We start from the raw sequence: 72,089 nt of genomic DNA, 5'->3' as shown, positions 1-72,089 counted from the left end.
CATCCTGTCTATTGATCTTTCTCTTTCTCTGTCATTTTTTCTTTTTCTCACACACTGTCCTTGTTGTTTCATCATGGGTTGAAGGAAGCAGAGTAGAGATGATAACCCATCTGAGAACCACAATGGAAATAAGTCACAGACTTCTTTGCGTTTATCCTGTAGGATTCTTAATCAAGTGCATAATTCTGTAAATGTGGCTTGTTTTTAAAAGATCAAATAAACATACACAAAATGTAATGTCCAGTTCAATGACAATATAGTCAAAAACCTTAAGCATGTAGAAAACAGCCGAAAAAACCTGGGATTTTGTATTTTAATCATAAATATAGATTTGAGAGGAAGCAGCATGCTATACAGTGCATTCAGAAAGTATTCAGACCCCTTGGCTTTTTCCACATTTTGTTACGTTACAGGCTTATTCTAAAATTGATTACATCGATTTTTCCCTCATCAATCTACACACTTAATATCTAGTAATGATAAAGCAAAAACAGGTTTTTAGAAATGCTTGCAAATGTATTAAAAATAAAAAAAGGATTCAGACCCTTTTCTCAGTACTTTGTTGAAGCACCTTTGGCAGCGATTACAGCCTCGAGTCGTATTGGGTATAATGCTACAAGCTTGGCACATCTGTATTTTGGGAGTTTCTCCCATTCCTCTCTGCAGATCCTCTCAAGGTCTGTCAGGTTAAATGGGGAAAGTTGTTGCATAGCTATTTTCAGGTCTCTCCAGAGATGTTCGATTGGGTTCAAGTCTGGGCTCTGGCTGGGCCACTCAAGGACATTCAGAGACTTGTGCTTAGGGTCGTTGTCCTGTTGGAAGGTGAACCTTCGCCCCAGTCTGAGGTCCTGAGGATCTCTCTGTACTTTGCTTCGTTCATCTTTGCCTCAATCTTGACTAGTCTCCCAGTCCCTGCCGCTGAAAAACATCCTCACAGCATGATGCTGCCACCACCATGCTTCACCATAGGGATGGTGCCAGCTTTCCTCCAGACGTGATGTTTGGCATTCAGGCCGAAGAGTTCAATCTTGTTTCTCATGGTCTGAGAGTCTTTAGGTGCCTTTTGGCAAACTCCAAGCGGGCTGTCATGTCCCTTTTACTGAGGAGTGGCTTCCGTCTGGCCACTCTACCATAAAGTCCTGATTGGTGGAATGCTGCAGAGATGGTTGTTCTTCTGGAAGGTTCTCTCATCTCCACATAGGAACTCTAGAGCTCTGTTAGAGTGACTGCCGGGTTCTTGGTCACCTTCCTGACCAAGGCCCTTCTCCCCCGATTTCTCAGTTTGGCCGGGCGGACAGCTCTAGGAAGAGTCTTGGGGATTCTAAACTTCTTCCATTTAAGAATGAAGGAGGCCACTGTGTTATTGGGTATCTTCAATGCTGCAGACATTTTTTTTGTACCTTTCCCCAGATCTGTGCCTCGACACAATCCTGTTTCGGCACACTACTGACAATTCCTTTGACCTCATGGCTTGGTTTTTGCTGTGGGACATTATATAGACAGGTGTGTGCCTTTTCAAATCATGAACCATCAATTGAATTTACCACAGATGGACTCCAATCAAGTTGTAGAAACATCTCAAGGATGATCAAGGATGGAGATCTCGAGTGGCGCAGCGGTCTAAGGCACTGCATCTCAGTGCTAGAGGCATCACTACAGACCCTTGTTTGATTCCAGACTGTATCACAACCGGCTGTGATTGGGAGTCCCATAGGGCAGAGCACAATTGGCCCAGCGTCTTTAGGGTTTGGTTGGGGTAGGTAAGAATTTGTTCTAAAAAAAATATTTAAAAGAAATATATAAAAAAAATGGAAACGAGATGCACCTAAGCTCAATTTCGAGTCTCAAAGCAAAGGGTCTGAGTACTTACAGTATGTAAACAAGGTATTACTGTTTTTTATTGTTAATAAATTTGCAAACATTTCTAAAAATCTGTTTTTGCTTCGTCATTATGCGGTATTGTGTGTAGATTGCTGATATTTTTTAATATATTTTTTATACATTTTAGAATAAGGATGTAATGTAACAAAATGTGGAAAAAATAAAGAGGTCTGAATACTCTCCGAAAGCACTGTATTTGAATGAGTGTACATGGAATTTCCCTACATCCTTCATCCTAAAAAAGCAATGTTGTTGCCTGAGAACCTTTTTGACCAGTGCCATAGAAATAGTTTTTATGAATGTAGGCCTATAGTAGTTTACCTACTCAACTCCAAGATGAAAGAACTTTGAACATGAAGTACCACAGTCATCCCTCTGCCCTTGGTATGATATTGTGTGATTTTTGTCTCTGTGGTACACTCTGAAATGTGAACTCTGAGTTGACTGTTGATTTCCATCCACTCTATATTTTATAGATAGGCTACCTTATGTCTCTAATGTAGCGAGGTGTTTAATGTGCCGACAGGGTAAGTTATCATTTCAGATGAACTCGTGGTTGAGAGAATCAGGCTTGGCTAGAGCTGCTCTCAGGTGTTGGTAACCACAGCCTACAGAAAACCACAGGTCATGTTAGAAAGAAGAAAAAAACTGACAATCTGCTGGACGCTGAGCGGAAAAGGTCTAGTGTGGTGGCCATGGTAACAAGCAAGGCCTTTGTCAGAAACAAATAGCAGAGCTGACATCCCTCATCCACAATTAGCAGAAGAAGACACTGTCTGCTGAGATCTGGGTTCTTGATCTGTCAGATAACACTGTATGGTGATAAATAAATGTCTATGATGAATGTCAATGTTTGTTCCGTTGACCCATCACAGTAGTGTATGAGGTGTATAGTGTGTTGAGGCTCCTCCTCATGTTGATAGGCTAGGTCATTTCCTGAGCTGGTGTGAGTCTAACCACTAAAAGTCAGAAGTAAAACCCCTCACTGACTTCTCTGGTATTGGCCTGACCTACCATTCAGGGAAGTGAAGTTCTGTTTGTATTTATAAGAAATGGGTTTAGACACACGCCTGCCTCACTGGCCCCCAGAAATGGCAAACTATACCAGCATTGTAATACTGTATTGTAATGTATATTGGTATACATTACAATACAGTAACAGTAGCTGCTACTAATTGAACACTGTGTAGCCTCAACATGGTCAAAACTATATTGTGGATATCATGACTGGTCAGTCCTTGCATCCATAGCAATGTCTATGAATTTGAGAATGGTTACATTCCTCCAGCCACATCCTTCAGCTTTTTCCTGAAACAGGGGCAGGGAGAACACTTTGTTATTGTTTTAACTGCTGATTGTTGCTTTAAGTATGAATCTAAATTAATAGAAGTATTTCAGGAGGGTGAAAAAGTTATTCTGGGGGAGAAAGGTTTTTAACATTTGAGCCAATGACTATGGCTTGTCTTCTCAAAACGACATGCATGTTATCAATTTGTGTGAGCTGACGTGTGTAGAGTTCAACACTCATGTGGACATGACATCACAGGGGCAGAAACAGAAACCCACTCACTGGCTTCCTTGTCAGTCTGCTCCCCCTTCGCTCTCTCACACACAGGCACACAGTTACAGGACACACAGAACACTGTCTTGTGCACTCCTACGGTTTACATAGTACCTTGTCTGTTTCGCTAGCTCTACCACAGAGTCATTGGGGACAGATTACCTTGGACAAAGCACCAGGGACCCAGAGCCTTAGACCTCTCCTTTCCTCTAGTCTCCTTAGTAGGACCAGGCTGAAAATGGGCAAGGCACTCTGTATCATGGTTCCCGTGAAAGGAATGTTTGGTAAGTGGCTCTACATGTGGTCATATTATCAAGAAATTATCTGTCGATAAGTAACTGCATGCTAAGGTTACGGTTAGGGTTAGAATAAGGGTTTGGCTAAGGGTTAGGGTAAGGGGTACGTTTAAGGATAGGATAAGGCTTAAGGTTAATAAATAGTTAGTTGACATGTGTCACGTCCTGACCCTTGTAAGAGGTCATTTGCCATAGTAGTGGTCAGGGCGTGACAGGTGGTTGTGTTGGGTGGTTTTGGGTTTTCTGTTATATGTGGGTTTTTTCTAGTATTCTATTTCTATGTTTTGTTTTCCATGTTTTGGCCAGGTATGGTTTCCAATCAGAGGCAGGTGTCTTTCGTTGTCTCTGATTGGAAGCCATACTGAGGCAGCCTGTTTTCCTTTGGGGTTTGTGGGTAGTTGTTTTCCGTTTTGTATGCGTACCTGACGGAACTGTTGGCTGTCGTTTTGTTATTTTGTTGAAGTGTTTTCATGAATAAAAGAAATATGAGCACTTTACACGCACAACTTAGGGTTGTGCCAGCCCTAAGTGCCAGACCTCCAAGGCCCAGTGTACCCTGTGCCTGCTCCGCGCCCTCTCCCTCCAGTGCGCCACCACAGCCCAGTACGTCCTGTGCCTGCTCCGCGCACTCTTCCTCCAGTATGCCTCCATAGCCCAGTACGGCCGGTGCCTGCTTTGAGCACGCGGTCCTCAGTGCGTCTCCCCAGTCTGGTGAGACCGGTTCCAGGTGGTTGTGTTGGGTGGTTTTGGGTTTTCTGTTATATGTGGGGTTTTTCTAGTATTCTATTTCTATGTTTTATTTTTCATGTTTTGGCCGGGTATGGTTTCAAATCAGAGGCAGATGTCTTTCATTGTCTCTGATTGGAAGCCATACTGAGGCAGCCTGTTTTTCTTTGGGGTTTGTGGGTAGTTGTTTTCTGTTTTCTATACGTACCTGACGGAACTGTTGGCTGTCGTTTTGTTATTTTGTTGAAGTGTTATCATGAATAAAAGAAATATGAGCACTTTACACGCTGCGCCTTGGTCCCCTTTCAACGACCCCTGTGACAACATGTTACTGATCAAGTGTTACCCTTGACCGTTATGTTTTCAAGTAACTGAGTTGACCTGTTTTTAAATTGGAATCATACTGATAATAGAGTTTCTCTACACAACATAATATGCATCATAGGAATAACAGGACTGTGGTTGGGAAGTCAGAGGCTTTAAAGAGGCATCCCTAGTTGTAAATGATGTGGTTAAGTGTATGGATAAAAGTCAACATTGTGCTGTCCTCTTCATTGACCTGTCAAAGGCTTTCGATATTGTTGATCACTCACTGTTAATTCAGAGGAATTCCTCAATTGGCCTAGACCAGGCTGCATGTAACTGGTTTAAAAATTACTTGACAGACAGAACTCAATGCATATCTACTGATGGTGTTAAATCAGGTTTCCTGGATATTATGAAAGGGGTCCCGCAGGGGTATATTCTGTGTCCTGTACTTTTTACCATTTACATTAACAATATCTGCTTGTCTGTAAAAAATTGTAACCTGATCTTGTATGCCGATGATACTGTTGTGTATGCTATTGCCCCCATGGTTGACCAGGCTCTATCTGAACTGCAGTCTGCCTTCATTATATAACAGAACAACTTTATTGACCTGAAATTAGTACTGAATCCAGGTAAAACTAAGAATATGTTGTTCTCTAGAGTGCATGAAAGTAAGTCTGATGATTTAAGCATAATGTACTTTGGATGGTTTCCATATTGATCGTGTCTGTGCTTACAAATATCTGGACATCTGATAGATGAAAAGCTAACTTTTATAAAGCATATTAATGAGTTATACTGAACAAAAATCTAAAAGCAACATGCAACAATTTCAACAACTTTGCTGAGTTAGTTCATATAAGGAAATCAGTCAAATGAAATAAATTCATTAGGCTCTAATATATGGATTTCAAATGCCTGGGCAGGGATTCAGCCATGGGTGGGCCTGGAAGGGCATAAGCCCACCCACTTGTGAGCCAGCTCCATCCACTAGGGAGCCAGGCCCAGCCAATCAGAATTCGTTTTTCCCCACAAAAGGGCTTTATTACAGACCAAAATACTCCTCAGTTTCATCAGCTGTCCGGGTGTCTGGTCTCAGACGATCCCGTTGGTGAAGAAGCCAAATGTGGAGGTCCTGGGCTGGTGTGGTTACACGTGGTCTTCGGTTGTGAGGCCGGTTGGACATACATCCAAATTCTATGAAATGACGTTGGAGGCAGCTTATGGTAGAGAAATTAACATACAATTATCTGGCAACAGCTCTGGTGGACATTCCTGCAGTCAGCATGCCAATTGCACGCTCCCTCAAAACTTGAGGCATCTTTGACAAAACCGCACACTTTAGAGTGGCCTTTTATTATCCCCAGCACAAGGTGCACCTGTGTAATGATCATGTTGTTAATCAGCTTCTTGATATGCCACACCTGTCAGGTGGATCGATTATCTTGGCTCGGAGAAATGCTCACTCACAGGGATGTAAACACATTTGTGCACCAAATTTGAGAAAAATAAGCTTTTCTGTGCATATGGAACATTTCTGGGACCTTCTATTTCAGCTCATGAAACATGGGACCAACACTTTACATGTTGCGTAAACATTTTTGTTCAGTATAGTTAAGAAGCTGAGGATAGAAATAGGCTTCTTCTATAGAAATAGGTCCTGCCTCTCGCTAAATAGTAGAAAGCAGATTATTCAGTCAACGTTGCTATCGGTCCTAGACTACGGTGACTACACGAACGCAGCTACCACTTCGCTAACGCCATTGGATGCAGTTTGTCATAATGTACTGCGCTTTATTACTGGTGACAATTTTATTATAAATCACGGCATTCTCTACTGAAAAGTTGGTTGGCCCTCTTTGATGTCACGTAGGTTGAAACATTGCTATGGTTTCATTTATATAGCCCTTTGACAAAAAGTCCCACTGTAACAAACTTAATTACTCAGCTTTAGACATAGAAGTTACCACAACCGGTCTCAAGGATGGCTAACTCTGGAAATTCCTTTGGTCTGTACTGAGTTAGGTAAATCAGCGTTTAGTTTTATTTGTGGAACAATCTTCAAAATGTTCTTAAATGTGATGTTTTGGTGACACTTGGGCAATTCAGAAAGCCGATTGAGGACCTTATTACTGATTGTGTTTGTTTTTTGTAACTGCTTGTGTTTATATTTTGATGTGTGTGTTTTGGCTCATCTTTAAAAGATAACTTTGGTTTCAGTACGACTCTGATAAAATAAAGGTTAATTAAGTAAATAAGTCAGCAGTAAATATTTTCTAAAGGACACATACAGTAGGAGCACTTTTCTAAAGGACATGTGTCTAGTGTTAGAATTCGTTTTACTTAACAAATTAAAATGATAGTTGAAATAAAGTCTCTGTGTTGACTTTTTGAAGTGTTTGTTTGTGCGAGTTGGTGTGTGTAAGCTGGGGGTGAATTTACAAGAAATGTACCCAAAAAGAAGAAGTGTCCTTATTACAGAGTTTTCACCTGCATTGGAGTCATTCAAGAGATAATATCCAGTACATGTTCTGTTATCTGCTTTAGTACGTGAATTACCAAAATCCACGTTCTGACTATGGTCAGTAAGCAAAATGCTCTCTCTCTCCAGACTGTGGCCAGTGCTATCAGATAGATATGGGGACATTGGTGGGCATCATCGCCTGTGACATCATCCTGACCCTCCTCATCGCTCTCGCAGTGTTCTGTTTTGCTTCATTGCGGAAGAAGAGGAGTCAACAGGAATCCAGACTGGAGGGTGAGGGGTGTGTGTGTGTGTGTGACTCTGTGTGTGTGACTCTGTGTGTGTGACTGTGTTTGTGTGTGTGCTTGCATGCATCCTCCACTCATCCCTAACCCCTCCTGTTTGCCATCTCTCCTCAGGTAAAGGGAAAACACTCACAGCATCAAAAAGGAAGACAGTAGAAATCATAGAGTCTCCCTACCAGGTACAGAGGCACTAACCATTGTAGAGCACAGTCCTCAAAGCATACAGAATATACATTCATATGGAGTTACTGTTCATGTCTGGTGTGAAACACTTATGATTCCTTCCCTGTTGAATTGTTTTATTTTTGCCTGTCCTGTTGTAGGAGCTGCATGGAATTCAGTCAGACGTGTACAGTGATCTCCAACAGTTTCGGAAATGAGACTACTTTTTTGAACGGACTGCATGTATCTTGCTGCCTGGTGCTTAAATCTGACAAGGACTGAAATTTGCACATCTGGGATTTATATTTATATTCATCTCCTTACTGTTTGTTATCTTTCAACTTTTGTGTGTCTGTCTAATTGTAAAGCTAATAGAATAGCATAAGACACATTCAAGAGATATTGTATATATTTGACATAAATAGACCTGTTTACGTTTGTTTAATAGGATACCTTTTATAGTGTTGTTTTTTATCATTTACATGCAATTACATTGCATTATACATCTGTAATTTCTGTTGATTAATGGGTTTATTTTATTCTATATTTCATAAGCACATCATTTGTATATTGCCAGAAACAGTTCATGGAAGCACCATTAATATTGCCCACAGGATGTTGGTGGCACCTTAATTGGGGAGGACTGGCTCATGGTAAAGGCTGAAGCCGGGTAGGTGGAATGATATCAAACACATGGTTTCTATGGGTTTGATGACATTCCATTTGCTCCTTTCCAGCCAATTTTATGAGCCGTCCTCCCCTCAGCAGCCTCCACTGATATTGCCTATTATTAATATTAGTTATATGATCTGAAAAACTATTAGTCAACTGGGATGAAAACCTTCCAGAAGATATTTTAAGTTGAGTTTCTGTCTGCTCCTTGTTAGTCATAAGATGGAGTCCCTTACTCACTATAAACACCATGGTTGTGGTCAATTCATAATAATGTGAAGATAAAAAAAGACTCTACATCCTCTTTGAAAATAATAAGAAATGAATATGAATGGGACTATTAATAATTGCCTATGCCTGGAATGTGTTAGCCCGGCCGATGTGGGGACTTTAGGTGTTAAATAAATAAAATCAAACGATTTTGGAGCCCAGTGCTGTTAATTGTATTGGTGAGGTTGCTACATATCAAATAGATTGTTCATTGCTTTTATTCACAACTAAAGTATGTCTCCATTTCTAAAATAAACATTAACAAAACTTTTTTACACCTACTTCAGATGTGTTTAAATCTTGAATGAATTGCATCTTTCTAATACTGACATGTGAGGTAGGATGTATAATCAAGTAACATATCTAATCAAAACAAAGACACCACTGTTAGTCACATGTTTGCCCTTACTGTAGGGTTGGTGAGTTGTAAACAATGGATCGCATGTCTGCAGTGGGAAATTGATTGCGCTGCCACATTTGACTGCGCAGTCACTGGAAAGAGGGTAAAATGTCACTTAATAGATTAATAGACCAGGCTGGTCTCATAGACTAGACACCACATAGTAAACAAAAATCTGGGACACTGAAATTAGTATGTTAAGTTTGGTATGGTTACAAAAATATAACACAAATGTCTAGCAAACCACAGACAACTTTAGCATTTCAGCTAATTAGCAACTTTGCGACGACTTACTACCTTTTATCTACTTTGCAACTATTTAACATGTTAGCTAACCCTTCCCCTAACCTTAACCCTTTTAGCTAACCCTTCCCCTAACCCTAACCCTAACCTTAACCCTTTAACCTAAATAATAACCCTAATCTTAACCAGTGGTGTATTGCTATTTTGTTAGGTGAGGGAGCGCAAAAATAACGTTTTTTCCTCAATCAAAGTTTGTACTGACAGATGTAGCCAATTTAATATGTTTAAAATGCATCCTCCAATTGCAACATCTGGCTATGTCCACACATTTTGTTTCACAAACATTTTCTATTTTTAATACCATCAAACAGGCATAGGCTACCTAATTTCAAAATAGGCCATCATCAATGTCAATCGTGAATGATAATTCTTCATGTTTTACTGGTGAAAAGTCAAAACTGCTTCTTCATGCCAATCAAACAACAGTTTCATGGGAGTATGCATTTATATCTTCTTGAATTACTGTTTCTAATTGAATTAGAGCCGATGGTGCTAACAAACTATTAGCCTTTCTTGTATTTTGTTTCAATCAAAGTATATATCCTGCCTAGTGACAAACTCTGTTGAGTTTTGACACATGATCATTTTTTGGGGGACTATTCAGCTTCAGCTAACCATCCTAATATCTCATTAGAGATGAGGAGGTGCTTCAAGTGTAACAGTGACATTATAGGCCTACCATGCTATAGTATTATATTCTCTTCTGTTATGTAAAATGCAAGTGATCTTGCTAGACATTGATTCAGCATTGATCTAACTACTAAACGAGCACCATTTTGAGGAGTAATAATCTTTTATTTGTAATAATAATAATATTAAGTGATGAGTATGACCATTACGCGTAGGCAACAGATCTTGATGAGATGTCATTTTAAGCGATTGGAGCACCCTTCGTGCTGTTGAAAGGACAGCGCAGGATCGCACAATTATGTTAAAGAAGTTTAACCAACTTGTGGTGCTGGAGGATAGCTGAAGGAAAGCTCAGCGTTTTGGCCAGTTCAGGAACAAACAACAATAATCCTTCAGTAGGCCTGTAGCCTAATAGGCCTGTGACTATGTGTTATAGCTATTTGTAGGCTATAGCCTAATGTAAATACAAATACGTAGTGGTCACATATTGTTCTGGGTCGACTGAGCAAGGGGGGTCCGTTGAGTTTCATGAACATCGAGGCAGACACTTTTTTCAATATTCTGATTGGCCAAAGTGCTCAAGCATCCGACAGGCCTCTGCAGTGCACACACGTAGCCTACTGTTGGTCATAATTATTGACTACGCCACAGAGAAGACATGGAAGAAACCACCATTTACCTACCACTAAGCTGTTAAATAGTACCAGTCAAAAGTTTGGACACGTCTACTCATTCAAGGGTTTTTATTTATTTTTACTATTTTCTACATTCTGAAATAACACATATGGAATCATGTACTAACCAAAAAATATATTTAAAATGTTAGATTCTTCAAAGAAGCCACCCTTTGCCTTGTTGACAGCTTTGCACCCTCTTGGCATTCTCTCAACCAGCTTCATGGAAAATGCTTTTCCAACAGTCTTGAAGGAGTTCCCACATATGCTGAGCACTTGTTGGCTGCTTTTCCTTCACTTTTCCTTCACAACCATCTCAGTTGGGATGAGGTCGGGTGATTGTGGAGGTCAGGTCATCTGATGCAGCACTCCATTACTCTCCTTCGTCAAATAGCCCTTACATAGCCTGAAGGTGTGTTTTTGGGTCATTGTCCTGTTGAAAAACAAATGATAGTCCCACTATGCGCAAACCAGATGGGATGGCATATCGCTGCAGAATGCTGTGGTAGCCATGCTGGTTAAGTGTGCCTTGAATTCTAAATAAATCACTGACAGTGTCACCAGCAAAGCACCCCCACACCATCACACCTCTTCCTCCATGCGTCACAATAGGAACCACACATGAGGAGATCATCTGTTCAACTGCTCTGTGTCTCACAAAGACACAGCGTTTGGAACCAAAAATCTCAAATTTGAACTCATCAGACTAAAGGACAGATTTCTACCTGTTCTGATGTCCATTGCTCGTGTTTCTGGCCCAAGCAAGTCTCTTCTTATTATTGGTGTCCTTTAGTAAGGGTTTCTTTGCAGAAATTCGACCATAAAGGCCTGATTCACTCAGTCTCTTCTGAACAGTTGATGTTGTGATGTGTCTGTTACTTGACCTCTGTGAAGCATTTATTCGGGCTTCAATCTGAGGTGCAGTTAACTCTAATGAACTTATCCTCTGCAACAGAGGTAACTTTGGGTCTTCCTTTCCTATGGCGGTCCTCATGAGAGACAGTTTCATCATAGCGCTTGATGGTTTTTGCAAGTGTACTTGAAGAAACTTTCAAAGTTCTTGAAATGTTCCATATTGACTGACCTTCATGTCGTAGAGTAATGATGGACTGTCGTTTCTCTTCGCTTTTTTGATCTGTTCTTGCCATAATATGGACTTGGTATGTTACCAAATAGGGCTATCTTCTGCAGGCACACCTGTTAATTGAAATTATTTCCAGATGACTACCTCATGAAGCTGGTTGAGAGAATGCCAAGAGTTTGCAACGCTGTCATCAAGGCAAAGGGTGGCTACTTTGAAGAATCTCAAATATCAAATATATTTTTATTTGTTTAACATTGTTTTTGGTTACTACATGGTTCTATATATGTCATTTCATAGTTTTGATGTCTTCACTATTATTCTACAATGTGAGAAATTGTTAAAATAAAGAAAAACACTTGAATGAGTAGTTGTGTCCAAACTTTTGACTGGTACTGTATATATTTATTTGGTTTGTAATGGAATTTTATCAGGAATTAAATCAAGTTCACTTAGAATTTATCAGAACACATTTTCCAGAAATATTTTTACCAGCTCCAAGTATTCTCAAATTGCAAAAAAAAGTGAGGGAGCACCTCTCCTTTGCACTCTGGCAGCACTACATCCCTAACCTTAACCCTTAACCCTAACCCTTAGCCTGGCTTATGTTAGCCACCTAGCTAACTTTATCTACACCAAATAGGAATTCGTAACATAAGTATTGCAAATTCGTAGCATATTGTACAAAAAAGCAATTTGTAACATATGATACCAATTGTAATTCGTAACATATCATAAGAAATGGATGATGGACAACCACAAATCAATACATACCATACCAAACCTAATTTACTAATTTGAATTTCCCAAATTTTCATTTACTTTGTTACGTCTACCCCTGAGTCCAGGTTGCATAGTCAGAGCAAAGGCGGGTTGTTGAGGAGAGCTGGGCAGGAGCATGATTCGCCAGGGTTAGAGGTGATGGCCAGAGACTCAAGACTCCCGCCTTGTCTTCAATCTTTCCTAGGTTGGGTCAGCCTCAAAAACAAATTCCGCGACCTGCGTCTTCATAATAAAAGACACCGATTGCCCGGCGTGCCGACTGACTTGCCTGGCTGCTCTGTGAGAAGAGGACAAGGGCACCTGGCGAGGTGGGTCTTCGGTGATCTATTAGTCATGATGATGTTGATGCTGATCGTTGCTCTCAAGCCTTCTGTTCACTCGTATACATTTTCACTCTCTGGTTGAATTTGACTTTGTAGGGCTTGTGCTGAGACATGTTAACAGTTGCGTTTGCATTGAGAGTCATCCTCACCGCTTTACCAGGTAACTGCATAACACAACTGATTGCATCTATGTTACTGGCACTTTATTAAATGGCACTTCAGTAGCATATAGCCTATGTTCTAAAATCACTCTGTTCTGTGCTTATATTTCTAAAGTTACCCAGGTGTCCTTACATTGCACACAGGTTATTTATATGGTATTGATCTGTGAGACAGGCAGTCAGCAGCAGGCAGCACATGAGGACACCCTGCACACATTATTGGCTTCATCAGTATTGTTTGTGGTTTCTTCCAGGCTCTGGGGGTTGCAAGTGGACCGTGTCCTTCACCCGAAGAGAGATCTGTGTCTGGGCTGGGGCCACTGTCACTCTCCCCTGTTGGTATGACTACCCACAAGGACACACTGTCAGGAGGGTGATGTGGTTCAGGGTCTCTGGCTGGAGGGAGTTTGCCCACCACTCTGACTCCAGCTTGGTTAGCATGTCTTACAGAGGAAGGACAAAGTATACAGGCAGCCATAAAAGCTGTGGGATCCAGATCACCAATGTGAAGCTTGGCGATGCTGGACAGTACCACTTCAGGTTTGAGACAGACCACCCACAGGGACGACGTCTCGCTCTCTGTCACAGGTCAGTCATCTAACCTGCAACCTGCATATCAAAACACATTTTGGTTCAATTGATTTTGTCTCTATACGTTCCATGTTAATCTGTGCTTGAAATGCATTCATTGTAGCATGTTGTGGAGCATTTCTGTTGACATTTACCGCGTTCACTGTGATGCATGCTTCTCCGAACCACGATTATTCCAGGACATACTGTAATGGAAATTATATGATTAAAGGTTTGACTAAATGATTTCACTCAGAAACCATATAACCTGTTGAAATGTATTAGGTAATTATAAGGCTATAATAATATGTTAAAAACTGTAATCGAATACTGTGTGTGAGTAGATGGGTTAATTAAGACTAAGACAATGTTACCACTTCAAAATGAGCAGGGCAGAGTTGATAAGACGACCTTGTGAAAGTAACAGGAGAAGAAGCCTCCCTAAGTTAGCGAGAGAAACAACATCCTGGGAACGGCTTAGTTGGCAGGAGATTAGAAGACAGGTGGCAAGGTTGATAAGGAATGTATGTGTACTGTGGAAAAATACAGCCGCCTAAAGCGGGGTGGAGTTCTCTTCTGATGTGTGTGTGTGTGTGTGTGTGTGTGTGTGTGTGTGTGTGTGTGTGTGTGTGTGTGTGTGTGTGTGTGTGTGTGTGTGTGTGTTTGTGTATGTTTGTGTGTGTGTGTGTTAATATAAAAGGCTTTGTACATTGTAAGGATTTCAGAGCTCTCATAAATAAACGTTTTGACCATTGTGGGTTGGTTCTCCGTCTGCGTCATTTAACCGGAAATTTACACACTCTGGGGGGACAGACTGAGTAGTTTAATTGAAGTTCGGTTTAAGAACATTGATAACTTAATTCCCGTAATACATACACATACAACAACTGTATTTACACACAGCTGTTCAGGCTATATCAACGCCTTACGTCAAAGCACAGAGGAATATAATGTTAGGTAAATAAAGCAGAGTCATATTCGTTGAATGCTGTCCCAGAATCCTCTATGTCTGTGTTGTTCCCAGAGCTCCAGGTTCAGGTCCATCCTGCGAGGACAGCCAACATGTTTGGGTCAGGAGAGACAGTGTACCTGGGCTGTATGGCCAGAGGCTGTGTTGCAGAAGGGAGGAGTCTTGCTCTCTACAGGAACGGCATCAACTTGGGATCACCTGAGAAGTGGCTGACCATCTACAACTTTGACAGGCAGCACGCTTGTACCTACACTTGTCGCCCAATCTCCCCACAGAATGTCCAGTCTCCGCCGCTGGGCGTGGCTCTGGGACGTGAGTAGTGTTTATGTTACTCAGTAACTACTGAATTTTAATTTGACATTTGAATTTTTGTAACCTTATAGGGTTCAGTTAGTATTTACTTTCTATCCCTCTCTCTCTCTCCTATTCCTCTCCTCTCCAACTTCCTATTTCCTTTTCTTCTTTCCATTCTCTTCCCCTCTCTCTCTCCCCCCCCTTCGCTCTCCCCAAATCTCCCTCCCCCTACAGTGATTGAGGTGAGTCCCATGGGTGTGGTAGTGGAGGGGATCTCTGTGACTATGACCTGCAGCGACAGTGGAGAGCTATGCCTGGTTCAAGGACAGGGAGAGTGGCAGCATTCCAGACAGCTTCAGACCCCAGCTCCACCTGAAGAGGGTGTCCCACACAGATCGAGTACTTTTGTGTGAAACGCAACCCACTTGGTACAGAGAGGTCCAAACCTGTCCTGGTCAACATCACATGTAAGGGCCTGGCTGTTGGTGTCTATAAATGTCTATACATTATTATTATTACATTTGGTGTCTAACATTGACCTTTGATCATGACTCTCAGTCCCATTGCATTATACAGTTGAAGATGGAAGTTTACATATACTTAGGTTGGAGTCATTAAAACTTGTTTTTCAGCCACTCCACAAATTTCTTGTTAACAAACTATAGTTTTGGCAAGTTGGTTAGGACATTTACTTTGTGCACGACACAAGTAATTCTTCCAACAATTGTTTATAGACAGTTTATTTCACTTATAATTCACTGTATCACAACTCCAGTGGGTCAGACGTTTACATACACTAAGTTGACTGTGTAATTTAAACAGCTTGGAAAATTGCAGAAAAGTATGTCATGGCTTTAGAAGCTTCTGATAAGCTAATTGACATCATTTGAGTCAATTGGAGGTGTACCTGTGGATATATTTCAAGGCCGACCTTCAAATTAAGTGCTTCTTTGCTTGACATCATGGGAAAATCAAAAGAAATCAGCCAAGACATCAGAAAAACAATTGTAGACCTCCAAACGTCTGGTTCATCCTTGGGAGCATTTTCCAAATGCCTGAAGGTACCGTGTTCATCTGTACAAACAATAGTACGCAAGTATAAACACCATGGGACCACGCAGCCATCATACCGCTCAGGAAGGAGACGCATTCTGTCTCCTAGAGATGAACGTACTTTGGTGCGAAAAGTGCAAATCAATCCTAGAACAACAGCAAAGGCCTTTGTGAAGATGCTGGAGGAAACAGGTACAAAAGTATCAATATCCACAGTAAAACGAGTCCTATAGCGACATAATCTGAAAGGCCACTCAGCAAGGAAGAAGCCACTGCTCCAAAATCGCCATAAAAAAGCCAGACTACGGTTTGCCAATGCACATGGGGACAAAGATCGCACTTTTTGGAGAAATGTCCTCTGGTCTGATGAAACAAAAATAGAACTGTTTGGCCATAATGACCATCGTTATTTTATTAGGAAAAAAGGGGGAGGCTTGAAAGCCGAAGAACACCATTCCAACCGTGAAGCACGGGGGTGGCAGCATCATGTTTTGGGGGTGCTTTGCTGCAGGAGGGACTGGTGCACTTCACAAAATAGATGGCATCATGAGGACGGAAAATTATGTGGATATATTGAAGCAACATCTCAAGACATCAGTTAGGAAGTTAAAGCTTGGTCACAAATGGGTCTTCCAAATGGACAATGACCCCAAGCATACTTCCAAAGTTGTGGCAAAATGGCTTAAGGACAACAAAGTAAAGATATTGGAGTGGCCATCACAAAGCCCTGACCTCAATCCAATAGAAAATGTGTGGGCAGAACTGAAAAAGTGTGTGCGAGCAAGGAGACCTACAAACCTGACTCAGTTACACCAGCTCTGTCAGGAGGAATCGGCCAAAATTCACCCAACTTATTGTGGAACGCTAACCGAGACGTTTGACCCAAGTTAAACAATTTAAAGGCAATGCTACCAATTACTAATTTCATACATTTTTCTCTGTACTGGTCCCCCCTGGGAATCAAACCCACAACCCTGACATTGCAAACACCATGCTCTACCAACTGAGCCGCACGGGACACTATCCCTAAGAACTAAGTAATGTTCATATAATGGCTGGCTGTCCACTGTTCAGAATTGTTCTCTGGACTGAGCAGATATAACACTGTTTATTTTGTATTTTTTTATTTCACCTTTATTTAAACAGGAAGGCCAGTTAAGAACAAGTTATCATTTACAACTGCGACCTGGCCAAGATAAAGCAAAGCAGTGTGACAAAAACAACAACACAGAGTTACACATGGGATAAACAAACGTACAGTCAATAACACAATAGAAAGTCTATGTACAGTGTGTGCAAATGTAGTAAGATTAGGTAGGTAAGGCAATAAATAGGCCATAGAGGCAAAATAATTACAATTTAGCATTAACACTGGAGTGATAGATGTGCAGATGATGATGTGCAAGTAGAGATACTGGGGTGCAAAAGAACAAAAAATATAAATAACAATGTGGGGATGAGGTAGTTGGGTGCGCTATTTACAGACGGGCTCTGTACAGGTACAGTGATTGTGAAGCTGCTCTGACAGCTGATGCTTAAAGTTAGAGAGGGAGATATAAGTCTCCAGCTTTAGTGATTTTAGCATTTCGTTCCAGTCATTGGCAGCAGAGAACTGGAAGGAAAGGCGGCCAAAGCGGGTGATGGCTTTGGAGATGACCAGTGAAATATACCTGCTGGAGTGCGTCCTACGGGTGGGTGTTGCTATGGTGACCAGTGAGCTGAGATAAGGAGGGGCTTTATCTAGTAAAGATTTATAGATGACCTGGAGCCAGTGGGTTTGGCAGCGAATATGTAGCGAGGGTCAGCCAACGAGAGCATACAGGTCGCAGTGGTGGGTAGTGTATGGGGCTTTGGTGACAAAACGGATGGCACCGTGATAGACTACATCAAATTTGCTGAGTAGAGTGTTGGAGGCTATTTTGTAAATGACATCGCCAAAGTCAAGGATCAGTAGAATAGTCAGTTTTACGAGGGTATGTTTGGCAGCATGAGTGAAGGAGGCTTTGTTGTGAAATAGGAAGCCGATTCTAGATTTAATTAAGGATTGGAGATCTTTAATGTGAGTCTGGAAGGAGAGTTTACAGTCTAACCAGACACCTAGGTATTTGTAGTTGTCCACATATTCTAAGTCAGAACCATCCAGAGTAGTGATGCTAGTCGGGCGGGCGGCTGCGGGCAGCAATCAGTTGAGAGCATGGATTTAGTTTACTAGCATTTCAAAGCAGTTGGAGGCATTGGAAGGAGTGTTGTATGGCATTGAAGCTCGTTTGGAGGTTTGTTAACACAGTGTCCAAAGAAGGGCCAGATGTATATAGAATGGTGTCGTCTGCGTAGAGGTGGATCAGAGAATCACCAGCAGCAAGAGCGACATCATTGATATATACAGAGAAAAGAGTCGGCCTGAGAATTGAACCCTGAGGCACCCCCATAGAGACTGCCAGAGGTCCGGACAACAGGCCCTCCGATTTGACACCCTGAACTCTATCTGAGAAGTAGTTGGTGAACAAGGCGAGGCAGTCATTTGAGAAACCATGGCTAATGAGTCTGCCGATAAGAATGCGGTGATTGACAGAGTCGAAAGCCTTGGCCAGGTCGATGAAGACGGCTGCACAGTACTGTCTTTTATCGATGGCGGTTATGATATCGTTTAGGACCTTGAGTGTGGCTGGGGTGCACCCATGACCAGCTCGGAAACCAAATTGCATAGTGGCAAAGGTACGGTGGGATTCGAAATGGCCGGTGATCTGTTTGTTAACTTTTTAGAAAGGCAGGGCAGGTCTATAACAGTTTGGGTCTAGAGTGTCTCCCCCTTGGAAGAGGGGGATGACCGCGGCAGCTTTCCAATCTTTGGGGATCTCAGAGGATATAAAAGAGAGGTTGAACAGGCTTGTAATAGGGTTTGCAACAATTTTGGGGGATAATGTTAGGAAGAGAGGGTCCAGATTGTCTAGCCCAGCTGCTTTGTAGGGATCCAGATTTTGCAGCTCTTTCAGAACATCAGCTGTATGGATTTGGGTGAAGGAGAAGCGGGGGGGACTTGGGCAAGTTTCTGCAGGGGGTGCAGAGCTATTGGCCGGGGTAGTGGTAGCCAGGTGGAAAGCATGGCCAGCCGTAGAAAAATGCTTATTGAAATGATCGATTATCATAGATTTATTGGTGGTGACAGTGTTTCCTAGCCTCAGTGCAGTTGGAAGCTGGGAGGAGGTGCTCTTATTCTCCATGGACGTTACAGTGTCCCAAAACGTTTTGGAGGTAGTGCTACAGGATGCAAATTTCTGTTTGAAAAAGCTAGCCTTTGATTTCCTAAATGACTGTATGCATTGGTTCCTGACTTCCCTGAAAAGTTGTATATCGCGGGGGCTTTTCGATGCTAATGCAGTAAGCCACAGGATGTTTTTGTGCTGGTCAAGGGCATTCAAGTCTAGGGTGATCCAAGGGCTATATCTGTTCTTAGTTCTACATTTCTTGAATAGAGCATGCTTATTTAAGATGGTTAGGAAAGCACTTTTAAAGAGCAACCAGGCATCCTCTACTGACGGGATAAGGTCAATATCCTTCCAGGATACCCGGGCCAGGTGTTTTAGGGAGTGTTTGACAGTGATGAGGGGTGGTCGTTTGACCGTGGACCTATTACGGACACAGGCAATGAGGCAGTGAACGCTGAGATCCTGTTTGAAGACAGCATAGGTGTATTTAGAGGGCAAGTTGGTCAGGATGATATCTATGAGGGTGCCCATGGTTATGGATTTAGGGTTGTACCTGGTAGGTTCCTTGATAATTTACATTACATTACATTACATTTTTGTCATTTAGCAGACACTCTTATCCAGAGCGACTTACAGTAGTGAATGCATATATTTCATACTTTTTTTTCTTTTTTTTTCTTACTGGTCCCCCGTGGGAATCGAACCCTCAACCCTGGAGTTGCAAACACCATTGCTCTACCAACTGAGCCACACAGGACTTTTGTGTGAGATTGAGGGTGTCTAGCTTAAATTGTAGGAAGCTCGGGGTGTTAAGCATATCCCAGTTTAGATCACCTAACAGTACAAACTCTGAAGATAGATGGGGGGCAATCAATTCACATGGTGTCCAGGGCACAGCTGGGAGCTGAGGGGGGTCATTAACAAGCGGCAACGGTGAGAGACTTATTTCTGGAAAGGTGGATTTTTAAAAGTAGAAGCTCAAATTGTTTTGGCACAGACCTGGAAAGTATGACAGAACTCTGCAAGCTATCTCTGCAGTAGATTGCAACTCCGCCCCCTTTGGCAGTTCTATCTTGTCGGAAAATGTTGTAGTTTTGGTGGCCAACCTGTTGAGGACAGACGTTCCGCTAGCGGAACGCCTCGCCAATATCCAATGGTAGAGCGTGGCCCAAAATACAAAAACCTCAAAAATGAAATAATTTACATTTTTCAAACATACAACTATTTTACACCAATTTAAAAACAAGACTCTCATTAATCTAACCACAGTGTCCGATTTCAAAAAGGCTTTACAGCGAAAGCAAAACATTAGATTATGTTAGGAGAGTACATAGCCAAAAACAATCACACAGCCATTTTCCAAGCAAGCATATATGTCACAAAAACCCAAAACACAGCTAAATGAAGCACTAACCTTTGATGATCTTCGTCAGATGACACTCCTAGGACATTATGATGTACAATACATGCATGTTTTGTTCAATCAAGTTCATATTTATATCCAAAAACAGCTTTTTACATTGGCATGTGATGTTCAGAACATGCATTCCCACCCAAAACCTCCGGTGAATTTACTAAATTACTCATCATGAACGTTGACAAAATACATAACAATTATTTTAAGAATTATAGATACAGAACTCCTTTATGCAATCGCTATGTCAGATTTTAAAATAGCTTTTCGGCGAAAGCACATTTTGCAATATTCTGAGTACATAGCTCAGCCATCACGGCTAGCTATTTTGACACCCGCCAAGTTCGGGGCTCACTAAACTCAGAATTACTATTAGAAAAATTGTATTACCTTTGCTGATCTTCGTCAGAATGCCCTCCCAGGACTGCTACTTCCACAAGAAATTTTGTTTTTCTTCCAAATGATCGATAGTTATGTCCAAATACCTTCGTTTTGTTCGTGCGTTCAGGTCACTGTCCAAAGGGTAACGCGCGAGCGCATTTCGAGACAAAAAAAATCAAGATGTTCCTTTACCGTACATAAAAGCATGTCAAACGCTGTTTAAAATCTATTTTTATGGTATTTTTCTCGTAAAATAGCGATAATATTCCAACCGGACAATAGTGTATTCATTGAAAGAGGAAAGAAAAAACAGCATGGTCGCGGGACCGCGCATATCCAATCTCTTTGTCACCAGGCAGACCACTGACAAACTGAGCTACCATACTCTGCCCAGAGACAGGAGACGCCTCAATCCGCTTTCTGAAGGCTTTAGAGATTCAATGGAAGCCATAGAAAGTGCCACATAACCCCACAGATACTGTAGTTTCGATAGAGAACCAAAAGAAGAACTACAAATTCTCATACAGGCAACTTCCTGCTTGGAATCTTCTCAGGTTTTTGCCTGCCATATGAGTTCTGTTATACTCATAGACACCATTCAAACAGTTTTAGAAACTTCAGAGTGGTTTCTATCCACATCTACTAATAATATGCATATTCTAGTTTCTGGGCAAGAGTAGTAACCAGTTTAAATCGGGTACGTTTTTTTCATCCGGCCGTGAAAATACTGCCCCCTATCCACAACAGGTTTTAAGCCAGGATTCAGACACGGCTAGGACATCAGGGTTGGCGGAGTGTGCTAAAGCAGTGAAATAAACAAACTTAGGGAGGAGGCTTCTGATGTTAACCTCTCTAGGGTAGGTGGCACCAAATCGTCCCACCTACGTAACAGCCAGTGGAATCCTGTGGCGCGTTATTCAAATACCTTAGAAATGCTATTACTTCAATTTCTCAAACATATGACTATTTTACAACATTTTAAAGACAAGACTCTCGTTAATCTAACCACACTGTCCGATTTCAAAAAGGCTTTACAACGAAAGCAAAACATTAGATTATGTCAGCAGAGTACCCAGCCAGAAATAATCAGACACCCATTTTTCAAGCTAGCATATAATGTCACAAAAACCCAGAAGACAGCTAAATGCAGCACTAACCTTTGATGATTTTCATCAGATGACACACCTAGGACATTATGTTATTCAATACATGCATGTTTTGTTCAATCAAGTTCATATTTATATCAAAAAACAGCTTTTTACATTAGCATGTGACGTTCAGAACTAGCATACCCCCCGCAAACTTCCGGCGAATTTACTAACAATTTACTAAATTACTCACGATAAACGTTCACAAAAAGCATAACAAACATTATTTTAAGAATTATAGATACAGAACTCTATGCACTCGATATGTCCGATTTTAAAATAGCTTTTTGGTGAAAGCACATTTTGCAATATTCTGAGTAGATAGCAGGGCTAGCTATTTAGACACCCAGCAAGTTTAGCCTTCACCAAACTCCGATTTACTATTAGAAAAGTTTGATTACCTTTGGTGTTCTTCGTCAGAATGCACTCCCAGGACTTGTGGTGTGGGGGCTGTGCTTTGGCAAAGTGGGTGGGGTTCTCTCTCACTGTGGCCATCATGATCAGGTGACGCACTACACCTTTCGACACTATGATGGTCTATGGAAGGCAGGGGACCTCAGGAACATTGGCCAGAATCAGTGTTACTAGACACTTCATTTGATTGTGGGAATCAATATGTTGTATCTATCTGCCTTCTTCACAGCAAAAACATGCACAGAGTAGACTAGTAATATCCAGAGGAAAACAAGAAGGTACTTGACTCTTCCTCTTCCAAGCATTGACATCAATATAGCCTAACCATTATGTGATTAAATAATATATAGAAAAATGATTAACAAAGACTTGTCGTTGGTTGTATTTGTATGGAATAACAGAGGCCATCGGTGAGAGCTGACAGCCTGTTCTACGAGTCAGTCCAGCAGACCCTTCAGCTGAGGACTGGCAAGATGTCCGACATCCCGGGACGTTAAACAACAACTCCCACTCTACACCACTAGATGGAGACACCATGGTCGTCCACTTGTAATAATCAGGTCATGCCATTAGAATACCTCATGATTAGATTCCCATCTTCTTTTGAAAGATCAAAGGTAACAATATGTACCTACACTTTAATGACACTGCACCTACCATGTAAATACATCAGGAGGAGTTACAACCCCATCATTCGGCCCCATTTTAAACCCAGGTTTGGGTTCTCTCTGTTGAAGTGACATCAACCCTTCTTCAGTCCTCTCATAGGAATCCCCCTATGTTCTCTGTGTTTGATAGGAGGAGTCAGAGGTGTATGATAGTGCCCATCCCTCCACCCTGCACAGAGGCAGACAGCATCCTCAACTATATCACCGTGCATTACTCCAGGATCCCCAGGAAACCAGCCATGCTCCATCTCTCACTTCCTCATCGTCCTCATCCTCTTTCTCCTCCTACCCTCTCCCCTTGATTTTCCTCTCTTCTCTTCTTCTTTCCCCCTCTCTCTCCTTTCTACTCACCATTCTCCTCCTCTCCTCTCCCTTGTATACTTTCTCCTCCCTCTTCTTCTTTCTCCTCCTACCTTCTCCCTTCCTCCTCATGCTTATCCTCTCTGTCTTATCCTTCTCTCTTCCTCTTTCTGACATACAGACCAGTGACATTACCTGTCCCTCCCTCTTTTCTTTCCCAGTCTGGACCAGATTCAAGTTACAAATATACCACTGGATGGTGATAAAGAGCCAAAAGATATTGCCAATGTTGTTTACACAGTCCTGGCCAGACCACACCAGTAGTGGTGCAGGTAAATTAGGACATCTTTTGATGTCACTAATTTATCTCAGCTAATATATGAACAGAGAGTTATATACACCTCACAATCTAATTAAATAATTTGCAATAAGTTCAAGTTTGACCATAGAGACAAACATATTCTAAATGTGAATTCAGTGACACACCTCCATTAACTTCCTATTTTTTTCCACATATCTCCCAGATGAGAACTGTAGTGTCCTTTGCTCAGTTTATCAGTTGAGTGACATCGCCAGAAGGATCTCTACCATCTACCCCTGAACTGCGTCTCAGCAGGACTGCTCACTCTAAGCCAATTTACTGTTTTATCTAAATTACTACAAAGTTTAATTTACTAGGAATAGTTCAAGTAGGTACCTGTAATTCATTTGGCATTATAAGTGGCATTATAACTCATTTATTAGCATTTAACATTTTACTAGTAGTGGCCAGATTATTAAATATTCCGATAGCAGAATCATCCTAAAAATTCAACCTTTTCACCTTCAGAAGGAAGTAATTTTGGGCATTTTCTCTCTGGGTTCTCTCTATCTCCTCCATAAGATATCATTAAAATGTAACATACTTTACAAATGAAGTTTGGTATGCATCATCCCTGATGCTAGTCTTATGGAGGATATGTGTAAATGTGTTACTGATCATATCTGATGTTTAGGGTATGGTTGGTATGTCCCAAATTGCTTGTTGAAATAGTTTGTTGTCAAATAAAAGCATTTAAATGAAGAAAAAATGACTAGATGTATTAAGGAAATATTTATCAGGTTGACACTTACCCTGTTTATTCCGCTGTATCATGTTGTGGATGTCAGTACTGAGTTATTGGTAAATTATTAACATACGAACTATGTACTATTACTCATAACAGATGAACACGGAAATAATGCAGAGGTCAGAGGGGATATTTTATATTGTTCTAATGTCATTGCTGTGTTATCCCGATGGTGAAATTATTTCTGAAATGATTAACCTCAAAGGATAGGGCTGTATCTCATCTGAGATTACAGAGTAACTCATTCATCTATTGAATAATACAGAAGAGGCCATGATATGGTCAACTGAGTCTGCACCAGAATGTGTACAGTATTACCCTAGGTGTCTCAGAGGGAGATGGGATATGCAAAAAACACATTTTTAATTCACAAGTGTATAATACACACTTGTATGTGTGTGAAATAGGACAAAGACAAGCACCCAACGCATTATTATTATTATCTCTTCAACATACTGAATGTCTCTAAATCACTAAATCTATTCCCTGCTTACATAGAAAAGTTAGATGACCTTCCCTGTCAACCTTCAGTCTCAACTTCTGTATTCTGCTTGTGAAATTATTATCACATTAGTCCATGGCATTTGCATGGTCATTTGCTGACCAGTCTCATTCTGTGGACATGCTCTGCAGATAGGTGAGGGATCCTGTTTCTCTCTGTAAAGTGTCATGTGTTTCCTTTCATGCAGTTGATTTGTATGTTTACCAATGTTAATAATGTAGAATAAGATTTATATTAAGAAATTAAAGCACAGTTCAGTTTATTTCATGTTTGGTGAGGATAAAAAACAGGTGTATCCCAGTTGTGCTGTCTTATTGACAGCAGGGTTGGGCTCAATTTCATTTTAATTCCACTATATTCCAAATTGTCCTCATTGAAAAGCCTTGAAGATAATTGGAATTGGAATTTCAGTGTACTTCTTGAATTGAAATGGAATTGACCCCAACCCTGATTGACAGAGACAGTTACACCATATTTAAATTAAAACAATGTTGATGCTGCCACCATCATGCTTCACCATAGGGATGGTGCAAGGTTTTCTCCAGTCTTTTTGATGACTGGCTTTGTTACTGTCTAATGCTGTATAATTCCCTCAACCTGTGGTGTTGCAGTTGTTGGTGTTGCAGTTTGATGCGATGTGGCCCTTAGAAACAACCAGTGTGATTACTCTCAAGTTTCCAGGTGAATAGAATAAATATTTGTTTGATACTCTTTCTGTGGATGCCAGTATTCCGTTATGAATAAATTAATGATATAAAATGTATATGGCTCATTAGAGATAAACAAGGAACTGATTTGATATTGGTCTAATGTTATTGTTGTGTTACCTTGATGGTGAAATGTATTAAATGATTAACCTCAAAGGAAAGTCATATTATCTGAGATTACAGAGTAACACACTCTTTACATCAACAAAAATACAGAAGTGACTGTCAGGTGTCAGTGTGCAGTGGTAGGACGGAGTCAGGCGCAGGACACAGAACTGAGTAAAAGATGTACTTTACTCGAAAAGAAACAACAATAATTTCCACGCAGGGAAAAACACACCAGCGCACAGAAGTCTAGAACACTAAACAAAGAACAAACACGCACAAAACCATGTGGGAACCAGAGGGTTAAATAGGGAATAAATTATAACATAATGGGAACCAGGTGTGTACAATCAAGACAAAACAAATGGAAAAAGAAACGTAGATCGGTGGTAGCTAGAAAGCCGGTGACGTCGACCGCGGAAAGCCACCCGAACAAGGAGAGGCACCAACTTTGCGGAAGTCATGACAGTGACTGATAGCCTGTTTGTGCACCAGCATGGGAGGGCACACATAGCAATGCTATATTATATTTTCTTACATTTAAATGGCAAATGGGTACTGTACGTATGAGTGGTGAAGACAAGTGTGATAACTGTTTTTTGTTTTGTTGTTTGTGGGAGTAATTGGAAGATGACATTCAACAATACAACACCATAGCTCTCTGTGCCTTAAGAGGGTCATCAGGGGTGTTTGGATGCACTTATGCCTACCCTCAGACCAGACTATTACAAATACCTTCTTGAAGTTCTGGAGTCAAAAGTGGGACAACTATCTTTGTCTGGCCCAGGAATACAGAGGGTGTGTAGAATACCTTGGAAATAGAAAGCACAACTGCACCTTGAGAATGAATAACCTAATTAGTAGTGATGCAACACAATGCTACTTCAGATTTGAGACGGTTAATGAAAAAAAAGACGACTGCATGGAACAGTACAACATCAGTTTGACTAACTCTGACAGGTCATTTTCATACCAGAAGTAAAGCCCACTCTCATAACACTACTTTTTTATTTTTATTGATGACTGTTTTTCTTTCTCCTCTCTAAAGGGCTGACAGCTGAAGTAAACCCCTCCACTGTGAGTGAGGGAGAGAAGGTGACACTAAGATGTGACACAACATGTACACTGAGTGACCATCCCACTATTGTCTGGTTCAGGGATGGACACTCAGTACACAACACAGAGTTCCTGGCCAACATTGAGGATTCTGATAGATACCAATGTGCTGTTTAAGGTCAAGATCTTCTCTCCTCTGCTCCAGTGTCTCTTGATTTCCAATGTGAGTTAATACCTGATCTAATTAACATGAGCGCATCATATTATTTGACTCATATTGGAGCAGCTATCTAAGTTCAAAACTCAGCACCAAGGATGTGCTGCTTCTGAAATGTGTTAACTTAAAAGCATTATATTCCAAAGAAAGGTCAATAAAAGGTCTGTTATTATTTTCTGTAAAGATAGTAGGATTTTGAAAGAAGTATGTAGATAACATAGTGTTCTCACATATAACAGCCCTTGTCTGTTTGTAGTGAATGTCAATGTGCTTGAAAACAAATTTGAATTTGCCATGACACACGGCAGTGTCTATTTGCTGAGCGTGACTGTGTGTTTGCATTGTGGTTACTTTTAGGTGAAGTTAAGCAGTTTGGGTTAGACTAGTGTTAACTGACTTGCCTAAAGAAAAGAAAATAAATAAAACATGTTACTGTACCCCCCTTAAATACAATATAATATATCAAGTGTATGGTAACAGGAAGGGAAATAGCACCAAAAGGCTCCACAGACAAGACATTCTCAGCCCAACTTCTGCATTGTGGTTGTGACATGGTACTATCACATCTCTCCATGGTATTTATTTGCATGGTTATTTGCAGGTCAGTCTCTCTGGATGCATTCTGCAGGAGGGTGAGTAGTGTTGTTTGTCTCTGTAGAGTTTCATGTTTTCTTTCCTTTAATTGGTTCAACATTGGTGCATAGTGATGTTCAATCTATCTGTTTAGTGAGAATTTAAAGACAGAATAACTACATGATGTAGAGTTGTGAGAAAACTCTTCTGAGACAGATAAATATTACACCTGCTTTAAGTGAAAACGCTGTTGGAGCTTGTTTCATGATTGACTTTGCTATTAAGTTAAGCAATTTCCTCCTCAATAGAACCCTGTGGTGTTTTTATTGAAGTGTTGCAGTGGCTGCAATGTGGCTCTTTGAAACAACCAGTGTGATAATGGTGATTACTCTCACGTCGCCAGGTAACCATATTTTTGCTTTGATGCTCTATCATAATGTAGATGTCAGCACTGACTTATGATTAATAATTCAGATACGAAATTGGTACTACTTCTGTGTATTGCTCATAAGAGAGGAATAGGGAAGTACTGCAGAGGGAATGTGTTATATTTTCATTATTGTGTTACCTTGATAGTGAAATGTACAGTACCAGTCAAAAGTTTGGACACACCTACTCATTCAAGGGTTTTTCTTTATTTTTACTATAAGGAATCATGTAGTAACCAAAAAAGTGTTAAACAAATCAAAATATATTTTATATTTGAGATTCTTCAAAGTAGCCAATCTTTGGCTTGACAGCTTTGCACACTCTTGGCATTCTCTCAAACAGCTTCATGAGGTAGTCACCTGGAATGCATTTTAATGAACAGGTGTGCCTTGTTAAAGGTTCATTTGTAGAATTTCTTTCCTTCTTAATGCGTTTGATTCAATCAGTTGTGTTGTGACAACGTAGGGTGTATACAGAAAATATCCCTATTTGGTAAAATATCAAGTCCATATTATGGCGAGAACAAATCAAATAAGCAAAGAGAAATGACAGTCCATCATTACGGACAAAAATTAAATAGTCAATACGGAACATTTCAAGAACTTTGAAAGTTTCTTCAAGTGCAGTTGCAAAAGTCATCAAGCACTATGACAAAATTGGCTCTCATGAGGACTGCCACAGGAAAGGAAGACCCAGAGTTACCTCTGCTGCAGAGGATAAGTTCATTAGAGTTAACTGCAACTCAGATTGAAGCCCGAATAAATGCTTCACAGAGGTCAAGTAACAGACACATCTCAACATCAACTGTTCAGAGAAGACTACGTGAATCAGGCCTTCATGGTCAAATTGCTGCAAAGAAATCACTACTTAAGGAAACCAATAATAAGAAGAGACTTTCTTGGGCCAAGAAACACGAGCAATGGACATCAGACCGGTGGAAATCTGTCCTTTTGTCTGAGTCCAAATTTGAACATTTTGGTTCCAACCCCCGTGTCTTTGTGAGACGCAGAGTAGGTGAACGAATAATCTCCGCATGTGTGGTTTCCATTGTGAAGCATGGAGGAGGAGGTGTGGGGGGGCTTTGCTGGTGACACTGTCAGTGATTTATTTAGAATTCAAGGCACACTTAACCAGCAGGGCTAACACAGCATTCTGCAGCGATACGCCATCCCATCTGGTTCGCGCTTAGTGGGTCTATCATTTGTTTTTCAACAGGACACTGACTAAAACAGGCTGTGTAAGGGCTATTTGACCAAGGAGAGAGACGGAGTGCTCCATCAGATGACCTGGCTGCCACAATCACCCAACCTCAACCCAATTGAGATGGTTTGGGATGAGTTGGACCGCAGAGTGAAGGAAAAGCAGCCAACAAAGGCTCAGCATGTGGGAACTCCTTCAGGACTGCATTCCTCATAAAGCTTGTTGATGGAATGCCAAGAGTGTGCAAAGGGTGGCTACTTTGAAGAATATATAATATATTTATTTAAAAACTTTTTGGGTTACTACAGGATTCCATATGTGTTTTTTTCATAGTTTTGATGTCATCACTATTATTCTACAATATAGAAAATAGTACAAATAAAGAGAAACCCTTGAATGAGTAGGTGTGTCCAAACTTTTGACTGGTACTCTATATTTCTCAAATGACAGGGTTGGGAAGTAACTGATTACATTTAACAGGACAATGATCACATTTAATCAGTTACATGTAATCTGAAAAATAAATAATAAATAAATGATTACTTTTAAATTCAGAAAGGATTTTTGCGGAAAAAACAACATTGTGGCACCTTTCTGTTTTCTAATGACATTCAATTCAGCATTGAAATAACGCACAAGTTTAAGTTTGTTCCACCTGAACGAGTCTGACCACAAGTCAGGGACCACTATGGTGATACACCAAATTCGCTTGAAGGATTATTTTTGCCTCTGCTAATGCCTTTTAAGGGGAAAGTAATTCAAAAGTAGTCAGATTATGTTACTGAGTTTGGGTAATCCAAAGGTTATGTCACTGATAACATTTTGGGACAGGTAACTAGTAACTGTACCGGATTCTATTTAGAAAGTAACCTACCCAACCGTGTCAAATTATAAACCTCAAAGGGAAGGAAAATCTGAGATTACAGAGCAACTCACTCTTCTAATGAACAAAATGCAGAAGTGACTGATTAAAATATCTGAAGGTAGGCCACACACAGGAATGCTATATTTTCCTATACCTTTAAATGGCAAATTGGCACTGTATCTATCAGTGTTGTAGATAAATGTCATAACATTAACAATTTTTTTGTTTTGTTGTTGTTTTTTAAAGGTGATTGTGGGGGTAATTGGGGTGTGACTTTCAACAATACAGCTCCATGTGCCTTAAAAGGGTCATCAGTGATGTTTGGATGCAGTTATGACTACCCCTCAGACCAGACTATAACAAATACCTTCTGGAAGTTCAAGAATCAAATTGATGACACAAATTTCTTTGAGCAATACGGAGGACGTGTAGAATACCTTGGAAATAAAAAACACAACTGCACCTTGAGAATGGATAACCTAAATAGTAATGATGAAAATTCCTATCTCTTCAGATTTAAGACAGTTGATAATAATGGCCAACCGAATGCATGGAGCAGTAAAACATCAGTTTCACTAACTCTGACAGGTAATTTTCATACCAGAAGTAAAGCCCACTCTCATGACTCTACAAAACATTTTCAGTGATGATTGTTTTTCTCCTCTCTACAAGGGCTGACAGCTGAAGTAAACCCTGCCACTGTGAGAGAGGGAGAGAAGGTGACACTAAAATGTAGCACAACCTGTACACTGAGTAACCATCCCACTATTGTCTGGTTCAGGGATGGACAATCAGTATCAAAAACAGAGTTTCAGGCAAATAGTGAGGATTCTGGTAGATACCGATGTGCTGATCAAGGTCAAGATCTTCTCTCCTCTGCGCCAGTGTCTCTTGATGTCCAATGTGAGTTAATGCCTGATCTAATTAACATGAGCACATTATATGATTGTATGCATTTTAGAATAAGGCTGTAACATAACAACATGTGGAAAACCTCAAGGGGTCTGAATACTTTCCGAATGCACTGTACATTCAAACCTCTGCACCAAGGATGCGCTGCCTCTGAATGGTGTTCATTTAATTGCATTACATTCCTAAGAAAGCTCAAAGACAAGGTTTTCTTCTGATAAAATAATAGGAGGAATTTTGAAAGACGTATGTAGAGTTGAAATGGGAAGTTTACATACACCTTAACCAAATACATTTAAACTCAGTTTATCACAATTCCTGATATTTAATACTAGTAAAAATTCCCTGTCTTAGGTCAGTTAGGATCACCACTTGTCATAATCCGTGTATGTAGGTGGCAGGGAAGTCAGGCGCAGGAGAAACCAAAGTGGTTAAAAAAATTGAGTATTTATTAAAAAACTAACTACAAAACCATCGCAGAAAATAATCAGGGTAAACAATAACCCGTCGCACACCGATACATAAACAACACGTACATAACATAACAAACAATCACTGACAAGGATATGAGGGGAAACAGAGGGTTAAATACACAACATGTAATTACTGGGAAAGAAATAGGTGTGTAAGGAGACCGGACAAAACCAATGGAAATTGAAAAACTGATCAATGGTGGCTAGAAGACCGGTGACGTCGATCGCAGAGCACCACCCGAACAAGGAGGGGCATCGACTTCGGCAGAAGTCGTGACACCACTTTATATTAAGAATGTGAAATGTCAGAATAATAGTAGAGAGAATTATTTATTTCAGCTTTATTTCTTTCACCACATTCCCAATGGGTAAGAAGTTTACATACACTCAATTAGTATTTGGTAGCATTGCCTTTAAATTGTTTAACTTGGGTCAAACATTTCGGGTAGCCTTCCACAAGCTTCCCACAATAAGTTGGGTGAATTTTGGCCCTTTCCTCCTGACAGAGCTGGTGTAACTGAGTCAGGTTTGTAGGCCTCCTTGCTCTCACACGCTTTTTCAGTTCTGCCCACAAATTTTCTATGGGATTGAGGTCAGGGCTTTGTGATGGCCACTCCAATACCTTGACTTTGTTGTCCTTAAGTCATTTTGCCACAACTTTGGAAGTATGCTTGGGGTCATTGTTCATTTGGAAGACCCATTTGCAACCAAGCTTTAACTTCCTGACTGATGTCTTGAGATGTTGCTTCAATATATCCACATAATTTTCCGTCCTCATGATGCCATCTATTTTGTGAAGTGCACCAGTCCCTCCTGCAGCAAAGCACCACCACAACATGATGCTGCCACCCCCGTGCTTCACGGTTGGGATGGTATTCTTCGGCTGGCAATCTTCCCCCTTTTTCCCCCAAACATAATGATGGTCATTATGGCCACACAGTTCTATTTTTGTTTCATTAGACCAGAGGGTATTTCTGCAAAAAATATGATTTTTGTTCCCATGTGCAGTTGCAAACCGTAGTCTGGCTTTTTTATGGCGGTTTTGGAGCAGTGGATTCTTCCTTGCTGAGAGGCCTTTCAGGTTATGTCGATATATGACTTGTTTTACTGTGGATATAGATACTTTTGTGCCTGTTTCCTGCAGAATCTTCACAGGGTCCTTTGATCTTGTTCTGGGATTGATTTGCACTTTCCGCACCAAAGTACGTTCATCTCTAGGCGACAGAACGCGTCTCTTTCCTGAGCGGTATGATGGCTGCGTGGTCCCGTGGTGTTAATACTTGCATACTATTGTTTGCACAGGCATTTGGAAATTGCTCCCAAGGATGAACCAGACTTGTGGAGGTCTACAATGTTTGTTTTGAGGTCTTGGCTGATTTCTTTTGATTTTCCCATGATGTCAAGCAGAGGCACTGAGTTTGAAGGTAGGCCTTGAAATACATCCACAGTTACACCTCTAATTGACTCAAATGATGTCAATTAGCCTATCGGAAGCTTCTAAAGCCATGACATCTGTTTAAAGGCACAGTCAACAGAGTGTATCTAAACTTCTGACCCACTTGAATTGTGATACAGTGAATTATAAATGAAATAATCTGTCTGTAAACATTTGTTGGAAAAATGACTTGTGTCATGCACATCGTAGATGTCCTAACCGACTTGCCAAAACTATAGTTTGTTAAAACCTCTTAGCGCGCTGATCCCGCTAGTGGGATCAATTTTGACAACATCCGGTGAAATCGGAGTGCGCCAAATTCAAAATACAAAATCATAATATTAAACATTCATGAAAATACAAGTGTCATACATGATTCTTTAGCTTAGAATCTTGGAAATCAACACAGGCGTCACAAAATCATAAATAGCGATAAAATAAATCACTTACCTTTGAAGATCTTCCTCTTTTTGCAATTCCAAGGGTCCCAGCTACACAATGAATGGTCGTTTTGTTCGATAAAGTCCTTCTTTATATCCCAAATGTCTGTTTAGTCGGCGTCATTGTGTTCAGTGATCCACTCGTTCAACATGCAGACAAAGAAGTCCCAAAAGTTACTGGTAAAGTTTGTCCAAACAAGTCAAACGAAATTTCTAATTAATCCTCAGGTAGTCTAATATCTAAATAAATGATAATATTTCATACGGAAAATAGTATGTTCAATAGGGAAGGAAAATAACGAAGAGCGCGCCGTCGTTCAAGCGCACAAATAGACTACTTTTGCCTTACCTCTCAACGTGGATAAACAACTATTACTCGTTGGTTTTTCAAAAAACAAGCCTGAAACCAAGTATAAAGACTGTTGACATATCGTGGAAGCCATAGGAACTACAATCTGGGAGGTGGAAGTCATAGTTTTCAATAGCTTCACATTTGAAGTTGATGGGAGCTCAACAACAACAAAAAATTCCGGATGGATTTTCCTCGGGTTTTCGCCTGCCATATCAGTTCTGTTATAATAGACATTATGGAGTGTTTTTTATCCAATTCTACCAATTATATGCATATCTTAGCTTCTGGGCCTGAGTATCAGGCAGTTTACTTTGGGCTCGTCAGACAGGCGGAAATTCAGGATACTGCCCCCGATCCTAGAAAGGTTAACAAGAAATGTATGGAGTTGTTGAAAAACGAGTTTTAATGACTCCAACCTAAGTGCATGTAAACTTCTGTCTTCAACTGTAGATAGCATAGTGTTTTCACATACAAAATCCCTTGATCTTTTGGTGTGAATATGAATGTGCTTGATAACAAATTTGTCGTAACACAAGGCAATGTCTATTTCCTGACCGTGGCTGTGTGTTTGCATTGTGATTACTTGAAGAGGAAGTTGAGCAGTTTGAGGATGATGTTCATGTTGGTAGGGTATGGTGAGAGCAAATAACACAATGATGGCTACTAACGAAATGCAAAACTGTTCTGAGAACATTAATAAATATATTCTGACCCATTATATTTATTGGAACCACTAATTGGGATGAAAGTTCAGTCTTTTGGTTTTGTGAAGTGCACAGACAACCAAATGTGTGGTGAAAGGTACTGTAGTAGTGTGGTTCTATACAGAGAAATATGTTCAACATCATATAAACACTTGTAACCTTACTCCCTCTCCTACAGATGCTCCAAAGAATGTCACATTGTCAGTCAATCCATCTGGAGATGTTGTTAAGGGTAACTCAGTCACTCTCACCTGCAGCTGCAGTGCAAACCCCCCTGTGTTGGCCTACATCCTGTATAAGGAGAGTGGACAGTCCCTTGCAACTCTGACACCATCGCAGAGTCACACTATTCATAGAATCAGTCTCACAGACAGTGGAGGGTACTACTGCCTGGCAAAAAATGAAGTCAGTGATGTCAAGTCTAATGTAACTTCACTCAACGTTCAGTGTGAGTATTCACAGCTTAATTGACCATCAACACTAATGAACTGGATAACTGTAGGCCAACATTAGTTACTTTGTGTGGTCAGTAGGCTATTTTAAAGAACAGGACCACTCTTCAACTAATGTACTTGAGCTTGTTGTTCACTTTCAGACCCTCCTGAGGACACATCTGTGTCAGTCAGTCCCTCTGGTCCAGTGGTAGAGGGCATCTTTGTGAATCTGACCTGTAGCAGCCATGCTAACCCAGCAGTGAGCTACACCTGGTACAAAGTCAATGGGAGCTGCCCTATCCAGTCAGGGACTCAGTTGATACTTGAGAAGGTCTCTCCTGCTAACTCAGGGAGGTATTACTGTGAGGCACAGAACAAACATGGAGCCCTCAACTCATCACTCCTGTTGCTTGATGTTCTGTGTAAGTTAACTGTACATGCTATGTGAGTCTGTCAGTTTTATGTGCAAAGTTGTGTTTGCTTTCTTTATAGGGAAGCAGGTTTTTAAAACTGTGTTGTTGCAGTATCTTGGAGTATAATATCCAAGATATTGCAACAGTTTTTCACTACAATGTAAGCATAACAGGTCTGCAGAGTTGGGGTAAATCGCAATTAAATTCCTTTCAGTTGAATTGGACATGGAATGTATCCATAGGAAAGCAATGCAATCTCAGTCTCACCTGGCATGAATCTAGATGAACTTGACACCAACCCTGTTGGCCAGAACTGTTTGTGTTTGGATTAATCGTTACTAAATATGGAGCAGATATCAAAAGTTACATTTTTCTTTTTCTTTTTAACTTTAGATCCCCCAAGGAACACCTTGGTATCAGTCAGTTTCTCTGTCCCACTGTTAGAGGGAAGCTCTGTGAACCTGACCTGCAGCAGTCATGCCAACCCAGCAGTGGAGAACTACACCTGGTTTAAGAAGGATGGGACAGACACCTCACAGACAGGGTCAGGAGAGGTGTTGGCATTGACCTCTCTAACCTCCTCTGACAGTGGACAGTACTTCTGTGAGGCCAGGAACAGAGAAGGGGCTCACAACTCTACTGTAGTGTCTCTGACCATACAGGGTGCTAATCAAGGTGAGTGTAGAGGGAAATGTCCTGTTCTCCTGAATCAATATGTTCTAAATGGGAATTCACTTTGCATGAGTATATTTTTTCATGTACTGTACCCTACGTCATTTTCAGCTACAAAGACTTTCCAAATGTCAGTTTACATCAGTTCCGCGGCCACAGTTTTCATGGTGATCATACTTTTTGTGTTCCTATGGATGTGGTAAGTCTAGAAACATTGTGTACTCAGTTCAATATCATAATGCAGAGTATGATGGCCTTGTGGTACCTATTTGTGCCCCCAAAGAAGTTTGTTTTCGTTGACAGGAAAAGCCCAATCAAATTATGTCAAAAGACTGCTGTGGACAAAGAGGTGAGTGGAACACAGCATGTCAGTGCAACAGTGTTATGTGAAGGTTTGAACGCAGTAAGTATTCATGGATTTTGAACACCGTTAAAGCACAAGCTTCCATTCTTCCCCAGTAACAAGATATTTAGTTTAACCAATAGATGAAGGATGTCAATATATCACACATTTTGTATTGTTTTTGACTAATTCAATTTTTCAGGACGATCAAAACTCAGTCTTATCCAGTAGAAGAACCAGTAACGATCCAGCCACACAGGAAACTAGAACGGAGGAACAGGAAAATGCCCTCTATGCCAACGTTCAACTGCCTCCCTCTCACACCCACCACCAAGACAGTTCTCTGTACTCTGTGGTCAAGCCACCAGCTCAGCAGAACCCTCCTGACCTTCATTACGCTACTTTTGACTTCCAGCAGTTCCACAGCTCCATCGACAAGGCCCAACTCTCAGGACTCCATGAGGATGATGTTGTATACTCCACAATGAAACCCAGACAGGCCAACATGACAGACAACCTACAGTATGCCAGCATCCAGTTCCCACTCCCCAGTCCTTCTGCCAGGTAAGAGTGAACTCACTATCCATTTAGTCCTTTTCAATGTAACCTATTCTGAAAGTCTGTTTATTTGAAATATTTGAATATACTCATGTAATAACTCTATTTGCATGTGCAGATCAGAAGAAAGGTCAGAGGTGGACCATTCTGTTATCTACTCCACTATTGCCAAACCTGAAGCCTGAACATATAATTTCATGATGTTGAATAAACTAAGCAGCATTGGAACACATGTTAAGATATGTAAAGTATGCAATTAATAGGTAGTTATGGTAATAAGTGTATATGTCTTGTACTGTACTTGTAATGTATGTGTCTCGGGTGTGACGGTGAGCTTCCATCGCTTGTGCATGCTTCTATCTTGCTAATTGAATGATCAATCCTGAAATTTCATTGGCTGACTGTTTCATTTTTTGTTTGAGTTGTGACCGCCCAGGGCAAGGTGCTGGTAAGAGGGAAGTGGCCATGTAGCTGGTTTAGTTTGTAACTGTCTGACAAAGTTTGAGAAAATATTGTTGATTTATCTTGAATTTAAGTTTTGTTAGCTCTTCCCTCGACTGCACCAGAACTTGTATTTTTGGTTGTTTAGTTAGTTTGTTTTATTAAATATGTACTTTTATGACCTCCTTTTTGACTTGGCTGAGTCTCAGTAATTCAGTTTGTATTCACTAATGGAGGAGATGAGAAAAAGGAAATAACTTGCAACCTTTTGACTTTATTTTGCCACTCAACCCCAACTTGAAGAACCTGTGTATAATATGTAATGGGCAAAGCTACAGAGTACATGCTACAGATATTACTGTACATGTTTGTAAAAGAAATTTGATTTAGGGCTGGATACAGCTACACAACAGTGCCACTTTGTGGCAGTAAACTGGGCACAATATCTCCCAGCAGAGTTAATTGAGTTCTTTCTCAGTTCATGCTAATGTAAGTGTAATCTATTTGTTATGGTCTTCCTTGATGTGTTATTATGGTAATGACTGCTGGATTGTGGTCTCTGTAAGACTGTAACCTTGTTGAATTGATGCGGGGAGTTTTCCTATAGGGGAGTTATGTGCCAGATCTTATCGTTTAATAAACTAGGTATATTGACTTTATTTTCTACTGCAGATTCTGTTTGGTTGATCACGATTTCTGCTATTACTCCACTAAACGTATCAGATGGAAGACTACAATACAGTTTAGACAATATAAAGTTAGACTGTAGATATCAAATGAAAAGTAAACTCAGGAGTTGTAGAATTATATAGAGCACAAATCAATACATATTTTATATTTAACCTTTATTTAACTAGGCAAGTCAGTTATGAACAAATTCTTATTTACAATGATGGCCTACATCGGGCCAAACCCGTACGACACTGGGCCAATTGTGAGCCGTCCTATGGGACTCCCAAACACAGCCAGTTGTGATACAGCCTGGATTCGAACCAGGGTGTCTGTAGTGACATCTCTAGCACTGCAATGCAGTGCTTTAGACCGCTGCGCCACTTGAAAACAAAAAAGAGATTACAGATTACATCACTTTAATTTTAACGCTTAAACGTATTGTAACTTTTTCACTCACCTCCTAATACAAGCCACTGTTATAATGATGATCAGAGTGAATGTGTCATAGGCGTCGTAAGGATTGGACCAAGGCACAGCGGGTAAAGTGCTCATCTTCTTAATTTATTTTAAAGAAAACACTTAAACAAAATAAACAAATGACGAAAACAGTTCCGTAAGGCAACACAGGCTATACAGGAAAATAACCACCCACCAAAACACAAGTGAAAACAAACCCAACTAAATATGGCCTCCAATTAGAGACAACAACAACCAGCTGCTTCTAATTGGAGGTCATTGCCAAAAACCCAACATAGAAATAGAAAACTAGATATACACATAGAATAGAAAATATAGAACATAAACCAAAAACACCGAACCACACAAAACAAACACCCCCTGCCACGCCCTGACCAAACTACAATGACAAATAACCCCTTTTACTGGTCAGGACGTGACAGAATGGGACCCCACTGTCAGCACCAACCTCCACAGTATGGAGGACTGGCCATTTACTGCAGAGAAGAAACTACTGTGAGCTCTATAGGCCAGGGATAGCTACACACTGGTGTACATACTGTCATTTGTTTCAGAACAGGAAAAGAACAGGAAAAATACTGTATATTTTCAATGCATCCCCTTGCACCTACATTTCCCCACGGTCATGGTAACAGTAGAGCTCTGTGGTCCATGCTTGTTCACCGCTACACAGCAGTATTGCCCACTGTCCTCATGTTAGTGGTGCTGTAACTCTGCCCTGTCCCTCTCAGTGAAGGTGTGTCCTCTGCTCTACTGCAGGGTTGGCGTCACTGCGGCAGGACAGAGTCACAGAGCTGCTCATCACTACCTCCCCAAAAGGATTGACTAACACTGATATGTTCTTTAGAGCATCTGAAGGCAGAGAAAGGTACAAAAATAGCCACACTATGGTTTCCTATATTTGGGTAACAATGAGAAATGGTACTTACTAACCTGTCAGAGAGGATCCCAAAAAAACTCATGACAAACAGTGTTACTGATTCATTCATTGTGTCTGTGATTGTGTTTTTAAAGTACTTACACTGGACATTAATAGACAACGCTGAGGAGTGGATTGGTCTATTGGTGGTCAGGGCTTCACAGTAGTAGTTTCCACTGTCTGTTGAGCTGATTTTGGTGATGGTCATCATCTGTCCCTTATCACCAGCCGTATATCCTCCAGTATGGTACCAGGTGTAGCTCTCCGCTGGAGGGTGGGCAGTACTACAGCAGGATAACATCCCTGAGCTGCCCTCAACATCAGCAGAAGGACTGAGGGACACTGCTACTTCACTGGAATTACCTGAAAGTAGACAATAGATTTGTAAGCAATAAGACATACCAGACAGATAACAGGTAGAGGCGTCATGCCCATTGGGGGCACAGAGGCACGTGCCCCCTCAGATTTGTCCTATTTAAAGATAAACCCAGAGGTCAGTTCATTAGGTACACCACCCTGTTCACGAAAATGATTCGCTCCTACAGATAGTGAGTCATGTGGCCGTGGCTTGCTATATAAAGCAGACAGACAGGCATCGAGGCATTAAGTTACTGAACATTATAATGGGCCAAACGAGTGGCATAAGTGACTTTGAGGTGATCGTCACTGCCAGGCGCGCCGGTTCCAGTATCTCAGAAACAAGCGGCCTCCTGGGTTTTTCACACACGACAGTGTCTAGGGTTTACCGAAAATGTTGCGACAAACAAAACACATCCAGTCAGTGGCAGTCCTGTGGGTGAAAACACCTCATTGATGAGAGAGGTTGAAGGAGAATGGCAATTGTGCAATCTAACAGGCGGGCCACAAACAGGCAAATAACGGCGCAGTACAACAGTGGTGTGCAGAACCGCACCTCATAACTCCTAAATCGATGGCAAAGTCAGGATTTGGTGCAAGCAGCATTAGTCCATGGCGCCATCCTGCCTGGTGTCAACGGTACAGGCCGGGAGCGGTGGTTTAATGGTGTGGGAAATGTTTTCCTGGCACACGTTAGGTCCCTTGATACCAATTGAGCAACATTTCCATTCTTAGAAGAATTCAGGCTGTTCTGGATGCAAATGTGGATCCGATCCGGTACTAGATGGGTGTACCTAATAGACTGGCCGCTGAGAAAGTGTGTGTATATATACAGTAAACTACCCTCATGTTCAGTGTGAGTATTGGCAGCATTGACTTACTTTAAGAATAGCTCTTTTTTTTCTTCTTTTTTGCAGTGTATTTGGCCTGGGCACTGATATAATTCCATACACTCATACTGTCATAAGCCCCTATCAGTGGAGGATGCTGAGGGGAGGACTGCTCATAATAATGGCTCGAATGGAGTCAGTGGAGTGGTATCAATCACATGGAAACCACGTTTGGTGTTTGATACCATTCCATTGACTCTATTGCTGCCATTATTATGAGCCATCCTCCCCAAGAGTGGGTGACAATGCACTTTGGTGATGAAATTTCACTTCCTTATGTTATAAAATTCATTTTACCAAGACAAATATGATTATTGTTGTTCTAAATCATTCAGTGAGGTTTTTCTATAACATATCATTAACATTATAAAAGTCAGATTTCATAACCTAATACACGTGATAATAAGCACCAAGCTCTGTTGTCATTGTGGTGCAGATTTCTCCGAACTACTTTTGAGGATTTTACATTTTGTTGTCGACGTATTCAAAGTTGTTTCCGCTGGTTGCAAAAAGCCAAATTACCATGACAGGAGTTAAATTAAATGTAATTTGAAAATAAAAGCTTGGTATACACTGTGCATCTTTGACATTTCAAAAAGATGCGATTGTTTTTGTGAGAAATATTCTAAAAGGAAAAGGAATTTTGAATTAATATGAAAAGTGTACACTGAAATATGAAGATACTATATGTCATGTCTCAAAATTGATATCTATCTTACCTCTATATTGTTTTATATCCTGCGTGTTCGAGAAGAAAGAGGAAGAGTTCAGCGGGAAAGCGAGCCTGTCAGGTAGCCAGTAGCCTTATTTCTTGCACAGAATCCAGCCTAAATGATGCCATGCAATTTTCCAGATTTTTGACTTGTTTTTTTCTCAACCCGCCATTGATTTAGTCACCCTAGTTACAGCCAGGGTAAAAACTCCGATAAAGTTTGAACAGATTATGATAGAGACATGAGGTTTGGCCTATTGGTTTTCAGAGAGGAGTATCTACACATATTGTTTTACCCATTGGTCAAAAGATGCACTTTGATTGGAAACCCTACCCTATGCAATAAGTGCTTACGCCAAAACAGCATTTGCACCAATCATTGTCACTTTTATTCATTCAGGTGCGAACACTTAGCATATGTGGTCCATAATATACTTACAGCTACTAGTCATTTGCAGACCCTCATGAGCACATCTCAGTGGCATTCAGTCCCTCTTGTCCAGTGGTATAGGGCAACTCTATGAATCTGACCTGCAGCAGCCATGTCAACCCATCCATGAGCTACTCCTGGTACAGAGTCAATGGGAGAAGCCCTGTCCAGTCAGGGACTCAGTTGATATTTGAGGCTTTCTTTCCTGATAACTCAGGGTGGTATTACTGTGAGGGCCTGAACAAACATGGACCACTCAACTCATCACTCCTGTTTCTTTATGTTCTGTGTAAGTTATGTGGGATTGTTTGTGGGGCAAAATAAAATAGTTTCTGATAGAGAAAGAAGGAGACATCGTTATCTACAGTACAACCTAAGCATGTTCACCCAAATGGTGACTGTAACTAAGATGTTTTTTTTTTATGAATTAATGATGGAATATTAAATATTTGTATTATCCTTTTAAAATGTTCTGTTCACAGATGGCCCATGGAATACAGTTAGTCTCTCTGGCCCAGTGTTAGAGGGAAGCTCTGTGAACCTGACCTGCAGTGGAGAACTACACCTGGTTTAAGAAGGATGGAACAGACACCTCAAGATTGAGATCAAGACACCTTGAGATTGACCTCTCTAACCTCCTCTGACAGTGGACAGTACTTCTGTGAGGCCAGGAACAGAGAAGGGGCTGACGACTCTCTGATCCTGCAGGGTCAAGAGGAGCAAATATGTCAAAGCTAATTGTAACTAACTCAAGATGGGACAAATGGGCCTTTTATAATGTGAATCACTGTCACACAGCGGCAGAACAAGAAAGAGGTGGGCAGAGCCAAGCACAAGCTAGCAAGATCCTATTGGCGAGCATTTTTTGTATGTTTTTGCATATTTTCTTTAGGGAACGTCTACACTACTCTGTGTATGTGTGCAAGAACTTGATTTCGCCCATGAAACAACATAATTTTGTAAACGTTTTGGCAATGAGTCAAGTATTTGTTGGTAACAAATTCTACTTTTGGGAAATAAACTATATTCAGATTGGATGTTTCATTATGAGAAAAGAAGCACAATGTTAAACCAGTTTCATCTTGCTCCATCTTCTCCCTTTGCCTTGACACTGGACTTTCTCTCAACTTCATATTTGGTTATGAGAGGAAGCCCCTAGCGGATGCTTCAAGTTTTCCTCTTATTTCCCTTCTAGGTTTCCACTGTTCATCTGTTGTTATGACCTCCTGTCTAGAAACCCCACATACTGAATGGACTTTAATATTGTCCATTGATGTGTCCCTGTGTCTTTGTTCAGAGGATAGCATCCTCTTCATTTGCACCAGTGTCTGAGTCACAGTCTTCATGGGGATCATACTTTCCCTTGTTTCTGTTTAGGTGTGGTAAGTCTCTGAAATATTATGTACTCTACTCAAATTAATATACAATGTTAAAAGTTCCCCTCACATCATAAAGTTTCCATACGATAAAATATGTAAATGAATGACCTCAGAAGACTGATTTGTATAAGGATTATAATTATAAAGCCCCCAAAATACGATCTTTTGGCTATTTTTGCTAGTGTCAGTCATTTTGTTTGACAGAAAGGGGCAGCTCAAAGTGAAGGAGACTACAGTGGACAATGAGGTGAGCAGAAACCAACACACACTAATTATAGATTACCATAATGATACCACATTTGTGTCTTGTTTCACTTTAGCTGATTTAATCTTTCAGGAGACTCAAGGCCCTTCCCCAGTGTGTCATGACTTCCGCCGAAGTCGGTCTCTCTCCTTGTTCGGGCGGCGTTAGGTGGTCGACGTCACCGGTCTTCTAGCCATCGCCGATCCACCTTTCATTTTCCATTTGTTTTGTCTTTGTTTTCTACACACCTGGTTTCATTTCCCAATTACATGTTCATGTATTTAACCCTCGGTTTCCCCCATGTTTTTGTGTGTGATTGTTTCTATGTTCATTCGGTACATTATGGTTGGTTTTCGACGGGTGCTGTTTTCACCCGTGCGTAATTGATTACCGTTTATTGTTGGTCAAGTGTATTGTTACCTTGTGCCTTTATTTTGAGTAAAGTATGTTGCTCACTCATTCTGCTCTCCTGCGCCTGACTTCATGCACCAGCTATACCCACCTTCTGACACAGTGTATGTCAACTGGCAGACCATTTCTTCCTCAGCAACACAGGAGGCTAGGGTGGAGGAATAGGACTAGCATTTCTATGAACAGACAATTGTTTGGTCAAAAACGAACCTTTCAAATGGACTTTCAATAGTCATAACCTAACATTTACCAAAACATAGCAATAACATCCACACTTCCACCCATAGTTGGGCTGAGGGAGGCATTTTACTTTCTTGTTTTGTATAACATCGTATTGTATGTTTTAAATAAAATTAAATAAAGACATTTAATACGTATTTTAAAAAACATAATTAATCAAACTTTTTTATGTAAATCTTTTAGTATCCAATCTAATACTTTTCATTCCTTTTTGTGTCACATACTATATTTCAAATTACATTCAAATTATATATATATAAAATGACATACCATGATTACAGATAGTTCTGAATGAATCGTGATTAATGATGAGTGTGTCACGTCCTGACCATAGTAAGATGTTATTTTCTAGAGTAGAGTAGGTCAGGGCGTGACAGGGGGTGTTTTTCTATGTTTTGTTTTTCTATGTTCATGTTCTAGTTTTGTATTTCTATGTTGGTTTTGTTTGGGATGATCTCCAATTAGAGGCAGCTGGTCCTCGTTGTCTCTAATTGGAGATCATACTTAAGTAGGGTTTTTTTCCCACCTGGGTTTGTGGGAGATTAGTTTTGAGTAGTGCATGTTTCACCTCTGCATCAGTTTTTAAAAAAAATGTGTCATTCAATTTTATTTATGTATGGCATAGTTTCACAGTATAAATAAAATGTGGAACGACACACGCTCTGCAATTTGGTCCGCTCATTCCTACGACAACCGTGACAGAGTGAGAAAGTTACTTACGCACAAATATCATACCCCCCTAAAAATGCTGAGGTTTGCATGACTTGGGGGTATGATATTTGTGCATCTGTAACTTTCTCACTCATCATTATTCACAATTCATTCAGGACTATCCATAATCATGGTAGCATCCACATTAATGTTGAATTGTTTAGAAAGATAATCTATTCTTATTTACAATAAAAGTGACTCCAAAATGACACAATACAATATTTACCATTCCTATCTATTGGGGCACAAAATAATCTGAAACACAACCAAAACAAACAGCAAATGCATCCAACAAATGTGTAGAGTCACAAGCTTGATGTAATCATTGCGTGCTAGTAATATTGGACCAAGTACTAAAATGTTGACTACTTTAATCTTTAAGAGTTTATTGACGCATCCGTGAGTCAATCTAAGTAGCATAATGAAAAAATCTAAATCCGTCAGTTTAAACTACAGATATCAGGCTGAGCTACAGCGGTGTTTGTCAGAACATGAAACATCCCGAAATTGTTCTTCTCACGAAAACGTCTGTAGCATCCAAACTATTTGGCCAACAAACTATTACTCTCACGAACACGTTTTCCGTTTTACTCTATGTCCCCCACAAGTGTCATAGGTCTCGTCTGAAGGCAACCCATAAATACTAGTGGAAGTATGGAGTTAGTTTTGTGCCAGCAAAAATAAAGGGTTAAATATGTGTCCAAAAAACTAAAATATTTCCTGAGCTTTCTTATATCTCCCAGATATTGGACAGACACTTCAAAACCATTTTCCTTGTTTTTTTTGCCATTTATGAATGTGTTATTCGGTGTGTTATTCAATGTGTTTCTATGGGCAATAGTAGTAAAGGCCAAAGTAAATATTTTATGAAATAATTTTTGGGGATACCTAAAGGGGTCCTTCAATTCAAAATCAAATAGCTAAATGATCCATGGTATGACCATCTTAAAACAATTCCATATGTTAACAATTAATTTATTCGCTATACCACATACACATCATTCAAATTCAACTGTATGACTCTAAATAAAATATTCAACCCCAAGTAAAGTTTAGTTTTGGAGGAAAAATAATTGTTAAATACAAAAAATGTGTCATTTGAATACCTATCCAGATTGAAGTCAGAAGTACAGTAGTCAGAAATTCACAATTTCCTGTTGCATGGTTAATTCTGAAGTTTGAGTAGAACATATTTAATTGTATTATATTGCACACAAAGTAAAATAAAAGGTGGGTCATTAATTTTGAAAGTTGATAGCTTTTTTGTGCAATAGGTTGTTGTCAGTTTTGTGTGAATGTAAGTGCACTGTGTGCATTATAACACATTTGTATGCATTACATACAGAAGTGCCTACAGACCTACTGTAGCTTGACAATGTGTTTTGCATGTTGGTTTCTTATGGGAATTTCAGCACCATTTTAGAATGAAACAGAGATAATTGGTACAGTATTATGAGAGGGAAATGCACATTGAAACATGTAAAAATGAATGGAATGCTCTGACAGCACTATATCTAACTGCACCACTAACATTGGGGATGACATTTCAGCATTGTGTTTTGTGAAGGAAGGTAGGTGAATAACATCTTCACCCAGGTGATGAAGGTAGGAAACAACACCTCCACTTCGCTGATCCTCAACACTGAAGCCCCACATGGATAAGTGCTCAACCCCCTCCTGTACTCCCTGTTCACCCATGACTGTGTGGCCACGCCAGCATCCAACTCTATCATCAAGTTTGCAGATGACACAACAGTAGTGGGCCTGATTACCAACAATAACGATACAGCCTACAGGGAGGAGGTGAGGGCCTTAGGAGTGCGGTGCCAGGAAAATAACCTCTCACCCAACGTCAACAAAACAAAGGAGTTGATTGTGGACTTCAGGAAACAGCAGAGGGAGCACTCCCCTATCCACATCGACAGGACCGCAGTGGAGAAGGTGGAAAGCTTCAAGTTCCTCGGCGTACACATCACTGACAAACTGAAATGGTCCACCCACACAGACAGTGTGGTGATGAAGTCTTAAGTCTTAACAGTGCCTCTTCAACCTCAGGAGGCTGAAGAATTTTGGCTTGTCACCTAAAACACTCACAAACATTTACAGATGCACAATTGAGAGCATCCTGTCGGGCTGTATCACCGCCTGGTACGGCAACTGCACCTCCCACAACAGCAGGGCTCTCAAGAGGGTTATGCGGTCTGCCAAATGCATCGCCGGGGGCAAACTACCTGCCCTCCAGGGCACCTACAGCACCCAATGTCACAGGAAGGCCAAAAAGATCATCAAGGACAACAACCACCCAAGCCACTGCCTGTTCACCCGGCGATCATCCAGAAGGCGAGGTCAGTACAGGTGCATCAAAGCTGGGACTGAGAGACTGAAAAACAGCTATCTCAAGGCCATCAGACTGTTAAATAGCCATTACTAGCACATTAGAGGCTGCTGCCCTATATGCATAGACTTGAAACCACTGGCCACTTTAATACTTGGAACACTAGTCACTTCAATAATGTTTACATATTTTGCATTACTCATCTCATATGTATATACTGTATTCTGTCCAATTCTACTGTATCTTAGTCTATGCCACACTGACATTGCTCGTCCAAATATTTATATATTCTTAATTCCATTCCTTTACTTTAGATTGTGTGTATTGTTAGATATTACTTGTTAGATATTACTGCACTGTTGGAGCTAGAAACATAAGCATTTCGCTACACCCGCAATAACATCTGCTAAACACGTGTATGTGACATATTACATTTGATTTGAAACAGACAACCAGATTAGTGGTGGGTGTTCTGTGTGGCATTAGCTCAATGAGAAATACTGCTTTGAGTATCATGTCTATCTAGACATTATGCACTGAATAATTACACCCTTCTTCTGAGATTGGTTTACTCCTGTAGACCAGTGTTGGCCCTAAAATGATTCTGTCCCTAAATCCACAGAAGATTAAAGTACTTACCCACTGTTATGTTCATGTTTTAGGTTTATTTGTTTTGTATTACCTGCTAGACATAGTAGACATACCTAAAAAACATGGCACAGTATTTGCACTTTTTTTCCTTCACTTTTAGACTCCCAAGAACACCTCAGTGTCGGTCAGTCCTTCGAGGTGGTGACCAAAGACCCCAAAGTTTCTGCCACCAGTGCTGAAGCTAAGATAGAGATGCCGATCATGTGTTACTCACTAATGTGTTCTGTTGGGATGCTGTTGACTTTGAAAGAATGTTTCTCTGCATTGTTAATTCCTTTTTATTTAAAAACATTTTGGCAGTTGAGGGCCATATTCAACTGTATGGCTCTAAATCACACATTTAATACGCTCTGATACAGAGGTTAACTTCCCTTGCTATGTTAATATCTTTAACCCCCTTAAATACATTATTATATCAAAAGTGTGTGATAACAGGAAGGAAAAAGAAAGTCCTACCCAACTTCTACATTTTCAGCTTTAGACACGGTTATTATCACAACTGTTCATGGTATTTACTTGCATGGCCTTGCTGATTAGTCTTATTCTCTCGGGATGTGCTCTGTAGAAGGGTGAGTGGTCTGCATTTGGCAGACCGCATAACCCTCTTGAGAGCCCTGCTGTTGTGGGAGGTGCAGTTGCCGTACCAGGCGGTGATACAGCCCGACAGGATGCTCTCAATTGTGCATCTGTAAATGTTTGTGAGTGTTTTAGGTGACAAGCCAAAATTCTTCAGCCTCCTGAGGTTGAAGAGGCACTGTTAAGACTTAAGACTTCATCACCACACTGTCTGTGTGGGTGGACCATTTCAGTTTGTCAGTGATGTGTACGCCGAGGAACTTGAAGCTTTCCACCTTCTCCACTGCGGTCCTGTCGATGTGGATAGGGGAGTGCTCCCTCTGCTGTTTCCTGAAGTCCACAATCAACTCCTTTGTTTTGTTGACGTTGGGTGAGAGGTTATTTTCCCGTTAGCGGGATAATTTTCCAGCGAAAACTCCTAGCGACATTAGCATAACGAAATTCAATATTTTTTTTTTTTCAAATATAGGGCTGTCTCATATCGTTTTATAGATACACCTCTCTTGAATCGACCCTCATTGTCCGATTTCAAAAAGGTTTTACAGGAAAAGCACAATATTAGATTATGTTTGAGGAGTACATGGTAAAAGTCGCATCATATGAATTTTCCGAGCAAGCACACCCATCACATATAACCAAAAAACAGCTAAATGCAGCACTAACCTTTTACAAACTTCATCAGATGACACACCTAGGACATCATGTTACACACAGCATGCAATCTTTTGTTCAATAAAGGTCATATTTCTATATAAAAACAGCATTTTACATCGGCACCTGAGGTTGACTAACTATTTTCCCATATAATGCGTCCCGGGAAACAGTGCTACAATTTTATAAATTACTATTCGAAAACGATTTTTTAAATATATATTGTCAATCTAAGATTTATAGATGAATATCTCTTGAAAACACCCGTCAAAACAGATTTTAAATTAACTTTACAGGGTAATCACACTTTGAGATCAAATGGGATGCGATACCCAGAAATTGAGCTCGAAAACCTAGCTCGGCGCCATCTTTGAACAATAGCAAGTAACATCTGATATTGTATAATATCGCCAATAATCCCTCACCTTTAGTTGTCTTCATCAGAAAACACTTCCCGATGTCCCAGGTCCATGACAAATGTATTTTCGGTCGAAAAAGTCCATGCTTTATGTTCCATTAGCCTTCTGTTGTTAGCGCGTCCTAAGGCTGTAATCAAATGTTGATCCGTGCGCGGCACCTGTCTAACGCAAAATGACTGTTTACTGTTAGTTAGGTTCGTTCAAACATGTCAAACGTTGTATAAAATAATCGTCAGGGCCTGTTTCAACAAGAGAGCCAATCAGATTCGAGTGGGACGATTTCATTGTGTTTCAAAAGGCTTCCAAAGGTGGGGGCAGACACGGCCGCCGACGTCACAATGCTCATGGCCCTACTACTCTGACCAATTGCCACATCGTCTCTTTCACTGAGTTTCTACCGCAGAACCCTCAAAACACTTTGTAAAGACTGGGGACATCTAGTGGAAGCACTGGAAAGTGCTCAATTATCATTTTTTCACGTTGTGATTTATAGGTAAGGCTGTGAAGTCGAGTCCACAATTCAGATTTCCACTTCCTGGTTCAATCGGTCTCGGGGTTTTGACTGCCATACGAGTTCTGTTATACTCACAGACACCATTCAAACAGTTTTAGAAAATTTAGGGTGTTTTCTATCCATATAAAATAAGTATATGCATGTCTTAGCTTCTGACTTTGATTAGTAGGCCGTTGAAAATGGGAACGATTTTTTTTTCAAAATGCGCTGTGGCGCCCCCTATCCTAGGGTAAGTCCAAGAGGTTAAGTAAAATACAGAAGTGACTGAGTCTGTGCACCAGGATGTGTAGTATTATGTCTTTAATTAACATAGCTGAAGGTAGGCCACGTGGTCCTCTGTAGCTCAGTTGGTAGAGCATGACGCTTGCACTGCCAGGGTTGTGACTTTGATTCCTATGACCAGCCATACTTGAAATGTATGCACTCATGACTGTAAGTCGCTTTGGCTGAAAGTGTCTACTAAATGTCATATTGCTGCTGTCTGATGAAAACCTTGCAGGAAATGGGAAAAAATACCATATTTTCTCATTAAAACCCATGAAAGTCTAAGCCGTTCGGGAGGGGTTCTAAGCTGACATATGGAATTGTTTTAAGTTGGTCATACCTTGGATGATTTAGCTATTTGATTTAGAATTTTAGGACTCCTTTAGGTATAAAAACAACATATATAAAAGCCCAGAGAAATGCATTGAGTACACATTCATAAATGGCAAAAAAGACAGTCAAAAAAGTTATCATAAGAAACAAGGTTTTGAAGTGTCTGTTCTATATCTAGGAGATATGAGAAAACTCAGGAAATATATATATACAGTTGAAGTCGAACGTTTACATGCACTTAGGTTGGAGTCATTAAAACTTGTTTTTCAACCACTCCATAGTGCAACAGAGGGACTGTTGCACTTCACAAAATAGATGGCATCATGAGGCAGGAAGATTATGTGGATGTATTGAAGCAACATCTCAAGACATCAGTCAGGAAGTTAAAGCTTGGTTGCAAATGGATCTTCCAAATGGACAATGACCCCAAGCATACTTCCAAAGTTGTGGCAAAATGGTTTAAGGACAACAAAGTCAAGGTATTGGAGTGGCCATCACAAAGCCCTGACCTCAATCCTATAGAAAAATTGTGGACAGAACTGATAAAGCGTGTGAGAGCAAGGAGGCCTACAAACCTGACTCAGTTACACAAGCTCTGTCAGGAGGAATGGGCCAAAATTCACCCAACTTATTGTGGGAAGCTTCTGGAAGGCTACCTGAAACATTTGACCCAAGTTAAACAATTTAAAGGCAATGCTACCAAATACTAATTGAGTGTATGTAAACTTCTTACCCATTGGGAATAGGATGAAAGAAATAAAAGCTTAAATAAATCATTCTCTCTACTATTATTCTGACATTTCACATTCTTAAAATAAAGTGGTGATCCTAAGTAACATTGACGCACCACTGCATCAATCAACTCTAGGGGGATAAATTATTAATGAACATACGATTATGAAACAGAAGCTATTTTTAAGACATGTTCTTGATTTACTGCTTTCAATAAATGTACAAAAATGAAAATTGGCCAAAATGGAGTTACAAGATTTTCATCAGACAGTTACGATATACTACACGGGAATGCTATATTTTCCTTCCTGTAAATGGCAAATTGGAACTGTATGTATTTAAATTATTGTTTTTTGTTGTTTTTTAAAGGTGTTTTGGGGAGTAATTGGAAGGTGACCTTTAACGATACAGTACCCTGTGCCTTAAGAGGGTCATCAGTGGTGTTTGGATGCACTTATGACTACCCCTCAGACCAGACTATAACAAATACCTTCTGGTACTTCTGGAATCCATGGACGAACAATGATCTCTTTCTTGCGCATAAATACAGAGGACGTGTAGAATACCTTGGAAATAGAGAACACAACTGCACCTTGAGAATGAATAACCTAATTAGCAGTGATGCAACACAATACCACTTCAGATTTGAGACGGTTAATGAAAAGAATAAAATAAATGGATGGGAGAGTAAAACAAGTGTTTCACTAACTCTGACAGGTAATTTTCATACCAGAAGTAAAGCCCACTTTCATACACTATAAAACATTTCAAATTATATCTCTATTTCTTTCTCCTCTCTACAAGGGCTGACAGCCAAAGTCAAACCTGCCACTGTGAGTGAGGGGGAGAAGGTGACACTAACATGTGACACAACCTGTACACTGAGTGACCATCCCACTATTGTCTGGTTCAGGGATGGACACTCAGTACCCAACACAGAGTTCCAGACCAGCATTCAGGATGCTAGCAGTTACCAATGTGCTGTTCAAGGCCAAGAGAATCTCACCTCTGCTCCAGTATCACTTTATGTCCAATGTGAGTAAATACCTGATCTATATAATGGAGCAGCTATCTGCGTTCAAAGATTTGCTGCTTCTGAAGTTTGAAGGAGACATCATTGCATTACTGTTTCAAAAGAATAGGAGTGATTATGAAAGAAGGATGTTGATGAAATAGTGCTCTGGCGTAACAGCCTTTGTCAGTTTGGTCTGAATGTGGATGTGCTTGATAACAAATTTGAGTTTGCAATGATAAACTGTGGCCTCTATTTGCTGAGCTTGGCTGTGTGTTTGCATTGTGGTTACTTTTAGGGGAAGGTGAGCAGTTTGAGGATGATGTTCATAATGACAGGGTGAGAGGAAATAACAGTGAACTATTTGGCTACTAACTGAATGCAGAACTGTTCTGAGAACACCAATGAAAATATTCTGACCCACTTTATCTACCAGAACCACTAATTGGGATGAAAGTTCAGTCTTTTGGTTTTGTGAAGTGCACAGACAACCAAATGTGTGGTGAGAGGTACTGTAGTAGTGTGGTTATATACAGAGAAATATGTTCAACATCATATAAACAAGGACTCAGTTGATATTTGAGGTTGTCTCTCCTGCTAACTCAGGGAGGTATTACTGTGAGGCACAGAACAAACATGGAGCCCTCAACTCATCACTCCTGTTGCTTGATGTTTTGTGTAAGTTAACTCTGCTTGTTATGTGGGGATGTCAGTTTGTTGTGTTAAATTGTGTGTGCTTTCTTTATAGGGATGCAGGTTGTTAAAACGTTATGTTGTTTAGCAAGACAGTTTAACGTCACTGCAACAGTTTTCCACTACGGTGTAAACATAACAGGTCAGCAGAGTTGGAGTCTAAACTGTCAGGAAAGTAGATGAAATTGACACCTACCCTGGCCAGGGCCCAATTTCCCCAGATCATCTTAAGGTTAAGTTAATCGTTAGAACCTTCGTAGGAGCAACGTTAAATCTCAGAGCAATTTCATAAACGCTCGTGATTTATCGCTTTTCTCAGACCACTCGTAGAACAGCTAAGTGCGTCATTAGATGCGTTTTTTTCCCCTACCGTGTCACATTATACACAGAAGATATCTGCTAAACTTAGAATCAAGATGTTTATCTGTCTCTCTGTGACCGCCAATAACTTCACAATGAAGTTGACAAAAACTTCAAAGTTGCCAATGTCTTTCCAATTGTTTCAAACACATGAAGGATAAAAATATCTTTCAAATGAAAACAGAGAACTGCATTAAAATGTAGCCTACAGTATAGGCAGGGTTGGAGAGTAACAGATTACATGTAACGGATTACGAAAAACTGTAATCTGTTACTTTACCAGCAAAAACATTGTAATCAGATTACAAATACTTTAGAAAAATGAGATGATTACTTCTAGGATTACTTTTACATTCAGAAACAATGTTTGTTCTGCGTGAGTGAGTCTGACTATACAAGTCAGAGACCACTATGATGACACACAAAACGTTTTTGCTGGGTCACTGGAAAAGAGCAGGAATAGGCTTTTGTAGGCTACAGTCCAAGCAAGCTCAAGATCATCCAACCATCCGTATGGGGAATACTTATGTAAATAAGGTATTTCTTTTTTTATATATATATATATATATATATATATAAATATGCAAACATTTCTAAAAACCTGTTTTCGCTTTTTCATTATGGGGTAATATTTAAACCAATTTAGAATAAGGCTGTAACTTAACAAAATGTGGAAAAAGTCAAGGGGAGTGAATACTTTCTGAAGGCACTGTAGGCCTAAATAATTCAAGAATATTGAAGTCTGTAATTTTTTCTCAATATATTGTATTATGTGTAACATGTGCGCAACTATGTGCCAAATGTTGATTTAGTGCATTATTATAGGATAAGCATTAGATTAAGCCACCTCAATATTTGCAGCCATAGGTAATATCTTTCTAGTAGCTGACCCTTCGTCAGTATTGTGGAATAATTCTAATGTTAAGGTAAGATTTTAATGTAGAAAGCTGATCCGAGTACAGCATTGCCTTTCTTTCAATCCTATCAGAATCGACACATTCCTCAACAACGCACTTAGTAAATGTTCTCGCTGTATGGTGTTTTGGGAAATTAATGACACATCTTTGGCCGTTGTAGGAAAGATGCATAACTAAAACACTCTTAAGCCTAAATTCCATCACTATCGGGAAACTGCCTAGGACTGTATTACAGCCTAGGACTGTATTAATTATTACTTAAAATGGAGCAGTTATCACCTTTCTGCTTGCTTTAGATATCCCAAGAAACACCTTGGTGTCAGTCAGTCCCTCTGGTACAGTGGTAGAGGGAAGCTCTGTGAACCTGACCTGCAGCAGTCATGCCAACCCAGCAGTGGAGAACTACACCTGGTTTAAGAAGGATGGAACAGACACCTCACAGACAGGGTCAGGAGAGGTGTTGGCATTGACCTCTCTAACCTCCTCTGACAGTGGACAGTACTTCTGTGAGGCCAGGAACAGAGAAGGGGCTCACAACTCTACTGTGGTGTCTCTGACCATACAGGGTGCCAATCAAGGTGAGTGTAGAGGGAAATGTCCTGTTCTCCTGAATCTATATGTTCTAAATGGGAATTCCCTTTGCTTGAGTGTATTTTTTCATGTATTGTACCCTGTGTCATTTTCAGCTACAAAGACTTTCCAAATGCCAGTTTACGTCAGTTCCGCGGCCACAGTTTTCATAGTGATCATACTTTTTGTGTTCTTATGGATGTGGTAAGTCTAGAAACATTGTGTACTCAGTTCAATATCATAATGCAGAGTATGATGGCCTTGTGGTACCTATTTGTGCCCCCAAAGAAGTTTGTTTTCGTTGACAGGAAAAGCCCAATCAAATTATGTCAAAAGACTGCTGTGGACAAAGAGGTGAGTGGAACACAGCATGTCAGTGCAACAGTGTTATGTGAAGGTTTGAACGCAGTAAGTATTCATGGGTTTTGAACACCGTTAAAGCACAAGCTTCCATTCTTCCCCAGTAACAAGATATTTAGTTTAACCAATAGATGAAGGATGTCAATATATCAAACATTTTGTATTGTTTTTGACTAAGTCCATCTTTCAGGACGATCAAAACTCAGTCTTATCCAGAAGAAGGACCAGTAACGATCCAGCCACACAGGAAACTAGAACGGAGGAACAGGAAAATGCCCTCTATGCCAACGTTCAACTGCCTCCCTCTCACACCCCCCACCAAGACAGTTCTCTGTACTCTGTGGTCAAGCCACCAGCTCTGCAGAACCCTCCTGACCTTCATTACGCTACCTTTGACTTCCAGCAGTTCCAAGGCTCCATCGACGAGGCCCAATTCTCCAGATGCCATGAAGAGGATGATGTTGTATACTCCACGGTGAAAGCAAGACAGGCCAACATGACAGACAACCTCCAGTACGCCAGCATCCCGTTCCCACTCCCCAGTCCTTCTGCCAGGTAAGAGTGAACTCACTATCAGTTCAATCCTTTTCCATAAAACCTATTTCTGGAAGTCTGTTTATTTGAAATGTTTGAATATACTCATACAAAAACTCTATTTGCTTTTTGCAGGCTGGAAGAAAGTTTAGAGGTGGACCATTCTGTTATCTACTCCACTGTTGCCAAACCTGAAGCCTGATCATATCCTTTCATAATGTTGAATAAACTAAGCTGCAGTGGAATGCAAGTTAAGATATGTAAAGTGTGCAATTAACAAGTAGTTATGGTAATAGATCTACAGTGCCTTCGGAAAGAATTCAGACCCCTTGACTTTTTCTACATTTTGTTACGTAATAGACGTTATTCTAAAATGGACTAAATACATACAAATCCTCAGCAATCTACACACAATACCCCATAATGACAAAGCAAAAACAGGTTTTTAGAAATGTTTGCAAATGTATTAAATATAAAAAACAGAAATACCTTATTTACATAAGTTTTCAGACCCTTTGCTATGAGACTCGAATTTGAGCTCAGGTGCATCCTGTTTCCAAAGATCATCCTTGAGAGGTTTCTACAACTTGATTTCTACAACTTTACCTATGGTAAATTCAATTGATTGGACATGATTTGGAAAGGCACATGCCTGTCTATATAAAATCCCACAGTTGACAGTGCATGTCAGAGCAAAAACCAAGCCATGAGATCGAAGGAATTGTTTGTAGAGCTCCAAGACAGGATTGTGTTGAGGCACAGATCTGGGGAAGGGTACCAAAACCTTTCTGCAGTATTGAAGGTCCCCAAGAGCACAGTGGTCTCCATCATTCTTACATGGAAGAAGTTTGGAACCACCAAGACTCTTCCTAGAGCTGGCCTCTCAGCCAAACTAAGAAATCAGAGGAGAAGGGCCTTGGTCAGGGAGGTGACCAACAACCCGATGGTCACTCTGACAGAGATCCAGAGTTCCTCTGTGGCGTATGGAGAACCTTCCAGAAGGACAACCATCTCTGCAGCACTCCACCAATCAGGTCTTTATGGTAGAGGCCAGACGGAAGCCACTCCTCAGTAAAAGGTGCATGACAACCCGCCTGGAGCTTGCCAAAAGCCACCTAAAGGACTCTCAGACAATGAGAAACAAGATTCTCTGGTCTGATGAAACCAAGATTGAACTCTTTGGCCTGAATGCCAAGAGTAAAATCTGGAGGAAACCTGGCACCATCCATACGGTGAAGCATGGTAGTGGCAGCATCATGCTATGGTGATGTTTTTGAGCGCCGGGACTGGGAGACTAGTCAGGATCGAGGCAAAATTGAACGGAGCAAAGTACAGAGAGATCCTTGATGAAAACCTGCTCCAGAGCGCTCAGAAACTCAGACTGGGGTGAAGGTTCACATTCCAATAGGATAATGACCCTAAGCACACAGCCAAGACAATGCAAGAGTGGCTTCGGGACAAGTCTCTGAATGTCCTTGAGTGGCCCAGCCCGAGCCCAGACTTGAACCTGATCGATCATCTCTGGAGAGACCTGAAAATAGCTGTGCAGCGATGCTCCCCATCCAACCTGACAGAGCTTGAGAGGATCTGCAGAGAAGAATTGGACAAACTCCCCAAATACAGGTGTGCCAAGCTTATAGCGTCATACCCAAGAAGACTCGAGGCTGTAATCACTGCCAATGGTGCTTCAACATAGTACTGAGTAAAGGGTCTGAATACTTATGTAAATGTGATATTCCAGTTCTTTATTTTTTATAAGTTTGCTAAAAAATATAAACAGTTTTTGCTTTGTCATTATGGTATATTGTATGTAGATTGGAGAGGGAAAAAATGATTTAATCCATTTTAGATTAAGGCTGTAATGTAACAAAATGTGGAAAATATTTTCAGAAGGCACTGTATATGTCTTGTACTGTACTTGTAATGTACAGTATGCGTCTCAGGTGTGTCCATGAGCGTCCATTGCTTGTGCATGCTTCTATCTTGGTAAGACCTCTTAAGGATCGAACCCTTTTTGAAATATTTTCATCTGAAATGACATACACAAATCTAACTGCCTGTAGCTCAGGACCTGAAGCAAGGATATGCATATTCTTGATACCATTTGAAAGGAAACACTTTTCAGTTTGTCGAAATGTGAAATTAATGTAGGAGAATATAACACTTTAGAAAGGCCATTATCTGACTTAGGACTCTAGGTGCAATTAAGATTTTGGCCACTAGATGGCAGAAGTGTATGTGCAAGTTTTAGACTGATCCAGCAAACTGAACAGAACTGTAAAGTCCTGTTGAAAATGGTCAAATGTCTGCCCAAATATGCCTAATTGGTCAATATATACATTTTATGGTACATAGCTGTGCGCTCTCTTCAAACAATAGCATGGTATGCTTTCACTGTAATAGCTACTGTAAATTGGACAGTGCGGTTAGATTAACAATAATTTAAGCTTTCTGCCCATATACGATATGTCTATGTCTGGGAAATTTTCTTTTTACTTACAAAGTCATGCTAATCACATTAGCGCACGTTAGCTCAACGGTCCCGAGGGTGGGACACCGATCTGTAGAGATCTTTAAGAGGTTTTAATTGAATGATTGGGAAGTGGCCCAATCATTCATTGGGAAGTGGCCCAATCTCTTGTCTACTTTCAGATAATTCCAGTGAAGTACCAGTGTCCCTCAGTCCTGCTGGTGATGTTGTTGAGGACATCTCAGTGACGTTATACTGCTGTAGTACTGCCCACACTCCAGCGGAAAGCCCAATAAGACATACCAGACAGATAACAGGACAGGGCACATCAGATGATTTCTCTATTCCTGTTTTAAATGGAAATACACTGGAATGTCTATCCATATGTTGTTGTTGTGTTTGTAGTGGTGGTTGTCTGGACATTGATGTGAATCAAAGGACGATTCCATACTGACAGTCAAGACCATGTGGATTTAAAGGATTTAAAGTACAATAACCTCTTAGTTACAATAGAGCTCTCAATGTTGTCGTCAACAGCTGGTACTGTACATACAAATATCAATATCACTGTCACTATTACTCAGTCTTTCACTAAGTTAACAGTTGATGTTGAGATGTGTCTGTTACTTCAACTCTGTGAAGCATTTATTTGGGCTGCAATTTCTGAGGCTGGTAACTCTAATGAACTTATCCTCTGCAGAAAAAGTAACTCTGGGTCTTCCTTTCCTGTGGCGGTCCTCATGAGAGACAGTTTCATCATAGCGCTTGATGGTTTTTGCGACTGCACTTGAAGAAACTTTCAAAGTTCTTGAAACTTTCCGGATTGACTGACCTTCATGTCTTAAAGTAATGATGGACTGTTGTTTCTCTTTGCTTATTTGAACTGTTCTTGCCATAATATGGACTTGGTCTTTTACCAAATAGGGCTATCTTCTGTACCACCCCTACCTTGTCACAACACAACTGATTGACTCAAACGCAATAAGAAGGAAATAAATTCCGCAAATTATCTTTTAACAAGGCACATCTGTTAATTGAAATGCATTCCAGCTGACTACCTCATGAAGCTGGTTGAGAAAATGCCAAGAGTGTGCAAACCTGTCATCAAGGCTGGCTACTTTGAAGAATCTCAAATATAAAATATATGTTTATGTTAAACATGATTCCATATGTGTTATTTCATAGTTTTGATGTTTTCACTATTATTCTACAATGTAGAAAATGGTAAACATAAAGAAAAACCCTTGAATGAATAGTTATGTCCAAACTTTTGACTGGTACTGTACATTTAGTGTGTAACTATTTGACCTAAGAGAATAGGAGAGCTGTTGAAGTTGTGGTCAGCTTCCAGCTTGTCTTCACAGAGATCAGGTCTGACCACAAACCTCAGAGGTTCCACTGAAATGAATGTCACCGTAATTTCTGAGTCACTCTGAGAGGAGCCATTGCTTCCTTGTTTCAGTATTATCACATGATTCAGAGAGACTCTCATCGTGTTCTTACACTTCCTGAAAGTGTGTCAATGTCTCAATATTTACTCATTTTCTCATTCATGCGCGAGCTAGGACGGACGTAGTCAATATAACTATTTGTTCAGCACTTTTGAAATGTACAGCAACAGAATTCAGAACATTGGCAGTATACATATCTCCCTGGCATATTACATCATAATGCAGCAACATACAATACATTTTTGAGCTCACCTTGTTGTGCTGTGCTCACTTGAACAGGAAGGTGGCGCGGCGGTCCTTCGTGGGCAAATTTTGTCATCGAACTTTGTCATCAAAGTCTGACATTCTCTGGATTTATGGTGCTTTCAAGACAACTGTGTATGTAGTTCTGTCCTTGAGCTGTTCTTGTCTTTTAATGTTAATGTATTATGTCATGTTTCAGGTTTTTTGTGGACCCCAGGAAGAGTAGCAGCTGCTTTTGCAACAGCTAATTGAGATCTTAATAAAATACAGAAAATTCCAACTGGGATCTTAACAACAACAAAAAAGTTGAATCATGATGAGGTCAGTGATCTCAGGTCGTAGCTCTAGAAAGAGGACCGAGTTCCGGATTTACAAAGCACAGAGCTAGGCCGAAACACCTGCATTTTGGAGCTGCCTTACTCAAGAAACATGGTGTTTGTATGAGGCTTTATTAACTCAATGCGGCTTTATTAACTCGCCACTGGTCAGTTGCTATCTACATATAATCATTGACCACAAGACATATTTACACAAAATACATGTAAAAAAAAAAAAAAAACATATAATAAGCACTGTGGTCTTACCTGCCACTAGCAGGGTTACTCCAGGCTGTCCAGGAGGCTTCTCCACTGGGTGGTTGGTGATAAAATAGAAGACGTATGTCCCGCTATCAGACCTCCTCAGATCAGAGATCCTCAGGGAGCAGTTCCTGGTTCCTTCCTTCCCCAGGTACTCCACTCTGCCCTGGGAGGCTGGCTCAGGGAAGATGCCCTGGCTATGGTACACGTACCTGGGGGTGATGCAGCGGCTCTGGTCCCGGCACCACATCTCAGACAGCACCCTGTAGGGCTGAGGGTAGTCGTAGGAGCAGAGGAGAACCACAGACGAGACGGCCACGGCACACAGGGGAGCGGAGGGGACACGCACAGCCCAGTCACTACATAGGACACCCACACAGCAGCCTGGGATACAAGGAATGAATGAATATGATTTACAATACAATACTTTGTATGTCTATCCACATACCATACTAAAAGTGTGTTCCGTATGATAATGATGAATATGATGTCAGTCTTACCTTGCAGGATGAGTGAGAGCAGCCTCCTCCAGCCAGTCTGGAAGACTCCCAAAGCCATCTCTGACGCTCCCCCACTCCCTTACTCACTATACACCTCGACAGTGTCTGTCTTTCCATCTGTCACTCACTTCTCTTTTTCCTAACTAGGAACTGGTCAAGGATATTGAGAAACAAAAATAGATGTGTAGAAAAGCATTGACATTATAAGCCTGCAACAAAAAGCCAAGGCTCGATTGCTGGCTAATAATGTCACTAACAAGCCAGAGCCTGTTTTTGGTTCTGTCTATTGAGACCTTGTTTACAATGAGCATCCATTATATGCAGATCTATGCCTTCACCTCTGACCGTTCTGCCTACCGACCTGTCTAGTTCCAATCTTATCCCAACCCCCTGTTTGCACCCTATTGTTTAGACGATAATGTTGCACGGTCCATTAATAATGTTGCAAGGTCCGTTAAGCTCCTGTGGCATGGTTTAAGCCTAGGACTGGCCAACTCATGCCTCAACTTCAATGCACTTTGGTCTATTGCACCTGGAACATTACCTGAACTTAACACATAAATGTAAAACTAGGAAACGGTAAATCAATTGAAGGGGTTGTTAACAGTTACACTTGATTAACCATGGTCTGAAAAAACAAAAGGGCTTTAAGCCTGTGCTCTGCTCTGCAGGTCCCATTTGAACGATAGCTCATGACGTCACCTGTACTCTACCTTGACGGTTTCTAAAAGACTGTGAGCGCAGAACTGGGAGTTGAACAAGTCGAACTGCTGAGCAGTCTTGTTTTTACAGAAAAAAAACAACTGTGTAAATACGTTGGTAGCTACACGTTTTATCTATAGGAAATTATATTTTATTTTCAGTTTTGAACGGAGAACTGTTTTCGTTCGCAGAAGGGGAGAAAGTGGGGAACGTTTTCTTTTCGCCCTCTTTGTAGCCATCAACCACTTGTCGAAGTATTGGGAATATCCATGGTGGAGTTTACAGCCTATTCCTACTGCTACCCCGGAGGGAACTACGAGCCTCGAGAGTAATCGCCGAGATTGTAACTTCATTTTTTTCCAGGCTTGACTTTACAAGCAGTCATACACCTGTTGCAAAAGAGAGGTGAGTGCTCTGAGAATGGTGTGGATTTTGAGAAACCTACTACTCTGTAATTTTAAAGCATTGAGTTGTTTTTGATCATGAACATAGCTATGGAAAAGTAACCGTTACATTCTGTCCAGTGTTCATATCTAAGGGTGATTGTTATGAGTTTCTCGATATAAAAGGTATGTTGGCCTAATCATTCTATGCTGGATGGTAGGCCTATTGGTAGCTAGCTAGTATGCATACTGGGGAGAAACAGCATATCCTAATTATGTGGTAAATTACAATATAGCTACCACTCATCAGTAGAGACATGTTTATTACACATTTATTCCATATAAAAATAACAATTTCCCCTTCAGCCTAGTCTATTAGTCAAATCTGCTAAAAACAACTCACTTTGCCCTTTGGTTTATTTAACTTGTTTAACCCACCTCTCTCCAGTCAAAACGTTTATTAACGTTTATGTTCTGTGCTGTCTATTTATACAGGCTGGGAATAAGACTGGGTGGCAAGTTGACCATCACAGTAGCTGTGAAGCAGGGCCACTCTGAACTTCAGCTACCTCTTTTCATTTTCTACTTTTGAGCGAGAAAAAATGACTGAGAAAAAGAATGGTGAGTGTTCCGCACACATCCAGACATTGTGCTTGCCACATTTTTTCCCTCTGTATTTGACATCAGAAGAACTCAGTGTTAAAGATTAATAGAACTGGCCACCGCTTGATGTTTGATGGGGTAAACTACCTTTTGTGGTGTCGAGTTTGTGATCTAGATTAGGAACCTTTTAAAAAAAAAATGTTTTTCTTCGTACAGTCTTGCAAAGAATTTTGCTTTTATTAAAGTACACACACACTTAGAAAAAATGGTGCTGTCCCCATAGGAGAACCCTTTGAAAAAAGTGTTCTACCTGGAACCAAAAAGGGTTCTACCTGGAACCAACACAGTAGAAGGGTTATCCTATCACGACAGCCAAAGAACCCTTTAGGAACCCATTTTTCTAAGAGTTCAGTGATACTTTATCCATGCATCTTTGATTCTGTTTAGAATTTTTTTTTGCATTTACAGTTGAAGTCGGACGTTTGCATACACTTAGGTTGGAGTCATTAAAAATAGTTTTTCAACCACTCCACAAATTTCTTGTTAACAAACTATAGTTTTGGCAAGTCAGTCAGGACATATACTTTGTTCATGACTCAAGTAATTTTTCCAACAATTGTTTACAGACAGATTATTTCACTTATAATTCATTGTGTCACATTCTAGTGGGTCAGAAGTTTACATACACTTAGTTGACTGTGCCTTCAAACAGCTTGGAAAATTCCAGAAAATGATGTCATGGCTTTCGAAGCTTCTGATAGGCTAATTGACATAATTTGAGTCAATTGGAGGTGTACCTGTGGATGAATTTCAAGGCCTACCTTCAAACTCAGTGCCTCTTTGCTTGACATCATGGGAATATCAAAAGAAATCAGCCAAGACCCCAGAAAAAAAATTGTAGACCTCCACAAGTCTGGTTCATCCTTGGGAGCAATTTCCAAACGCTTGAAGGTACCACATTCATCTGTACAAACAATAGTGAGCAAGTATAAACACCATGGGACCACGCAGCCGTCATACCGTTCAGGAAGGAGACGCGTTCTGTCTCCTAGAGATGAATGTACTTTGGTGCGAAAAGTGCAAATCAATCCTAGAAGAACAGCAAAGGACCTTGTGAAGTTGCTGGAGGAAACGGGTACAAAAATATCAAGATCCACAATAAAACGAGTCCTATATCGACATAACCTGAAAGGCCGCTCAGCAAGGAAGAAGCCACTACTCCAAAACCGCCATAAAAAAGCCAGACTACAGTTTGCAACTGCACATGGGGACAAAGATTGTACTTTTTGGAGAAATGTCCTTTGGTCTGATGAAACAAAAATAGAACCTTTTGGCCATAATGACCATCATTGTGTTTGGAGGAAAAAGGGGGGAGGCTTGCAAGCCGAAGAACACCATCCCAACCGTGAAGCACAGGGGTGGCAGCATCATGTTGTGGTGGTGCTTTGCTGCAGGAGGGACTGGTGCACTTCACAAAATAGATGGCACCATGAGGCAGGAAAATTATGTGGATATATTGAAGCAACATCTCAAGACATCAGTCAGGAAGTTAAAGCTTGGTCGCAAATTGGTCTTCCATAGGGACAATGACCCCAAGCATACTTCCAAAGATTAAGGACAACAAAGTCAAGGTATTGGAGTGGCCATCACAAAGCCCTGACCTCAATCCTATAGAAAATGTGTGGGCAGAACTGAAAAAGCATGTGCAACCAAGGAGGCCTACAATCCTGACTCAGTTACACCAGCTCTGTCAGGAGGAATGGGCTGAAATTCACCCAACTTATTGTGGGAAGCTTGTGGAAGGCTACCCGAAACGTTTGACCCAAGTTAAACAATTTAAAGGCAATGCTACCAAATACTAATTGAGTGTATGTAAACTTCTGACCCACTGGGAATGTGATGAAAGAAATAAAAGCTGAAATAAATCATTCTCTCTGCTATTATTCTGACATTTCACATTCTTCAAATAAAGTGGTGATCCTAACTGACCTAAGACAGAGAATTTTTACTAGGATTAAATGTCAGGAATTGTGAAAAACTGAGTTTCAATGTATTTAGCTAAGGTGTATGAAAATTCCGACTTCAACTGTATTTTATCTATAACACATGGAACCTCTTTTATTATTTAATTGGGGCGTCCAGAGTTATTTCTGAACAGAGAACATTACCCTTCACCATTATCACTCATTAAAACAATATTTACTAATTCCATTGTGTTCTTGCATTCACTTCTCAGCTGTCTCTTCTTCAGTTGTAGTGGCAGACCATACACCTTATTTAACTGCTCTCTATTTATCTTTATGACACTGTAATGTCTTGTGTGATTATGTTTATGCAATGACAGATAAGATAAAGGCCCAAGTGTGCCTGGCTTGGAACCTCATCATCCTTGTGAAATGTTTTTTGACTGCTCATATCAGTATTTCTTTGTTATCTAATTATCACTAGTAGTGGGTGGTCCCAATCATGATCTTTACGCAATATTTAGAAAGCTATACCTGTATGTACTGGCAAATAATCAAAACAGTGGTAATAACAAGGGTACAGTAATCTTGAGTTTAACATATTTTTTAGACCACAGTTATACTGTTTGCTTTTTACCAGACATAGCATCATTTATTGGGCGGCTTTTAATTTGGAGAATTAAAAGTACTCCTAAGTTCTCAAGCATGGACACTTCCGTGTGTCTTGTAGAGAGATGCTCACCAGGACTCTCTGACAGATTCTATGTTTCAACGTAAAGCCATTGGCAAACCTGAGTCACAATCCAATGAACAACATCTCAGTCTCCTTCTGAGTTGATCCTGTACAGTGTAGCTGAAACAGTTACAGCATGACTGGTGATTGTTGTGTTGTCTGTTTTTTTTGGTCTGGGTTGAGGTGTACAACACTGATCTCTATCTGTGGTTTAGTTGCTGAAACTGCTGATCTGTGGCATTCCATGACTCATTGATTGTTGTGTGAGACATTTTAGTCACAGTTCTCAAACAGATGTAGCTTTATGAAATGATCTTTCTATTGTGAAATGAGGCAAAATGCAATCTTCCTGAGAGAGACACAAGGTAACTAGGCCTTTCACCTTATAGAAGTATGTATCTCTCTTCAGCAAAGGAGATGTGTATTTCCCACACACCGGGTGTACTCAAGTAGAGGCTAAAACAATAGCAGGGCTTGTTCTCCAGCTCCAGGCCTGTGACTCCAGGATCCACTGGAGTGGGTTTAGGAAATGTGGGGCTTTCTTGGAACCAGCAGCTGGAATACTGGAAGGGAGACTGGCCTGAGATAAAGTCAGCCCTTGGACAAGATCTGGTTATGTCAATAGGATCTGTGGTCCCTTCCTCACCCCTGTCATTACAGAGAGTCCTGGGCAGGAACAATAACACATTAATCTACTGATACGGCCTCACAGGACATACTGTAGGTGTATGGGTTAGGGATGGGTGTTGTGGTTGTAGAACGTTTTTGTTCGAAGTAGAATGTCTCCTGAAAGTCAACAAGGTTGAGAATTGCTTTTGTACAGAGAAGGAATGTTGTAATTTAAATCTGCAGTGCAGTGTTCTGCAATGCGACTGGGTATGAAGGGTTCTGCTCTCTAGACCGTACCTGTTTCAAACAATCAACTAATCATGGTCTTCATGCGTGTTAGTGCTGGGTTGGAACAAAAGCCAGCACACCCACGAGACAGTGAATCTTATGGCTCCAAACTGATATCTGGAAAAGCCCTTGTATCAGCAGCCTATAACTTGTGCTGAGTCAGGGTTCTCTGGAGTTGCCATAGGTGACTGCACCAAAACATCTGTTATTGTTTGAAAAGAGTCCATTTTATTATATAATGTACAGTCATCACACTACCAGAGCTTCACTGTATCTTATGTAGGTCAACTGTGTGTTTTAAAAACCGTACATTATACAAAAGCCTTCAAATACATTTGTACATCTTAATTTTCACTGTGTTATAGAGCAACAGTACTTGATGTTTTTCTTTTAATGCCCTCTCAGTAGAAACCCATGTATCTTATTGTTGATGCATGGTCCACACTGATTGACAGTGGTGAGTAAGGGAGAAAGAAGTGGAGGATTTCCCCATCACTCTCTGAAGAGCCATCAGCTGCCTGTCAACTGTGCCCATATCCTGAGGTAATGAGTACAGACGGCAGACCCCATGGCCTTACAGGACCCCAGTGTTTTCTCACTGAATTCCAGTCTCCCTCCTTTGTGTGCGATGTTGATTTTCCTCTCTTTTAATTGGCTGAGTATCAGGTTGATGCTCGTTTCCCTGCATAAGGCACAATGGGAAACAGTGTTATGTTGTTGATAATAGACATGCTCATCCGGCAGACTCTACTTGTACAGGCAGCTAGGGTGATCCAGGTAGTGGGTGGCAGGTAGCCTAGCGGTTAAGAGCGTTGGTAACCAAAAGGTCGCTAGTTCGAATTCCCGAGCCGACTAAGTAATACATCTGTCTGTGTCTTTGAGCAAGGCATTTAACCCTAATTGCTCCTGTAAATCGCTCTGGATAAGAGTGGCTGCTAAATGACTAAAATGTGAAATATAGTGCAACTGTTTGTGTTGTTGGTGTCGAATGGTTGAATGATGTCCTCACTATCGAGCATGTATTGATGCCCAATAGGAGATTGTTCCTAAGTGCCCACATGACCAGATCAGTAAAACGTCATGGCCCTATAGCATACATAAAAACTTGTGAATACCTACACAGTAATAACAGACTTATAGACCTGTGTATTACCTACAGAGCATTCTTATAGACCTGTGTTAGACCTGCGTTGGATCCACAGACAGTGTGTTTGTTTGCACTGAGTCAGGAGCTTATCATGCCTTGCAGTCAGTCAGTGTCTCTGCTGGTCTGCTCTGCTGGTTTGGTCTGGTGTGTGGCATGTCTCCACACATGCTGAAGCTGGCTGGCTAGCCTGCAAGGTTAATGATCACTCCAGAGCTCCACTCTCTGCGCCTCAGATTAGAGGTCGACCGATTAGGATTTTTTTTCAATGCCGATACCGATTATTGGAGGACCAAAAAAGCCGATACCGATTAATTGGCCGTTTTAAAATTATTTTTTTAATGTATTTATTTATTTGTAATAATGACAATTACAACAATACTGAATGAACACTTTTATTTTAACTTAATATAATACATCAATCAAATCAATTTAGCCTCAAATAAATAATGAAACATGTTCAATTTGGATTAAATAATTCAAAAACAAAGTTTTGGAGAAGAAAGTAAAAGTGCAATATGTGCCATGTAAAAAAGCTAACGTTTAAGTTCCTTGCTCAGAACATATGAAAGCTGGTGGTTCCTTTTAATATGAATCTTCAATATTCCCAGGTAAGAAGTTTTAGGTTGAGGTTATTATAGGAATTATAGGACTATTTCTCTCTATACCATTTGTATTTCATATACCTTTGACTATTGGATGTTTTTATAGGCACTATAGTATTGCTACCTGGGCTCGAACCAGGAACACATCGAAAACAGCCACCTTTGAAGCATCGTTACTCATCGCTCCACAAAAGCCGCAGCCCTTGCAGAGCAAGGGGAACAACTACTCCAAGTCTCAGAGCGAGTGATGTTTGAAACGCTATTAGAGCGCACCCTTGCTAACTAGCTAGCCATTTCACATCGATTACACCAGCCTAATCTCGGGAGTTGATAGGCTTGAAGTCATAAACAGAGCTGTGCTTGAAGCATTGCGAAGAGCTGCTGGCACGAAAGTGCTGTTTGAATGAATGCTTATGAGCCTGCTGCTGCCTACCACCGCTCAGTCAAACTGCTCTATCAAATATCAAATCATAGACTTAATTATAACATAATAACACACAGAAATACGATCCTTAGGTCATTAATATGGTCAAATCCGGAAACAATCATTTAGAAAATAAAACGTTTATTTTTTCAGTGAAATATCAAACCGTTCCGTATTTTATCTAACAAGTGGCATCCATAAGTCTAAGTATTCCTGTTACATTGCACAACCTTCAATGTTATGTCATAATTACGTAAAATTCTGGCAAATTAGTTCGTAACGAGCCAGGTGGCCCAAACTGTTGCATATACCCGGACTCTGCGTGCAATGAACGCAAGAGAAGTGACACAATTTCCCTAGTTTAATAATGCCTGCTAACATGAATTTCTTTTAACTAAATATGCAGGTTTAAAAAAATATACTTCTGTGTATTGATTTTAAGAAAGGCATTGATGTTTATGGTTACGTACATTCGTGCAACGATTGTGCTTTTTTTCGCAAATGTGCTTTTGTTAAATCATCAAGTAGGCTGTCTTTGTTAGGTAGAAATAGTCTTCACAGTTCGCAACGAGCCAGGCGGCCCAAACTGCTGCATATACCCTGACTCTGTTGCACAGAACGCAAGAGAAGTGACACAATTTCCCTAGTTAAAATAAATTCATGTTAGCAGGCAATATTAACTAAATATGCAGGTTTAAAAATATATACTTGTGTATCGATTTTAAGAAAGGTGCTTTTTTCGCTTGTTACATCACCCGTTTGGCGAAGTAGGCTATGATTCAATGATAAATTAACAGGCACCGCATCGATTATATGCAACGCAGGACAAGCTAGATAAACTAGTAATATCATCAACCATGTGTAGTTAACTAGTGATTATGTTAAGATTGATTGTTTTTTATAAGATAAGTTTAATGCTAGCTAGCACCTTACCTTGGCTCCTTGCTGCACTTGCATAACAGGTAGTCAGCCTGCCACGCAGTCTCCTCATGGAGTGCAATGTAATTGGCCATGATCGGTGTCCAAAAATGCCGATCACCGATTGTTATGAAAACTTGAAATCGGCCCTAATTAATCGGCTATTCCGATTAATCGGTCGACCTCTACCTCAGGTACCTGTCTGCAAACACAGCAGATATACGCATGCTACCTGTGTGTGTGTGTGGTTTGGTTTTGCTATCCTTGTGGGGACCAGAAGTCCTCACAAGGATAGTAAAACAAGTGTGTGTTTGTGTGTGTGTGTGCGGCGCATAAGTGTGTCTCACACGTGTGACTTAAGTTGTAAACAGTGCTTATAATCAAGTGTGGCTTTGTTTTGGTTCAACCAAACTTTAACAGTTAGTGACTGGTCAGTTCATGGACCTTTCATCATCATCAGCAATTCATTTAATGTAATGAAATGACCTCTCATTCTGCCCAACTTTGTGTTCTAGCTAGGGACACAGTGACAATTTGTTGGGGCTTGAGATGGCACTGAAATCAAGCTTGCAGTTTGTTTTAGCTCTATGGAAATGGAGCAGACTTTGGACTATTGATCCTATTCATTTGTACTTTTTCAATGTGCCAGTGTGTTATTATGGCACTCTCTCTTCCTTTTTACCTATCTGATTAAAACACTTTCACTTCTTCAAGATGTTCAAACGTTCATAAATGACCAGCATGGTCAAATAATAATCACAGTAGTTATAGAGACTGCAACAGGTCAACACATCAAGAGTACATGTCAATCAATCAATCACATTTATTTATAAAGCCCTTTTTACAACAGCAGTCATAAATTGTTTATACAGAATCCGAGTCTAAAACCCCAGAGAGCAAGCAATGCAGATGTAAAAGCATGGTGGCTGGGAAAAACTCCCTAGAAAGGCAGGAACCTAGGAAGAAACCTAGAAAGGAACTAGGCTGTGAGGGGTGGCCTGTCCTCTTCTCACTGTGCCTGGTGGAGATATAAGAGTACATGGCCATTAAGGCAGATCGTTCTGCAAGATATTCAAACGTTCATAGATGACCAGCATGGTCAGTTGTCTTTTCATAGCCGAGCATTGTCGAGACAGCAGGTGTGGTAGAGAGAGAGAGAGAGAGAGAGAGAGAGACAGAGAGAGAGAGAGAGAGAGAGAGACAGAGAGAGAGAGACAGAGAGAAGGGGGGAGAGAGGGAGTGCGAGGGTTGAAACAGCAGGTCTGGGACAAGGTAGCACGACCAGTGAACAGATCAGATAACCGCAGGCAGAACAGCAGAAACTGGATCAGCAGCATGACCAGGTGGACTGGGGACGGGAAAAGCCAGGAGTCATCAGGACCGGTAGTCCTGGGGCATGGGGCTCAGGTCCTCCGGATGGGGGGAGAGAGAGATTGAAGAATTAGAGGAAGCATACTTAAGATCACACAGGACACTAGATAAGACAGGAGAATTACACCAGATAGGACAGACAGACCACCGAAAAAAAGCCTGGCACAACGTGATGCACCCCTCCTAGGGACGGAATGGGAGAGCTCGTGCAAGCCAATGACTCAGCCACCTTAATAAGGTCAGAGGTGGTGAATCCCAGTGAAGAGAGGGGAGCCGGCAAGGCAGAGACAGCAAGGGTGGTTTGTCATTCCAGTGCCTTGCTGTTCACCTTCACACTCCTGGGCCAGACTACCTTCAGTGTGACGTTGAACGTAATGGTATGTTTTTGTTGTGTGTGTTGTTTTTGTTGTGTGTGTTGTCTTTTACAGGAGGCGTGGGGGTGACCTTCCTGACCCCATGTCGCGTGGCGGGCATGTGTCTGACCGTGGTGCTACTTGGGGGGATTGGAGCTGCTGTCTGGGCTGTAGGTGAGAGACCTCTGCATCTGCTCTCACATAGTAGTGATGTGTACCTTTTGGCAATGAGCAGTGCTTTGTGGGCAATGTAGTTTTAGTTTTTTCATAGTACAGACAGAGATGAAAGAGGAAGCGAGACATCCCACTCCCTCATTTTTTTTGTTTGAATGGAAGTCAATTAACTAAGTACACCAGAACCAGTTGCTATCACATTGGTGTCTATGGGAGAGCCACCCCCTTAAGTAGACAGAAACTGACTATTCTTTTCAATGGTAAACGGCCTGAGTGAACTATCTTAATTCATCCTCCCATCTTTGGTTCAGATATTACCAACATTGTTTGATTGCAGTCAGTGGATTAGTTTGCCGGCTCTGTGAGGTTTGCTGTTTCATCAACAGAGTATGTATGCACTTTACAGTTTTATATTACATGTTGTTGACTTTTGTTTGTTTGTTTGTTTTTCAAATCCTAGTAACATTTTGTATCAGAGAAGAAGACACAGGATTATATGATGGTAAGTGAGAGGGAAACCACTCCACCAAAGACAACCTCATATCGTATCTGAATCGATAGAAGGGTTTGTTTGATCCAGTATTTCATTGCTCCAACCCAGTCCAGGTGAACTCCAATCCAAGCTCGGACCTACGTCTCCGGGTGTTTGACTCGGCCGAGCGACGGTGGAGACACCTCTGTTCCTCAGAGGCCAACCAGCTCCTGGCCAACATCAGCTGTGAGGAGATGGGCTTTGTCAGGTGAGGAGATTGATGTATTGTGATATGAAAGGCTTTAGATTAAATCCAAAAGTGGGAGTCACTATCTACAGCATCATAAAAGGAAAGGGAAAGGGGGATACCTAGTCAGTAGTACAA

The 72,089-nt window shown here is 40.7% G+C and overlaps 3 protein-coding genes across 5 annotated transcripts in view; all 3 read left to right on the top strand.

The window, feature by feature from the left end:
- The first annotated feature begins 3,456 nt into the window (after positions 1-3,456).
- LOC115182697 (TYRO protein tyrosine kinase-binding protein-like) lies at positions 3,457-8,066 on the top strand. The gene is made up of 4 exons (XM_029744201.1): positions 3,457-3,726; positions 7,385-7,531; positions 7,657-7,721; positions 7,866-8,066. The coding sequence occupies exons 1-4, from the start codon at positions 3,681-3,683 to the stop codon at positions 7,920-7,922; spliced, it is 315 nt and encodes a 104-aa protein (XP_029600061.1). The 5' UTR covers positions 3,457-3,680; the 3' UTR covers positions 7,923-8,066.
- A 19,301-nt stretch (positions 8,067-27,367) lies between these two features.
- LOC115182674 (B-cell receptor CD22) lies at positions 27,368-38,015 on the top strand. 3 transcript variants are annotated; one of them, XM_029744180.1, is made up of 12 exons: positions 27,368-27,747; positions 27,997-28,091; positions 30,180-30,300; positions 30,429-30,770; positions 30,855-31,085; positions 34,674-34,943; positions 35,091-35,351; positions 35,736-36,017; positions 36,126-36,213; positions 36,318-36,363; positions 36,560-36,921; positions 37,034-38,015. In XM_029744180.1, exons 4-12 carry the CDS (start codon positions 30,500-30,502, stop codon positions 37,098-37,100), a joined length of 1,878 nt encoding a protein of 625 aa, XP_029600040.1. In that variant the 5' UTR covers positions 27,368-27,747; positions 27,997-28,091; positions 30,180-30,300; positions 30,429-30,499; the 3' UTR covers positions 37,101-38,015. The 3 variants fall into 3 exon arrangements, with proteins under 3 accessions (XP_029600040.1, XP_029600034.1, XP_029600049.1); XM_029744174.1 differs by lacking the exon at positions 30,180-30,300; XM_029744189.1 differs by lacking the exons at positions 27,368-27,747; positions 27,997-28,091 and having other exon boundaries at positions 29,885-30,300.
- Positions 38,016-61,651: 23,636 nt separating this feature from the next.
- Positions 61,652-72,089, top strand: part of LOC115182642 (serine protease hepsin) — a 21,680-nt gene continuing 11,242 nt past the window's right edge. Inside the window, exons 1-5 of the mRNA XM_029744172.1 lie at positions 61,652-62,068; positions 62,542-62,667; positions 71,134-71,232; positions 71,693-71,734; positions 71,834-71,972. Of these exons, the coding sequence (XP_029600032.1) occupies positions 62,649-62,667; positions 71,134-71,232; positions 71,693-71,734; positions 71,834-71,972 (299 nt within the window). The 5' untranslated portion in view covers positions 61,652-62,068; positions 62,542-62,648. The remainder of the gene's footprint in view (positions 62,069-62,541; positions 62,668-71,133; positions 71,233-71,692; positions 71,735-71,833; positions 71,973-72,089) is intronic.

The sequence above is a fragment of the Salmo trutta genome, chromosome 3 (genome assembly GCF_901001165.1).
Source record: "Salmo trutta chromosome 3, fSalTru1.1, whole genome shotgun sequence".
Taxonomy (NCBI): Eukaryota; Metazoa; Chordata; class Actinopteri; order Salmoniformes; family Salmonidae; genus Salmo; species Salmo trutta.
Note: the sequence above shows the minus strand (reverse complement) of the source record. Positions and strands in the feature narration are given on the sequence as shown.

What these genes read in the sequence shown, in the direction of transcription:
- LOC115182674 (XM_029744174.1), top strand. Translation starts at nt 28,037, where the DNA reads ATGTGGCTCTTTGAAACAACCAGTGTGATAATGGTGATTACTCTCACG. An exon ending in CCTGTTGCTTGATGTTCTGT is followed by an intron (nt 35,352 to 35,735) that starts GTAAGTTAACTG and finishes TTTTAACTTTAG; the next exon opens with ATCCCCCAAGGAACACCTTG. An exon ending in AGACTGCTGTGGACAAAGAG is followed by an intron (nt 36,364 to 36,559) that starts GTGAGTGGAACA and finishes TCAATTTTTCAG; the next exon opens with GACGATCAAAACTCAGTCTT.
- LOC115182697 (XM_029744201.1), top strand. Translation starts at nt 3,681, where the DNA reads ATGGGCAAGGCACTCTGTATCATGGTTCCCGTGAAAGGAATGTTTG. An exon ending in TCCCGTGAAAGGAATGTTTG is followed by an intron (nt 3,727 to 7,384) that starts GTAAGTGGCTCT and finishes CTCTCTCTCCAG; the next exon opens with ACTGTGGCCAGTGCTATCAG. An exon ending in ACAGGAATCCAGACTGGAGG is followed by an intron (nt 7,532 to 7,656) that starts GTGAGGGGTGTG and finishes ATCTCTCCTCAG; the next exon opens with GTAAAGGGAAAACACTCACA.